Source organism: Pagrus pagrus, assembly GCF_965226575.1.
Source record: "Pagrus pagrus genome assembly, chromosome: 8".
In the NCBI taxonomy this organism is placed as follows: domain Eukaryota; kingdom Metazoa; phylum Chordata; class Actinopteri; order Spariformes; family Sparidae; genus Pagrus; species Pagrus pagrus.
The window spans coordinates 34,391,000-34,463,088 of record NC_140192.1 but is presented as its reverse complement, the minus strand read 5'-3'; the positions used below and the strand labels follow the sequence as shown (position 1 = coordinate 34,463,088).

At 41.6% G+C, this 72,089-nt stretch overlaps 2 long non-coding RNA genes across 3 annotated transcripts; one reads left to right on the top strand and one right to left on the bottom strand.

Moving 5' to 3' along the window:
* The first annotated feature begins 13,964 nt into the window (after positions 1-13,964).
* LOC311261028 lies at positions 13,965-15,446 on the top strand. Its single transcript, XR_014623083.1, has 3 exons — positions 13,965-14,045; positions 14,620-14,815; positions 15,287-15,446. It is a non-coding gene; the product is annotated as an uncharacterized lncRNA (long non-coding RNA).
* Positions 15,447-31,987: 16,541 nt separating this feature from the next.
* On the bottom strand, positions 31,988-38,970 carry LOC311261106. 2 transcript variants are annotated; one of them, XR_014623088.1, is made up of 4 exons: positions 38,622-38,970; positions 36,539-38,298; positions 33,220-33,317; positions 31,988-32,909 (listed from the first exon to the last, which is right to left on the bottom strand). It is a non-coding gene; the product is annotated as an uncharacterized lncRNA (long non-coding RNA). The 2 variants fall into 2 exon arrangements; XR_014623089.1 differs by lacking the exon at positions 38,622-38,970 and having other exon boundaries at positions 31,990-32,909; positions 36,539-38,312.
* Between the last annotated feature and the right edge of the window lie 33,119 nt (positions 38,971-72,089).

The following is a 72,089-nucleotide window of genomic DNA, read 5'->3' as shown; positions in this document are numbered from 1 at the left end:
GGGGGGGGGCAGCACCAAAGAGAGGCAGCTGTTTTCTTGTTAGAAATGCCAGCCCCACATAGCAAGCGGGTCCGGGCCAGATCCGGCATCAAGCCGGCACCTCTGGCCTACATCTGGCATGGCAAATAGTATGTTAGCCAGATGTGGGCCAGGTCTGGCAGTGATGGCACCGTTTATGAAATGGCATGCCAAATGTGGGCCATTTGTGGTTAGTTGTATGTGGCCCAGATATGTAGCAGACAGGTCTGGGCCAGATCTGGCATCAAGCCGGCACTTCTGGTCTATTTCTGACAAGGCAAATAGTATGTTAACCAGATGTGGGCCAAGTCTGGCAATGATGATACCGTTTATGTGATGGTACGCGATACATGGGCCAATTGTGTTTGAGTTTATTAGACCCTAGAGTGACTTTGACTAGGGTCAAAGGGGACTATTTAAGGTAAAAAAAAGAGACAGGTTTTACACATTTGAATTTTTTTTTAAGTATATTTTGGGGGCTTTTATGCCTTTAATTGATAGGACAGTTCAGAGAGTGACAGGAAATGGGAGGCAGAGAGGGGGAATGACAGGCAGGATAGGGCCGCTGAACGCGGTATTCGAACCGGGGCTGCCTGCAGTGAGGACTATAGCCTCAACACATGGGGTGGGTGCCAGAGGCGATTGCTCTAAGACTGCAAGGGAAGCTCAGCTTCCCCTAAAACGTCACCCCAAAAAAAAAAAAAAAGTGGTGAAATATGTACTGCTGTGTGTACATTTCATTGACTAAATACGCGCTAGAAAGCCTTCATCTTTTGTTCAGAATCAGCTACTTATCACAGGTAACCGGCGCAACTTCCTTCTCATTCATCCCCGCAGCGCCACAGCGCTTTACACGGTCGGACGCTCAGCTTCGCCTGACATCAATAAGGAAGCGTAGAGGGGGTTGTCTACTGCAGCGAAACTAGACGCTCATTGGATAAATGCTGGGCTTTGTCCCGCCCATCGGACGCTCAGCGTCTCTGGGGGTCTATGGGGCAGTGGGCTTTCCCGGACGCTCGGCTTCTGCATGATGATTGGATGAGCTGTCTGAGGCGGAATCCTTTTTTGATTGACAGCTAAATGAGCGAATCAGCGATCTTGAAGAATAAACAGCAGCGGCAGCTGCGGAGCTTCTCGCCCCGTTACGATCACTCACACTCACTGGCGATCACATTTCACAGTAGCCTGGCGCAGCAGCTCCAACTGCTAGCATTAGCAAGCTGCACATCATGGCAGATAATGTGAATGTTGTCGACCGGATTTTGGCGAAGCCATTTGATAGTCTTCCTTACGAAGAGAAAATTAGAGTTAAACAGCAGGGCAGGTCAACTCCTAAGATTGATTTAGTGCAAAAGGTGGGGAAAAGCAACAGATCTTTTCAGGTGTCCTGGTATGACAAGGTGAGCTGGCTGACTGGAAGTGCTGTCACAAATAAAATGTACTGTTGGCCATGCCTCTTGATGAAACCATCTCAGGGATGTGTTGTCTGGTCAAAAGTGGGTTTTGGGGATCTATCCAACTTTGACAGGGCATACAAAAGGCATGAAAAAAGCAATGAACATGTGAGTGCATGTGCAAGGTTAAGTTGCCTGGGCAGAGTCAGGGTTGAACATGCAATAAATGAAGGTGCTCGCATTCAAGTAGCAAAACATAATGAAACAGTCAAACAAAACAGGGCTTTCCTAAACCGCCTTATTGATGTGACTTCCTTGCTTGGCCGTCAGGAGCTGTCATTTAGGGGGCATGATGAGAGTGGTGAATCATCCAACAAGGGGAATTACAGGGAGTTTACAGAGACATTAGCAAAATATGACTCTGTCCTGGCCACATAATTCCAGTCATCAGCTGTGTTTTCTGGGATGTCCCATTCAATCCAAAATGACTTGATCATTGCTCTTTCAGCCACTGTTTCTGATGAGATCAAAGATGAAATTCAGGCTGCTCCCTTTTTTGCATGGCAGGTGGATTAGACAACTGATATAGCTTGCTGTGCCCAACTCTCTGTCATTGTTCGCTATGTGGATAGTGCAGGTAAAATTCAGGAGCGCTTAATTGGATTTTTTAATGTTTCTGGGGGAAGAGATGCTCAGTCTGTTTTTGAAGTCTTGAATGAGAACATGCAGAGCTATAATTTCAGGGAGAAACTTGTGGCACAAACCTATGATGGGGCTGCTGTCATGGCTTCAGCTCTCAATGGTTTGCAGGCCAAAGTTAAAGCAATAGCCCCCAGTGCAATATTTGTGCATTGCTATGCACACAGATTGAATCTGGTGCTGTCTCAGGGGGCTAAATGCTTATCTGAGTGCAGAATTTTTTTTGCATCTCTCTCTGGGTTTGCCACATTTTTCTCAAAATCTACAAAAAGGACGTCTTTTCTTGAGTCTGCAGGCTGCTCAAGGTTGCCCAGAAACGCTCCTACTCGATGGAATTTTACATCACGGATAGTGAGCACTGTGGCAAACAATTATGATGCCCTCCTGGAGACTTTTGAGAAGATCATTGCAGATAAGACCATGGATGATGACACATTACATTGTGCCAAAGGCTTTCTGATGAAACTGGAGGATTTTGAGTTTGTGTTCATGTTGTACACATATGAACAAATCTTCTCTGAGACTGATGTGGTGTTTGACATTGTCCAGCGGAGATCTATGGATGTTCTGTACTGCAAGAAAAGAATTGAGTCTCTTCTTGCTTATGTCAAAGAGACGAGGTCAGAGGGGGCTTTCCAGGCTGTCTATGCCAAAGCAGCAGATCTCACATTGGACCCGCAAACTGAGCCCCTGAGAAAGCGCCGTCTGTCACAACTGCAGGATCCCAAGGAGCGCTACAGAAATCTGTACATGGCCATCCTAGACAATCTTTCAGAGCAGATACCTCGGCGTTTTGCTAATTTGGAAAGCATGCGCTTCTTAGAATTAGTCAATCCAGGGAAATTTGATGAGATGAGACAAGTGTTTCCAGAGGAGGCGTTTCAGAGTGTCCTGAAAAGTTATGGCCAGTTCTTTGATTCAGGGAGACTGAGGTCTGAACTTCAGGTCCTTTATTCAAACCAGGACTTGCAGGGCAACAGGGGAAAGCTGTGTGATTTCTTGCTGTTTCTGAAAGACATGGAGTTGGACAGTGCAATGCCTCAGCTGTACAAACTGTTGTCATTAGTAGCAACAATTGGAGCTACATCTGCAGGTGTAGAGAGGAGCTTCTCCTTTTTAAAGCGGCTAAAGTCTTACACCCGCAACACAATGGGCCAAGGCCGTTTAAGCAGCCTAGCTCTGCTGGCCATTGAGAGGACACTGGTCAAGTCCCTGGAAAAGACGCCTAGTTGGTACGACAAAGTCACAGATCATTTTCTTGAAAAGGAACGAAGGGTAAAATTTACATATAAATAAACAAACACATTTATGATGTAGGCCGGAAAAATAAGCTTCCCCTCCTTGGAAGACCAGCAGCCGCCACTGGTGGGTGCTCTGCCAACTGAACTAAACACCGCCCCAACACATTTGAATTTTAAAAAGGCAGGACAATCCCTTTTCTTTAATAAATGATCAAAGCTTTGTCTGAGAAGGCTGAAATCCTGACATGGCCTCTGCAGTTTGTAAAGTCCCCAGCCCATACAACCTTCAGAAACTTGAAAGGGAGCATGTGAGGTCTTCAAAAAAAACCTTTATTTTTAGAAATGTTCACATTCTAAAAGACTTAAAGAGCATATTGCAGGTTAAACTGAGGGAACAGATTGCTAAACTGTGCGCACAGTTTACTAAACTGAGGGCACAGATTGCTAAACTGAGGGAACAGATTGCTAAACTGTGCGCACAGTTTACTAAACTGAGGGAACAGATTACTAAACTGAGGGCACAGATTGCTAAACTGAGGGCACAGATTGCTAAACTGAGGGAACAGATTGCTAAACTGTGCGCACAGTTTACTAAACTGAGGGCACAGTTTACTAAACTGAGGGCACAGATTGCTAAACTGAGGGAACAGATTACTAAACTGCGCACAGTTTACTAAACTGAGGGAGCAGATTACTAAACTGAGGGCACAGATTGCTAAACTGTGCGCACAGTTTACTAAACTGAGGGAACAGATTGCTAAACTGTGCGCACAGTTTACTAAACTGAGGGCACAGATTACTAAACTGAGGGCACAGATTGCTAAACTGAGGGAACAGATTGCTAAACTGTGCGCACATTTTACTAAACTGAGGGAACAGATTACTAAACTGAGGGCACAGATTGCTAAACTGTGTGCACAGTTTACTAAACTGAGGGAACAGATTACTAAACTGAGGGAACAGATTGCTAAACTGTGCGCACAGTTTACTAAATTGAGGGCACAGATTACTAAACTGAGGGAACAGATTGCTAAACTGTGCGCACAGTTTACTAAACTGAGGGCACAGATTACTAAACTGAGGGCACAGATTACTAAACTGTGCGCACAGTTTACTAAACTGTGCGCACAGTTTAGTAAACTGAGGGAACAGATTACTAAACTGAGGGCACAGATTGCTGAACTGAGGGAACAGATTGCTAAACTGTGCGCACAGTTTACTAAACTGAGGGAACAGATTACTAAACTGAGGGAACAAATTGCTAAACTGTGCGCACAGATTACTAAACTGAGGGCACAGATTACTAAACTGAGGGCACAGATTGCTAAACTGTGCGCACAGTTTACTAAACTGAGGGAACAGATTACTAAACTGAGGGAACAGATTGCTAAACTGAGGGAACAGATTACTAAACTGAGGGCACAGATTGCTAAACTGTGCGCACAGTTTACTAAACTGAGGGAACAGATTACTAAACTGAGGGAACAGATTGCTAAACTGTGCCCACAGTTTACTAAACTGTGGGCACAGTTTACTAAACTGAGGGAACAGATTACTAAACTGAGGGAACAGATTGCTAAACTGTGCGCACATTTTAGTAATCTGAGGGTACAGATTGCTAAACTGTGCGCACAGTTTACTAAATTGGGGGAGCAGATTGCTAAACTTGGCAACCCGCGCCTACGGATATGTCGTCAGCTACTTTTCAACATTGCGACCACACCGCACCTCACAGGTAAGTCAATGTATCAATATTAACGAGTAGCCTTACAGTTAATGCTATATTGTGTGTAGCATTGTACATTGACTGCTTTCGTAACGTTGCATTTATTGTGTTTGTCACGTCAAACGCATCTTTCAGTTGGAGGCTAACATTAACGTTAGCAGCGAAGCAGCTAAAGTTGGCCTCCCTGGCTTTCATGTTAGCCAAACTTTGTGTCTCTAGACTTAATGGTGGGAACGCTTGTCCAGCTATGAAGCATCAACAGGGTGAAGACAATTTTCAATTCTCTGCCTATTCAACCCACAGCGGGACACAAGGTGTCATGTGTAAGATATTACATTTATGCACGACAATGCGCGCATGTAACTTGTGTTGTTGTGTTGTCACGCATCGGTTATATCATTTGGATCATTTTGTTACATCTTCTTAATCGGCGACCGCTTTTTATATTATTCTCACTCTACATTTTAATGTAAGCGCTTGTAGTGGGTTGGAAATGCCACATGCTAAGTTGTTTTATGTAAACAGACACCCCCCCTAATTTTCATTAAATATTTGAATTATTCTGACACTGTATACAGACTTTACATTAAGTTAATTCCTGAACTAGTCAGTAGATGGCGCTCTAATGCTACTGTGGATCCATTAGGGAGACTTCAGCTTCATGCTCTGCTCATGCGCAGCTCAGAAACAAACGAGCACTGGCCTGAGCAAGACAGTAACTTTTGTCTTGTCTACATCACTCCACAGGTACTGCAAATTTTGTTTCAATGTTCAGCTCTGTTTGGTATCTAATATCAATACCGTAGTAACCTTTCTGGAAAGTTTTTGTATGTTTTGGAGATGTTTACAGCGTGTAGACAGCGTAAGTGTTAAGCTTCGTATCGCAACGGGCGTCGCCATGTTGGATATGTACTGTCTGTGAATTTCAGATGTCTATAATAGCTTTTGTAGTAACAGACTACAAGTAGCAAGTATCAGGTAATGTAATGTTCAAGAGTGTTAAGCGTTTGAGCCAGCCAGTTGTAAGTAAACGGTAAAGAAGGACGCTATTTTCAAATGAGTTCGCTTTTGAGTTGCTAGCTAACATGTGTGGGGTCACGCCACACATGCTAACCGCGGAAGTTAAGTGCAAGTGTAAGAGAGCAGTGTGTATGTGGAAGGAAGGTCTTATGAATGTGTATGTTGAGTTATATTATTTTTGTACATCTTAATATTTTTGAGTTAAGCCAATTCTTGTTGTGTGGAAAATAAGTCAGATTATTTTGAGTTCATGTGTACTTTTATGTCCTTATAATTTCTTTAGGTAGAATGTTTATGGTGTTTGTTGTCAGTCTGGTGTCAGCATTTGTTGTTTTATTTGTTATGTGTTTTAGTGTTGGTATGAATGTAATATGAATTTAAATCGGAAAGCTAGAGTAGCTGATGTGAGAGTTTTGTTGAAATGCAGAAATAAACGAGCACTGGCCTCTTTGAGTCGGTAAAGCATCCACTTACTGCCATTAGGCTATAGATGATTGATTTTACAGTTGAAAATGCACCGTTTTTAACATCATGTACAGATAAATCCTGCACGCTATATAGCCTATACTGTATGAATCAAACATTCAAATCAAACGATTTTTAGGGTTTATAACTTAAACTTGAGTGACATACATACTTTTTATTGATATTGTGCTTTGACCCCCTATTTTTCCACACACTTCATTCTAGTCCTGTCGTTTCTTAACCTTGTTTGTTAAGCTTTGGTATCCTTGCTTATCTCTGTTATGTATTCATGTAGACATACATTAAGAGCAATGACAAATGCCAAGTCAAATTGGTTGTATGTGTACATTCTGGGCCAGTAAAGCTGATTCTGATTGTTCATCATCCAAGTCATTATATTCTATATTGTTCAGTAGACTTTAATATTCATTGCTTGATGAAAAGGCTATAATCAGAGGCAGATATACAGAGGAATAAGAAAGCAACCTTGTTTTTGCATTGGGTGTGTTTCTATCTATTACCTAATTTCAGGACACACACAAAGTAATGCTATGCGCTGTATTAACATGGTAGATAGGAGAAGCAGCTGCGTTGATCATGTAATCCCAGAAATCTTAACCACTTGGCTAGAGCTGCACGATTCTGGAAAAAATGTGAATCACGATTTTTTTGCTTAGAATTGATATCACGATTCTCTGGCACGATTTTTTTCACAAAATGTTTCTTGCAGTGATGAACTTTAACAAAACAAAAAAAACATTGCTTTGGCAGAGGCATAGTAGTAGCCTAGTTCTATCATTGGAAGAGAAATGATTAAAAAAAAATTGAGACATGCGGCTGATAACAACTTCCCCTTATCATCATATGCACATCAAACAGTCTGATTTCCTTAGAACTTAGAGCATATGGCCCTGAACACAGCACTTCAGAATTGAACGCTCAACTCTTGAATCTTTCATTGTAGTCGCTACAAGGAATTTTTTTTTAAAAATGGACTTAATACCTCATCAACTTATTAGCCTTTTTAAAAATATTATTATTATTATTACAATAATTTTTGTTCTGGTGATACAAAAATATTATTGATTTTGTTGTTATGACTTTATAAAGGAGTGAAATCAGGCGCTATAAAATGAACCGTCAGGCTCAAATACGGCTCCATGATCCGACTGGACCATAAATCAGACTTAGCGGAAAAATGATCGATTTCCTGGAATTCTGCCTCGCGCTGCTTATTGTACATGTCAGGGAGCGCAACGTTTGAAAAGTAGCTGTGGGAGGGCATCGAGTACTGTTGGTCGAGAGTGTTTATCATCTTCCAAAATCCATCACGTTGTACAGTGTTTATTGGGGCCATATCTTTGGCTAGGTGATATGCGATAGCTGCTGTGATCTCCTTATGTCTACTGGAGTTTGGTGGGTATGGCGTTGCATTGTACAAGGTTCCGGTTATTGACATCTGTGTTTGTTTCTTGCCTTGTACGGCTTCATCATGCTGTACTTTGTGGTGATGTTTAAGGTGATTGTAGAGATTTGTGGTGTTGCCGTGCGGTGCTGCAACGACGGCAAAACACACTTTACAATGCACCTTACACTGTTTGTCATCGTCTGGCTTGAATCCAAAATACTTCCACACCACCGAATGCGAACCTTTTTTGGGAACGAGGTCGGTTCGGGTGGGTGGGTGACTCTCGCCACTACCACTTGGGTTTTCGTCGCCCTCCATTCAACCCTCCTTACCGTAGACTTTCCTCCGCTTTAACTCTCACTCACTCTTTCCAAACACTCAACTGCAGCCAGGCTTCCTCCACTGAATCACGTGTTGTAAAGACGCTTTACCATAGGCTGAGGGAGGAGGCAGCGGCAGTGCTGCGTTTGGGGGCGCTTGAAAAAATCTGGGAGGAAAATAGGAGCATTTGTTTATGATGCAGCTCGACATATAAAATGCTTCAGAATCGCCGCGTGTAGAAATGACATTGCGTGTATGTGTGAATCGAGATCGCGATTTTTTTAACGATTAATCGTGCAGACCTACACTTCGCTTTATTTAAGCAACTTGTAGTTTACGTGCATCAGACACCACTTTACACAGTGGTTCATGTTCCCTACTACTGGTTTTTTAACGTTGGTGGCATTCCTCTTAGTAAATTTAGTAAATCTGAGTAAATTTTTTCCTACATTATGTCATAAAAGTCACAGCATATACGGCTGGATCATCTATCGCAACAAACAGGACACAATTTCTTCACCACGTAAAGGCGTAGTGGAGAAACAGAAAGATAGAAAATATTTTTTGCAGCTATATTAATGTTCTGAATGTCTAATACAGTCCCTTAAGGCCCATATCAGCCATTACTGTCTGGAGATATGTTGGTGCATCACTACTTCAACTGTAAGTTGTCATGTCCCCACTAAAACTTGTTTGTTTTTGTTTTTATCTCCTGAAGGTATATGAAACTTAGCTCACCTTAGCTCTCACCAGAGAGTCGCCAGACAGATTCATAAGGTAAGAACGTGCATGCCAAGTGGATCGCAATGTCATTCTCGCATGCAGTTTATTATGAACTGTGTCCGGTCTGATGTGTTCTTATGACTTAAGTCCATTTCTCTTGAAATTCCCCTGTTGGGGAACCCATACAGTCTTTTTCTCATCTGTTTCTCTCTCTAGGCAATCCTTGACAAATAGACTGGGGCCAGATCAAAGCATGATAGAATGACACAGTTTCAGAGTTGAAAACATTTCTGATTGAAATGGGAAAGAGTGTGCTGCAGCATTAAAATATTACCCACTAGGGCAGCAAAAAGTACTGTGTTAAGTTACTCTTTAAAAACTTTATTTTTACTTTTAACAGAATATTTTACATTTGGCATTGCTCCTTTTTTAAAGATCTGAGTACTTCCTCCACAGCTTTGCTGATGTGATCAGTAAGCACGATTGTACATAGGAAGACGTTTGTTAAGGTTTTCATTAGCAGGAACTCAATTTTTCATTAAAGTTTCCCCTCCACCAAAAAGTGTTTTTATTATGTTTCTAGCCTCTAAAATGTCTGACATTGGCTATAGTGACATGTATCTGAGCAACGTTTGATTTGAAAGATGCAAACTACAATTAGAATTCTGATACGTCTGCTAGTCGCCGATTTTAGTGACAACAGACTCCTTATCTAAATCTGGGTCTGACTGACACCATAGATGTGCCAACAGCCTCTTTTCTGAGTTTTTTAAAGGAGCAAAAAGCGAAATCATTTCACCGCTAGGTTTGCTGTTGAGCACTGCCTGTAGACCAAAACAAAGTGTGCCATTAGCCACACCTCCCTCTGCCTCTGCTCGACAATGACAAATGACAATGACAATATTTCCTTCTTAGCAACGACTTTTTAGCAAACCTCCAGCTGGATTGGAGGTTCAGTGATCAAGTTGTTAGAGCTGGTAGAAGCACTGCATAGCTGTGAGTTGCTCCAGTTGCCGATCGCAGCTGACTGCTATCGGCTGATTGGGCTAGAGCCATGGCCGGATCCTGGCTAGTGCTAGCACCGGGAGCTAATGCTAACGTTCCTACTCTTCTCCGTGAGTGAGACCGATGTTTCAGCCTGGTGTGACAGCCCGTGAGCCCCCCAGGTTGTCCGCCAGGCTAAATTTTACAATGCTAATTGAAATGTTAGCTGCCTGTCGGGCTACTCACCAAACACAACCGTAACGCCTGACCCATTGCTGAGGACCGAGCTGGTAACAACTCCAGCTCCGGACATTAACCCATGCTACATACTCATGCAATATAGCGGCAAGTGTGTAAAGTTACTGTAACACAGACAATAAAACAGACATTTGACTTTATGGTGTTACTTGCCTGTCAAGAAGAAGAAGAGCCAGCTCCGAGTCCGACTGTAGCCCCTTTAGCTCTCGTAGCTCCCTCCACCTCGGAAACGCCAGGCCAATGTTAATTCTGGTTTTATCCCTTTCTTTATCGGACAATTTCTTTGCCAATGACCGTTTTTTTTTTTTAGTCTGCTCCTGCTCGTCTTCATTGGAAGGGTTTGTTCCGCTGTCTGCCATTGCAGTTCGAAAATGCTGCCGCTGCCGCTGTCACTACTCACTGGCTGTCGCGTTTGATAGGGAGGGAGGAGGCGGAGTTTCACATGAACGCACATGAACGCGCGGCCGGACCGGCTTGTAAACATGAGGCTGGAGATCAACACAGAGAGCGGGTGTGTGACGTCATCCTATACTCCAGATGAAATTACACCTCTCGTTCTCCATGTAGCGATTTTTTAATTCCTTCAGTCTTAAATAATGCATTTCCGCTTATTGCTCCTTTAAACTTTCTATGTTGGAAAACCTGTTAAACAAAATATTAATCATAGCAGAATAGTTTTTACATACTTTAAAATGTGTCTGGAGTGGGACTTTAATGTTACTACTGTCTCTGGAGCTGCAGGTCTGAGAAAGTCTTCTCACATATCATTGGTGACTTGGTACATATTGAATTTTGTAGTGGGAGACTACTTTTCTTATCTTTCCAATTAATGCACTATCTGACTCTGAAAATCCGCTCAAGGTTGAAGTCCAAAAAATCAAAGGCAAAGCAGCAGGTCCTCAGTCCAAAAGGTGTTTATTCCCAAAAACAGAAAATATACATCCGTGAGCTACCCCGGGGCAACTGAGATCTCTCGCTGATTCTCCCCATTTTATACCCGTGGTCCAGGGTCCCCACGCCCCTCTGGACCATCCTTTTACCTTTACGATCATCCTGGGTTTGTCATTTATTATTCTCATTCTTGGATGTGCTCTTAAGAACCTACAAATGTCTTACTCAGGCCCCTTCTGTGGCCTTGGGTGACCTGTGGCAGCACCTGTTGCTCATTTATTTCAACATTGTCATTATAAAATGGTGCATCAAACATTGGTCTTTTATCAGCCTCAAGCTCAATTAGAGCACAGTTGGGACTGCAAGGGATATTCCAAAATCTAATCACATGCATGATCATGACCCAGTTTCTCATTTGCCACTAAAATTTGATATTCATTACTTCAAAATAATTTCATAATATTTGCCTGGCATTAACTCATTATTCCCTTTTTAATAGAATGGACGAGAGTTTCCACAAGTTCCTCCGGGAACAAAGGAGGTTAGATGAGGCAGTCATTGATGTCTTCATCAACGAGAAGGTATGTGATGCCCCAGTTAACACAACACACCACATAGTTTTAATGTCGAAAACATGTTGCAACTGTCACAATTGAACAATTGAAGTCCTTAATATCAAACAGAGGTACTGTCTCAGGTCTGTAGCTATTGATTAATTCCTCATCAGATCTCAACATGCAGACCAGGTTTAAGATAAAGGGGTTTCAATCACCTCTGCAGAGTAGGACAGAATATGGAGGGACCCTGCAATAATCTCAAAATCCGTCAGATTCAGAATTTCGCAATTGAAAATCCTCCACAGAGCATAACGTATATCACACACTTTAATATCGCGATGAAGATACATTTTTTGATATATTGTGCAGCCCTAGTATACATGTAGGGGAGCTGAAGAGAGGCAAGGCACTCAGGAGCACGCATAAAAGTCACATCTAGATTTTCAAATTCTGAACCAAAAAAATAACAATATTTCAGAATAAATTCAGTATTTATAATTTGTTCTCTAATTTTGATCTTCAGTGTACAAATTAGTCCACAGGCTGTTCACACAAATGAAAGAATAGGACCGTTTTATACTCAACTGCACCCATTTCCATTGTTTTTTCAGGTTGACTGCAATGCTGTCCATTCAATGACAGACGAAGAACTAACTCTATATGTGCCCAAAATCGGGGATAGGATAGCTATTCGGCAGTACTGCCGAAGAGAAGTGGCTGCGCTGGAAGGAATCACCACCACAACCGTCTCTAAGGCTACAGAAAGCCTGATGGCAAAAATAAACCAAAGACGGGCCTCCAAGAGAAGTCATGCGTATGATCGTTCAGAAAAAATGACCGGTAACTCAAATGCCCTAAAAGTGGAGCGTGCTTTTCAAATGGGATTGTTTGAAGAGGCTGTGGACAGTTACATTCAGGTGAAAGAGAAAAGGGGAGGAGGAACCAGACATTTGAAGGCATCGAAGACTGCCACAATGGCACAACTGTTGGAAATTGGCAAAGACCTATTTTTTCCAAATGGAACAAGTAAAATCGGCAATGTCAATGAATTCAAATTCACCATGCGGGATTTTACTGAAGATGAGCTGGCTCCATTGACCACACTAGGTGAGCAATATGAGAAGAGAAAAGTTAAAATGTTGAGACTTTATCTTTCATGCAAACGGATTGAGACAGATGCAAATGAAATGCTGAATGCTGCTACCTCACCTTGTGCATCAACCCTCAGTGAATCACCCCGTACAACTGCTGCTTCTCGCGTAGTTGCTTCCACAACTGGAACTCCCAGTGTAGCTGCTACCACAAGTGAAATTGCCAATACAATGCCTTTGTCAAGTATAACTCAGAATGCAGAAATTGACATGTTTGAAGAGGATGATTTAACTTATGAACCACAGGCATCAATTTCATTTGATGATGAAGTTGTGATTGGATATGCTTTCCTCGATGATGACACTGCTGACCTGGATGATACCCTTCCAATGGACCCAGTGCAGGTCAAAAGCTTATTTACAGTCCAGGAACCGTTTCAACCACCAAAGATCAGACCGGCTTAGGTTCACAGGGGAAATGTTTTCCAAGGACTAAATGCTGCCTTTAAGAATGGATGTGTGTCTGCAGATGATTCTATCTTAGAGATTGAGATGGTCCTACCCAATGGTACGACCGAGAAAGGAGAAGACAATGGTGGAGTTTTACGTGATGCGCTAAGTGAGTACTGGGAGACTTTTTTTATGAAATGCACAGCCGGAAACATACTGAAAATACCTATGACGAGACATGATATGAAAGATGAATGGGAAAACATGGCTAAAGTTATGGTTCTAGGCTACAACATGCTGAAGTACTTTCCCATAGTACTGGCCAAGCCCTTCCTCTCCCACTGTCTTGGACTTGAAATCATGGATGATGAACTGTTTGCAACATTCTTGGAAACAGTTCCCACTGAAGAAAAGGAAGTTGCTGAGCAAGCGATGAAAGACTTCAAAACTATCTCTGGAACTGAGGAATGGTTGGATTTCCTAGAGGACCATGATGTTAAACTTCTTGTCACCGAGGCAAATGTCAGGAAAACCTTACTTGAAGTGGCACATAAAGAAATAGTGCAGGATCCAGCATATATAGCAGAGTGTTGGAGCAGTGTGTTGAAAGGGCTGAGACTGCCCCCAGGAGGATTGGATGAAGTGCTGGCTAGCCTCACTCCTACACCCAGAAAGGTTGTTGCCATACTACAACATGAAACCCTCAACAAGAGGGACAGTCAGACTCTTGATTTCCTGAAGAAGTTCATCAGGAACTGTGGTGAAGTTCGGCTGAGGAAATTTCTCAGATTTTGTACTGGTAATTATTTGACAGAATTTTGATTAGTTGTTTGATCATATGGCTGACATACCAAAACATTTTGGAGGTAAATAATTATTCTTCATTAGTCATCTAATGTAGTTGATTAATTGACACTGTATTTAATCCAAATTCAAATCCAAACTTGTTATCCATATTATTTTCCCTTTTTAAATTAATAGCTCAGGTCTTTTCTTTAACTTAAGTGGTGTGAAATACTTGCCAGTAGGGTAGTTGATGTGTAAACAATACCTTGTTTACCAGGTACTGTAGTCTGAGTTCTAGCAGGGTTCTGCATGAACTGGTAAGCTTCAGACAGGCAGTTAACGTGGTCACGAAAAAGAAGTGTTCAACCATTTTTATCCATCTACAAGATTTCCACATTTCTCATGCTGAATTACTCTCTCAGACTATCATGGTGTCTTGGAACAAGGCCCAGTGTGATACAGTTACTACGCACTGAGCATTGTCTTTAGGATCCAAGATATTGTGTCGGTCTAATGCAGTTAAATAGTAGTCAAATAATTGACTAAAGCTTTACAATTGAATAGCCTTTTTTTCATGCCTTCAACAGGTGCGGACCTTCTCGTTGGCAAGGATATCCACGTTCGATTCATTGAGCCAGAGAGCACCTTTACAAGAAGACCCACATCCCACACATGCGGTTGCGTGTTGGAAGTCCCAAACAACTATGCCTCGTACCCTGAATTGGCGGAGGAGTTCACTAATGTCCTTGATGCAAACATGTGGGTGATGGACATTATTTAGTGGTAAGTGTCAGGTTTAAGTTCAAGTCAGAATTAATACATTTGTGAAAACATTTCAGTGGGTGAATAAACTCACCCAAATTATATTTAGGTTTATAGTTATGCATAAATAAGGGCATGCAGCCTTGAGTGACAGGTGTGTTTATTCACAGGTGGCTAGCATAGACTGTAGATGTAATTTAGCCTGCTTCACCTGTGTCCACACTCCACCTCTTAGCCCATTTTTGTATTAGCCGAGAGTTAGGTGGAGTCAGGCACTGCCAAGATGGCGACGGCTGGAGCACACTGAGCTTCACAATGGCTCTTCAGAAACCTATGGGTGACGTCAAAGAGACATTGTCAATGTCATGTTAGGGAGCTTGTTGACTTGAAAAGGACATTTCATTATAACTTAAATTTTTAGTTTCATGTAGTTTATGTCCTGTTGTCTATATCTGCATGTGTATTCATATCCATGTTCTGTTTGTTTTATAGGTGGTTTGGTGCCTGAATGCTCTGTGATCGGACCAATAGAATGGGTGCAGCGAAGTTTTATGTTTGTTTTTATAAATGTTTTTAATGTTTTTACTATTTCCCGTCTAAAGAAATGTATTGGTCAAGAAGGAGCACACATATGGACTTCAAGGATGCTGCTTGTCTGGTTGACTTACAGGGTGTTAAGTAGGGATGGGAATTGTTAAGTTTGTTGATAACAATGCCATTATCCATTATGCTTATTGGTCCAATTCTTTATCGATTCCCTTATTGATTCATGATCAATTTTCTGAATGGAAAAAGTTGGCCCGTGCATGTTTTTGGGCATCAACTCTTTTATTTTCTGAGTCTGAACACAGTGTAGATGTGTTGTTTTTTATTTACGTTTTTCAGGATTTTTACAAGAAGAATTATGCTCAGCCTGCCTGCATGTTATTATAACGCCACGCTTTGGACCGTTTATTCCTCATCACCATGAATCACTCTTGTGGCAAGCATGTTTTGCAATGCGCAGCTGTCAGAAAAACATGCTGACATTGATAAAAGGAATTGATAAGCTCATAGCCATATGATTCACGTTCTGATTCCAATTTGTTAATGGTTCTCAACTTGAACTGGTTCTCGATTCCCATCCCTTGTGTTTAGGAGGACTTATTTAAGAGTGATGGTTCTCTCAAAGCTATTCCTACTATATTCACTTCCTGTTCATGTTTTTTTTGCAATAAAAACAACACAGATCTGAGTGTGCACGTGCTTTTCTCATTCTGGGTGTCTAGGGATAAAAGACCAGGGCCCTATTTCATAAAGCAGGATTAGTGAAAACTCTTGAGTTTGTTAACCCCGAGATGAGGGGAAAGTCTGAATTTTTGGTTCCATAAATAATGATATCTTAAACTCAGTCACCGTGGTAAGAGACTGTGTGAACCTAACCTTCTCACTGGTTATTTGTGTTATACAAATCCTGAGTTTCTCTGATTCTCCTCGCTCTTACAGAGACACATGCCATTTCATTTACTCATTCATTCACTCCATCTTAAAGCGCTTTAATAGCAGAGATTACTGAATATCAAAATCAAAATCTTGTTCTAATAGTTTGTCAGGACTGTCTAAAGTTACCACTTTTATGTGTAGTCGGTCATTTCTATGAACTGTTTTTTGCCCTTTCAACTCAAATATTCAATACAACTCAGCATAACATTTCTGCGTGTCCTTTTTTCAATAGCACTGTGACTCACTGACTGACTGAGTTGCCAGTTTATTATAGCAGTTCCAATAAAATGTTTATGGCACATAATGTGTAATCTCAATTTAAAAGGTAAAAATCTCCATGAAGCTTTATAATAATAATAATACATTTTATTTCATAGGCGCCTTTCTGTCACTCAAGGTCACCTTACAGTAAATAAAAGACAATGCACAGTACACAATAGAATACAATTAGTTAAAAATAAAATTAAAATAATAAAATAAAATAAAAAAGAAACAAACAGTTAAAATGGACAGGAAGCTCAGTTAGAGGGAAAAGGCAATCTTAAACAGGTGTGTTTTGAGTCGGGACTTGAAATGTGAAAGTGTACTGATGTTCCTTATTTCGGGTGGCGGAGAGTTCCAGAGCCGGGGAGCAGAGCGGCTGAAAGCTCTGCTCCCCATGGTGGTGAGACGGACCGGGGGGACAGTCAGCAGAATGGAGGAGGATGAACGGAGTGTGTGAGAGGGAATGGCAATATGGAGAAGATTGGAAAGATATCGGGGGACAAGATTGTGAATGGCCTTGAATGTTAGCAGAAGGATTTTGAAGTCAATGCCGGACTTGACTGGGAGCCAGTGGAGCTGCTGTAGGACGGGAGTGATGTGGTGGATGGAGGGGGTTCTGGTAATGACACGGGCAGCTGAATTCTGGACCAGTTGAAGTTTGTGCAGGGATTTATGGGTGAGACCTGAGAGGAGGGAGTTGCAGTAATCCAGGCGGGAAGTGATGAGACTATTGACAAGGATAGCAGTGGTATGGGGAGTAAGGGAGGGGCGGAGGCGGTTGATGTTGCGTAGGTGGAAGTAAGCAGACCGGGTGATGTTGTTGATGTGAGATTGGAAGCAAAGTGTGCTGTCGAGGATGACACCCAGACTCTTAACCTGTGGGGAGGGGGAAACGGAGCAGTTGTCAATGGTGAGGGGGAAATTGTTGGTTTTGGAGAGTATTGATTGTGTGCCAATGAGAAGAATCTCAGTTTTGTCAGAGTTGAGTTTTAGTAGATTTGAAGTGAACCAGGATTTTATTTCAGTTAAGCAGTCGGTAAGGGAGGAGGGCGGGAGGTTGGAAGTGGGCTTGCTGGCGAAGTAGAGCTGGGTGTCATCCGCATAGCAGTGAAAAGTGATGTTATGTTTGCGGAAGATATTGCCAAGGGGAAGGAGATAAATGATAAAGAGGAGGGGCCCCAGGACAGAGCCCTGAGGCACACCTGAGGTGACAGGGGAAGGTTGGGATGTGAAGGTTTTTAGCTGGATGAACTGAGTGTGGCAGGAGAGATATGATTTGAACCACTTTAGAGGAGTATGAGTGATGCCGAGGGAGGATAGTCTCTTGAGGAGGGTGGTGTGACAGATGGTATCGAAGGCTGCACTGAGGTCGAGGAGGATGAGAATGGAGTGTAAACCAGAATCAGCTGCCATGAGGAGGTCGTTGGTTATTTTAATGAGTGCAGTCTCTGTGCTATGGAGAGGGCGGAAACCAGACTGGAACTGTTCGTACAGGTTGTTGTTGGATAAATGAGAATGGAGTTGAATTGCTACTGTTTTTTCAAGAATCTTGGAAATGAAGGGGAGATTAGAAATTGGACACAGGTTATTGAAGTTTGTGGGATCTGCACCAGGTTTTTTCAGAAGTGGGGTAATTGCAGCAGTCTTGAATGATGTAGGAACAGTTCCAGTGGAGAGAGAGGAGTGGATGATGGCAGAGATGAGAGGGACCAGGGGAGGGAGGCAGGCTTTGACCAGAACTGTGGGGAGAGGGTCGAGCTGACAGGTGGATGGCTTGGACTTGTGGATAAGATCTGAAATTTCTGAAGTGGCGGGGAGCTGGAAGGAGGAGAAAGAGTGGGTAGGAGGGGGAAGTTCGGATACAATGCAGTTCTTGTAATGTAACATATGATTTTTGTAATTGTCTTTGTGAGTATGAAGTCCAGTTTTCCTGTATAGCCGCTCGAGTTGTCGTCCTTTAGCTTTCATGAGTCGAAGTTCGGGGGTAAACCAGGGAGCGGAAAGGGAGAAGGAGACAGATCTGGTTTTTAGCGGAGCAAGGGAGTTGAGAATGTGTTGGAGTTCAGTGTTGTAGTGTGAAACCAGCTGTTCGAGGGTGACTGAGTTGTGAGTGGCCATGAGGGAGTCGATGCTGGAGGAGAGGGAATCTAAGCTAACGTCCTTAATGTTGCAAAAAGAAATGAGACGGCGGAGCTTGGTGGTGGAGAGAGGGAGTTTAAGATTAAATGAGAGGAGGAAATGGTCAGATATGGGGAGTTCAACTGCAGTTAGGTCAGAAGGGGGAACACCAGAGCAGCAGATTAAGTCCAGAATGTGACCCTTCGAGTGAGTGGGGGTATGGGTGTGCTGTTGAAATCCAAAATTGTCGAGGCAGGATGTAAAGTCTTTTGTGAGTGGGTTGTTGGTATTTATCCATGTGAATGTTAAAATCTCCCAGTACTATGTTGTTTGGTGAAAGTGTGGATAGGTGGGTGAGCAGAGCAGCAAAGTCATGTAGAAAGTCATTGTTTGGTTTTAGACACGTAGAATAATTGTCTATCACTCATGATGTGATTGGTCACACTGGTTTTCATTGGTTAAAATGTTGTTGAGCAAAGATCCAAATGTCTAACACTTAAATCTACTGTATCTTAACCTGCAAATCACCAAACACATTACTACTGGATCAGACTGTGACCTTACAATCGTGTCTCTGTCTTTAGCCTATATTTTTTTGTCTTCAAACTTCATGTAACTTACTGTACTTAAACTTTACCCTGTAATTACTCAGGCTCTTTTTTGAAAGACAAATGTGTGCAGTCTACACATGCATTAATATGCATGTGTAGACTGCATATTAATGACTGCATAGAATATTAAAATGAAGGCTCTGTTTTATTTACCTGTTGCCATGGTGAATCATTGCATCAGAGCTCCATTGATCATGGCTTGTCATGTTCAGGTTCAACCTACTCAGAGTTGATTGAACTAACTCTGATCAGCTGTTCTGGAACCAAAAACTCAGTTCCCATCTCAGGATAAATCAACTCAGAGTTCAGGGTTGGGCTCATAGTATATATTAAGCCTTTTTTCTCAAACAGGGTCCACAGGAGATATTACTTATATGTAACAAGTAATCAGTAGTTATGGCTGAGATAAATGACCAAAAGGAGGATATTAAGTGTATGAAATGTACTTTTTTTAACTTTGAAGTGGCTGTACATCTGAAATTGCTTGTCAGAAATTATAATAATAAAAGTAAACCATTAAATATTATTTACCACCACTTTAGATGAAGGGGTACAAACATGACCAACAAACACAGAAACACACACAGAGGGAGAGTGACTTCATTCTCTGCTCAGGATGTCATTACTCCACTGTATCTTTACTTAGAAAATAGCTTTGCAGCTATATTGCTGTATATTCTGAATACTGAGTACAATGCTTTTAAAGCTATGTAAAACAATTTGTTACTTTTTTTAACCCCAAATACAAATTTATAATAGTTTGTGGAAAAATCTGATCACTATTCTGTGGTTCAAATCAGATCATTCAAACAGTTATGAGATCTTGTAGAACATATTGAGACGAAGCAGGATTCAGTACAACAGTGTTTTGAAGGTTTAATATAAAGCAAGAGAGTATTTACAGATTCAGTTATTTTATATAATGTGTGAATAGATAAGGATGAACACCAGCTGAAGGGAGTGAAGTTGAATGTTAGGTTACTGATAAAGATAAAGGGCGTGAAATTGGTGAACAATGAATTACAGTCTGGTGAGAAAACAGTTTTCAGCTGTATAAGAGTCATTAACTTACTGCTGAAGCAGCTCCATTTCCTGATTTTGCTGCTTCATAGTAAAAGCTTTAAAATAAATTGGGGCTTTTAAGCTGAATGAGTGCAAGGGAATCAACACTGACACATTGCCAACAGTATAATAACATCCAAAACACACAATTTACCCTGTGGTTTCTGTGACATGAGAAATACTTTCAAAATAAGTCATTAAATATGCAAAAACATCAAAAATACAAACCTACCTATATGATTCAGAAGTTGGGTGACAGACAGAGAATGAGGATGTAGTTCTGCTCACAGCTGAGTAAGCGGTCCTTCACTGTGGCTCAGGTCGCATGTGTGTTCACACTGCTCAATTAATCCGGATACCACCTAAAAATGTGGTCTGAGTGATCCTATCTCAATGCATCCTGAATGCAATTATTGAAACAAGAAGCGACTATCAACATTTGTACACTGAGCAATAAAATACAACACAAAAACATTGTTAACAGTGCAACTCTAATAACCGATAGTTAGATTCACCATCGTCTCAAAATCTGTCCAAGCATCTCCTGTAATTTGGCAAACATATTCCACCGAAGAGCATGTGCAAAAGCATTATTCAACATTCCCCACACAGCAAAGGGTTTATAATGTGGAATGGAGAGAGAGAAACGCCACTGCGGTTTCTTTCTAAATTTTAGCAGAGAAAGCCTCTCCCGTCTCCCATGGCCTGAACTGTTACTAATGCACAGGGAGGGAGCTGTTTTACCAAAACACAAATCAATAACAATACATGTGGAGAAACATAGAAAAAAAAATGTTAATGAAATGGCAAGCAAATCTTCTCTTTATCGTTTCCAGTTTAACACGTAAAGTAACATGAAACTTTTAAAGAGACCACCAGAGAACAGATGAACTCTGTTGTGCAGCCCAGGAGTGTATACATGGCCAGAATCAGCGGTGGAAGAAGTACTCAGATCTGTGAGAGGGCCAAAGTCCTCAGACTTTTAACACAGACAACACCCAAAAACAAGCTATCACAGCTATTTTAATGTACAAAGTGCTGTGTATGTGTATCACTGAACCTCTACCCTGTCGCTAGCATAGCAACCTGTCAATCACAAGGAAGCCACGCCCTAAAGCACCACCTGCTTTATGGTGTATTTTACTCAAGTGGCAAATGTATTGCTCAGGTGCCAGTCAAAAACATAGACTTTGTCTTTGATCTGATAGTCAGACTTAAGATGGATGCCTACATTTTAAATGACATGGCTCAAACTCCACAGTAAGCCTGCGGACAGTGTGGCTAGCTTTTTAGGTTTAAAAAAAGTCTAAAATGTCTAGACTAATGAATGTCAAAAAGTTACTGTAGGACTGGCCTAACACTAAAAACCAGTCAGAAACATCTTTGTGAAACTGGCCCCCAGACTCAACGAAGTACAGTGTTGACTGTGAAGTTGTTTGGATGAGCGGTTCTCTAGGAAGCTGCAAAACGAATTATTGGAGGGATCAGTCCGCCCCAAACGGGCGCTGCACTTGTTCATTTAAAATAAAAAAAGCAGTTGAGATTGTTCTGAACTAAAACCAGATTAAAGGAAACACACAGATTTCATTTGAATAATAATGGTAGGGACAGTCTGCCTTGTTCCTCAGAAGTGAATAGGACTTGTTAAGTCTACCTCTGAAATGTCTCTGCTACTATCTATCTATGTTTAATAGTGTAGTCAGTTCTTCCCTCAGGGAAATGTATAGGTCAATGGCCATGTATGCATCCACAGGAACATGCAGATTGTTTTGTGCCATTATGTAGGTGCAGAGGGTGAACACATCATCATCACAAGCAATGTCACGACTGTGGATGCAGTCATCTTCACACGTGATACGATCTTCCTCCAACACCTGGCACAAATAGTCCTCTGTGTCATATAGTTCTGGAATAGCATACATTACATCAGGCCGACCGTGTGGAACATGTTCTTTCCTTGATGGACGAATCAGGTGGCTGTTCCAGGTCTCCTTGGTTGAAGCCAAGTCATCCTGCAGGGGTGACAACAGTAGAAATAATGAAAAAAAAAAAAAAAATTAATCATGATTACTGTGGAAAGCTGGAAACAATTAAATTTGACAACTAAATTGCCCAACGTACTCCCAGACAAGTGTAACAAGCCCAAAAGTTGTGACAAGTCACCCATTTGGCTACTGGAAACCAAACTTGTTCTAAATGGACGAATTATGTAAGGGAGACAATGACCCAAAGGTAATTAGTGGCACTGTCTAATGGTAGATTTCAAAACATGTCTGCAGACATGTCTCTGTCATGTAGCATGCTATGGAAAACATGTTGGATTTTGATATGGACTGCAAAAACATAGCTCTATAGCAAGGGTGTCCAATCCTGCTCCTGGAGAGCTACGGCCCCTCATGTTTTAGGTGTCTCCAAATTGAACACACCTGAGTCGAACGATTATCAAACCTGTGACAAGCTTCAGCTGCTTGATAACGAGCAGAGCATTAGAATCAGGTGTGTTAGAGCAGGGAGAAACCTAAAACATGCAGGAGCAGTAGCTCTCCAGGAGCATGATTGGACTCCCCTGCTCTATAGGGTAGGTTACACATATACACCATCCACTGTCTATTGATGCTACTTGCCTGTATCAAACCAAGGAAGCAGAATAGCATTAGGTTCTTGTCCATGAAGTCCCCAGCGAAATCACCTTCATCTTTAAGTCGGTAAAGGAGGTCGAGCCAAAAGTCCACACACTCCTTACGGAGAAAGCCCCACCAGCTCTCTATTCTTTGGTTGCTTGTGCTTCTTCCATAAATGAAGCTTTTTTCACCTGCATGAACATCATCATCATTCCGCCGAAGGTACCTTTGCATATCTCGTATAGAGCTGTTTTCTGTCCCCATATCTGACCTCAGGATACAGGCACATCCACCTACTTCTCCTACTGTCTCGAGGAAATAACCTCCTATCACTTTGGGGTCACTGCTGGTACAGTACGCATTCAGCCACAGTAATCTTCTTGAGAACCCGTCAATAGCTCCATTGATGCATATACCAAAAGGCTTTAATTTGTCATAAGAATCGACGTGCCATACAAAATTTGGCCCCTTTGAAAAGTATGCTCGTCTTTTCAACCTTCTACTTCTTCTCATTTCTGTGCTCTCTGGGTCAAGAGTGGATAGAATGAGGCGGACATCCTCTTTCCGTACATGCAATCCCTTCTCTTTGCATTTGGTGTACATCCACCTGTAGCCATGCAAAGCCCCTGAGCCTTGGAGCTCTTCCCTTATGAACCTGACAATTTCTCCTAAACTGTCAAAATTTTTCCGGCGAAACAGTCCATTCTTCTTAAGGATTTGTTTTAGGGTTGACAGGCTTAGAATAATCCTGTGTTTTCTACTCAACATACGTAGGATGTCCTTGTATGTGAGGCCCAAGTTAAAATAAAGTCTTATTAGCTCCAATGTATCCATGGCAGCATGAAGGATCAAGGATTGCCTAGAGAGAGAAACAGATGAGAAAAAGACTGTATGGGTTCCCCAACAGGGGAATTTCAAGAGAAATGGACATAAGTCATAAGAACACATCAGACCGGACACAGTTCATAATAAAATGCATGCGAGAATGACATTGCGATCCACTTGGCATGCACGTTCTTACCTTATGAATCTGTCTGGCGACTCTCTGGTGGGAGCTAAGGTGAGCTAAGTTTCATATATCTTCAGGAGATAAAAACAAAAACAAACAAGTTTTAGTGGGGACATGACAACTTACAGTTGAAGTAGTGATGCACCAACATATCGCCAGACAGTAATGGCTGATATGGGCCTTAAGGGACTGTATTAGACATTCAGAACATTAATAGAGCTGCAAAAAATATTTTCTATCTTTCTGTTTCTCCACTACGCCTTTACGTAGTGAAGAAATTGTGTCCTGTTTGTTGTGATAGATGATCCAGCCGTATATGCTGTGACTTTTATGACATAATGCAGGAAAAAATTTACTCAGATTTACTAAATTTACTAAGAGGAATGCCACCAACTAGGGCCGACCGATATGGATTTTTTGGGGCCGATGCCGATACCGATTATTAGGGGGGAAGAAATCCGATAACCGATTAATCGGACGTTTTTTTTTTAATATATATATAAAGTTTTAAAATTTTATTAATTTAAGTTATATATCTACATATTTACTTATTTATTTTGAACAAATGGCTGCTTTTGAGCCTTTCAGACACTTCTACAAAGAATTAAAGGCAGAAAAATAGTTTCAAATCCTTTTTATTGCTGAGTCAAGCAGCATATTAACATGACAACCATCCAACATTAGGCCTACAACAAGGCACCATTAGCTACTGCTCTTCACGCCGACAGGAAGACCGACTGATCATCTCAGTAATATACCACGGATTTATCATGAATCAAACTCGGACCAGAAAAGCGTTTTCAACTACTCGCCCCCCCCTCCCCCTCCCCCTCCCTCCCTCCGCGGGTCGGTGCCTCCCCGTCTTAACTCACGTTACTCATTTTGCTCCGGTCTTATCTGGAGACATGCAGCTGCCTCAGTGAGAGAAGTAGCTAGTCGATTACGTAATGTGTACTGTGATGTTTATTCTACCGTTACTGGCACGGCTAATATGTGTAGTAAGGCTAATAGCAGATGGCTAATTCTAACTTTAGCTTGCATATTACATAGTGCTTAAACGTTAACTCGGCGTGATCGAGACCAGCACAGCGGGGAACATCGTGAAGTGGGTTGAATTGAAACTTGTTGACTTATTGTTTATTTCACACACTTGTTTATTTACCGTTGAGGCGGACCACTGTCCTCCGTGCGTCCCTGCCGCTGCCTGCTCCGGATCAGGCAGCGGAGTTTGTCATGAGGTCGGTGCGCCCTCTACAGGATAAATAGCCTAATGTCGGGGATCTTTTCAAATGGGGGAACATTTTCAAAGTAAAACCAAGTCTTATTCCCTGCATTTTATTTCTGAAAATATCGGCGACAATCGGCGAGTTTTGGCCGATTACGGATTAGTCTCAAACGGGCTATAATCGGCCGATTTAATCGGCTCGCCGATAAATCTGTCGGGCCCTATTACCAACGTTAAAAAACCAGTAGTAGGGAACACTGTGTAAAGTGATGTCTGATGCACGTAAACTACAAGTTGCTTAAATAAAGCCAAGTGGTTAAGATTTCTGGTCCTGTGATTCATTCACCAACACAACAATGTTTTGATCTGGCCCCAGTCTATTTTGCCATTATTTGTAAGGAATGTCAGAGGTCTAGTTTGGGATTACATGATCAACGCAGCTGCTTCTCCTATCTACCATGTTAATACAGCGCATAGCATTACTTTGTGTGTGTCCTGAAATTAGGTAATAGATAGAAACACACCCAATGCAAAAACAAGGTTGCTTTCTTATGCCTCTGTATATCTGCCTCTGATTATAGCCTTTTCATCAAGCAATGAATATTAAAGTCTACTGAACAATATAGAATATAATGACTTGGATGATGAACAATCAGAATCAGCTTTACTGGCCCAGAATGTACACATACAACCAATTTGACTTGGCATTTGTCATTGCTCTTAATGTATGTCTACATGAATACATAACAGAGATAAGCAAGGATACCAAAGCTTAACAAACAAGGTTAAGAAACGACAGGACTAGAATGAAGTGTGTGGAAAAATAGGGGGTCAAAGCACAATATCAATAAAAAGTATATATGTCACTCAAGTTTAAGTTATAAACCATAAAAATCGTTTGATTTGAATGTTTGATTCATACAGTATAGGCTATATATAGCGTGCAGGATTTATCTGTACATGATGTTAAAAACGGTGCATTTTAAACTGTAAAATCAATCATCTATAGCCTAATGGCAGTAAGTGGATGCTTTACCGACTCAAATTGTACAGAGACTGTTACTCTGATAATACTAGTGTATAGAGCATGCCAACGTGACGAATAAAATCAATCTCGTTTTTTAAAAGACACCGCACAACCAGAGCAGAGAGCGTATTACCGGCTCCAGACCTAGGGGAATCTGGGCCAGTAGCAAAGGACACACAGGCTAGAAAACACTGTGTAGCCAATAATATATATTTCTGTGAGTGAGTGATGTAGAGAAGACAAAAGTTACTGTCTTGCTCAGGCCAGTGCTCGTTTATTTCTGCATTTCAACAAAACTCTCACATCAGCTACTCCAGCTTTCTGATTTAAATTCATATTACATTCATACCAACACTAAAACACATAACAAATAAAACAACAAATGCTGACACCAGACTGACAACAAACACCATAAACATTCTACCTAAAGAAATTATAAGGACATAAAAGTACACATGAACTCAAAATAATCTGACTTATTTTCCACACAACAAGAATTGGCTTAACTCAAAAATATTAAGATGTACAAAAATAATATAACTCAACATAGACATTCATAAGACCTTCCTTCCACATACACACTGCTCTCTTACACTTGCACTTAACTTCCGCGGTTAGCATGTGTGGCGTGACCCCACACATGTTAGCTAGCAACTCAAAAGCGAACTCATTTGAAAATAGCGTCCTTCTTTACCGTTTACTTACAACTGGCTGGCTCAAACGCTTAACACTCTTGAACATTGCATTACCTGATACTTGCTACTTGTAGTCTGTTACTACAAAAACTATTATAGACATCTGAAATTCACAGACAGTACATATCCAACATGGCGACGCCCGTCGCGATACGAAGCTTAACACTTACGCTGTCTACACGCTGTAAACATCTCCAAAACATACAAAAACTTTCCAGAAAGGTTACTACGGTATTCAGTGGCGCAAAAAGTGGGTATGCACTATATGCTGCGCATAGGGGCGCCGCGCTAGAGGGGGCGCCAAAGCGATGGAGGGGGAAAAAAATTTGAGTCGGCATTTTCTGTATTTAACAGCTGTTTGTGCATGTGTAAATCAATGATATGATCAGTAACAGAGAGGCATGTCATTAGGCGCCCCTCCGCTCCCTCACCTCCCCTCCTCACGCCCCCTCCCACACACAACACACTATAGCCGTTCCAGTGCGCGCCCCCTCGAGCACGCGCTGGAGCGCGTTTTTTTTTTTTTTTTTCCCCCCCATTTTGAATCGTGTTGTTTACATGACAGACGGGGGGCAGAGATGGAGAGGCAGAAGAGAAAGCTCTCGGGGGCACAAAACAGAAAGAGGACGAGGGAGAAGGATAAAGGTTTTGAGGGAATGAAAACAAGTTTTTCTAAGTGGTTGAAAGACAGTGGGTAAGTTATGTCAGTGTATCAAGAGGAGGCTTGTAAATATTCAGGTTAGCTAAAGCTACTACTAGTAAAACGACAGGTTACTGTTGTCTTGTTGCAACTGTGTACTGATTACAGATCATGTCAAGAAAAATAAAGGAACATGTTTGTAGTGATGCTCCTGTCAATGCTCCTATTTAGTAAAGTGTAATAAAACCTTCGCAAGTAAAAAGCCAAAACTTTATCAGTACACCTGTTCAACATGCATTAACGTGAACATGTAGAGCACGATCTTTTAATCTGCTCCGTCTGTCCGCAGTCACAGTCGCAGCACGGGGCAGAGCAGCTAACGTTAAACAAGCTAAAAAGAAAGCTGTCTGTGTGTCATCTAATCGTTAATCCTATAGTTTGTCACAAATCTAATATCTTGCAAACTCTCGTATACCGCTGCTGACTGAGACAAGCAGCCCCTCCCTCTAACGTGCAGGCTCACAGCAGGAGGACAGCAGCACAGAGACAGGAGAGGAGGAAGGATCTGATACTGAAACACGTTCTTTATTCTTTCAAAACGTTACTTAGTATTTAGATGCCAGGAATATGATTTCATTTAGTGACAGATAGAGATTTGTTTCTTATGAGATATTATTGAGTTAATTTAAAAACATTTGGAAATGTATGAAAGGTATGAATAATGATGGGAAGGAGGAGGAGGAGGAGGAGGAAGAGGAGGAGGAGGAGGAGGAGGAGGAGCAGGCATCTGATTGCAAAAAAAAAATTCAGGCGAGAATAAAAACATTCTACTTCAGTGTGTTCCAACTTAGATTACTCAATGGTAGTAGCACTTACAGTGATTATTTCAGTTTGGGGAAAACCTTCAGAGTGTTACCTTTCAAAAGAGTAAGCTGAAGCTTATCAAAACATACCTTCGTTCGAGTATGAGCAATGATCGCCTGACCCAATTAGCAGTGATCTCAATTGAAAACAGTGTGGCACGGTCTATTTCATTTGATGCCATTCTTGATAAATGGGCGAGTGCAAGGGCACGCCATGTAACAATGTAGTGGTAACACTGAAACATATAAAAACTGTTGTTTAGATGCCATAATGTCATATTTGCAATACAGACCCACTGCTACATGTTATTACATTATTTTTTGTTATTGCTGATCACCTGCTGCAATATGAAAAATAAAAGTGTGTGAAACATTGAAGAAAATAGAAAAAAAGGGTGGTGGTGGTGGTGGGGGGGGCGCCTATAATATGTCTGCATACCCCTCAGAAAGTAGGTAGTTGCGCCCCTGACGGTATTGATATTAGATACCAAACAGAGCTGAACATTGAAACAAAATTTGCAGTACCTGTGGAGTGATGTAGACAAGACAAAAGTTACTGTCTTGCTCAGGCCAGTGCTCGTTTGTTTCTGAGCTGCGCATGAGCAGAGCATGAAGCTGAAGTCTCCCTAATGGATCCACAGTAGCATTAGAGCGCCATCTACTGACTAGTTCAGGAATTAACTTAATGTAAAGTCTGTATACAGTGTCAGAATAATTCAAATATTTAATGAAAATTAGGGGGGGTGTCTGTTTACATAAAACAACTTAGCATGTGGCATTTCCAACCCACTACAAGCGCTTACATTAAAATGTAGAGTAAGAATAATATAAAAAGCGGTCGCCGATTAAGAAGATGTAACAAAATGATCCAAATGATATAACCGATGCGTGACAACACAACAACACAAGTTACATGCGCGCATTGTCGTGCATAAATGTAATATCTTACACATGACACCTTGTGTCCCGCTGTGGGTTGAATAGGCAGAGAATTGAAAATTGTCTTCACCCTGTTGATGCTTCATAGCTGGACAAGCGTTCCCACCGTTAAGTCTAGAGACACAAAGTTTGGCTAACATGAAAGCCAGGGAGGCCAACTTTAGCTGCTTCGCTGCTAACGTTAATGTTAGCCTCCAACTGAAAGATGCGTTTGACGTGACAAACACAATAAATGCAACGTTACGAAAGCAGTCAATGTACAATGCTACACACAATATAGCATTAACTGTAAGGCTACTCGTTAATATTGATACATTGACTTACCTGTGAGGTGCGGTGTGGTCGCAATGTTGAAAAGTAGCTGACGACATATCCGTAGGCGCAGGTTGCCAAGTTTAGCAATCTGCTCCCCCAATTTAGTAAACTGTGCGCACAGTTTAGCAATCTGTTCCCTCAGATTACTAAACTGTGCGCACAGTTTAGCAATCTGTTCCCTCAGTTTAGTAATCTGTTCCCTCAGTTTAGTAAACTGTGCGCACAGTTTAGTAATCTGTGCCCTCAGTTTAGTAAACTGTGCACACAGTTTAGCAATCTGTTCCCTCAGTTTAGTAATCTGTTCCCTCAGTTTAGTAAACTGTGCGCACAGTTTAGCAATCTGTGCCCTCAGTTTAGTAAACTGTGCGCACAGTTTAGCAATCTGTTCCCTCAGTTTAGTAAACTGTGCGCACAGTTTAGCAATCTGTTCCCTCAGTTTAGTAAACTGTGCGCACAGTTTAGTAATCTGTTCCCTCAGTTTAATACAGGGCTTTTTTTTTTTCTCAATTGACACCAGGGGGGCTCCGTACAACTCACAGTTTGCCTCAGAGGGCTTTACAATCTGTACAGAGACGACACCCTCTGTCCTTCGACCCTCGAACCGTATTACGTCGTCAACCTGACCGACCAATCATAGCGAATTACGGGCAGCGCTTTCTTGTTTATGTGTGTAGCGGTAGCCGCATGGAGAGCCATGGCAGAAAGCCAAATGGAGGAGTTGGCCGCTTTTTTAAAAAACAAAACAAAAAAAACAGCGTTTCACCATCTCTCATCTCTGCCAGTTAGCCCCTCCACCTACCGCCTCTCTCGGGTGCGGGCGAGCGGGCACGCACACACACACACACGGGCAAATGGATAGGTCGCGCTAATTGTACAGTGTTCAAATTACCGCGACCCCCCCGTCGGATAGTCCGACCACTGACGGACTTACTTGACCCTTTTCAATAAGCTATTTAGCAGAAGTGGGAATTGTGGAGTCATCAAGTCATCTCCATGCCATGTATTTGTTCTGCTCAGTCACTGAACCAGGTGCATTCACTAATTAGCTCACCTTCCTGGCTGAAGAGCTGTGCTGATCGGACTCAGCTGGTTTAATGCATGAACAGAAAAAATACATTGCATGGAGATGACTTGATGACTCCACAATTCCCACCTCTGCTATTTAGTGTTTTGATATACTTAAATCCTGTTAAAATGACTGTTGAATAAAACAAACAGTAATGTCTTCATTGATATTTTACTTTATGTTTATTGAAAGCTACCTTTTATGTTGCAAGAGTGCACTTTATCAGAGTGTTGTTTACCTTTTAGTATGTTTACGTTGTTTGCACATGTTGGCAAAACTGCAACTATTTAAATTAAAATCTGTTCAGAAAGGTTCTTTGGCCTAAATTGTCCGTTTTTCTTTTTTTGATTTAAGATCGTGATAAAATCAAAATCGTGATTTTATTTTAAAAAAATCGTGATATGATATTTTTGCCATATCGCCCATCCCTATGTAGGAACAAGTTTTTCTTAAAATTATATTTATAAATACACTATTAAGACATCCATTTTTGGGAGAAAATTTTACTTCCGCATCGAAAAACGCTTAACGGAAGTGACGTAGGCAGAGGGAGAGCGGTCGATTTGAACAATAGGAAAACAATGGATCGTGGTGCTGGTTCTGACCCCGAGGAAACTTTACATGTGTATAATTACAAATACGACAGACCACAACCGTATAACTATGAGTCCATTATGCACATTAGAGAGCAGAGAGACACCAGGGGGAGAATTAATGGCCAGAGGAGAGAGAAATTGAGCTGTGGTGTCAGGACAGTCAGTGCAGAGTTGGTCAGAGACTGGTGGCTTAGCTTACCGTATACGCATTAGCTACGGATATGCTCACATCACAACATCGTACAGATTACTACCATGTATCATGCAATAAAAAAACTAGTATTGATAATCTAATACAGTACATGTCGGAGTACTGATACTTACCAATGACAGAATATATAGAATATTTAGATTGACTACAGTAACATTATGACACAAGTTTGGTGAGAGAACATACATTTAATTAAAAACTGACTCGTGAAAGTCATGACGTCAACTATTCCCCTCAACAGCCAGCAGATGTCACTATTTTGACTGTATCGAATGCTTCGAAGCAGTGCATCACTTTCCGGGCAACTGTGTCAAAGTGGTTCAGTGCTTCAGAAAGCTTTGGTTTCACCACCACTAGGCAAAAGTTGCAATGATGGCTAAGATGACCCATTCAATGGCCAAAATAATAATAAATAAAAGTCAGATAGCCAGCTTTACAGTGTCACATTTCATTGTTTAATTCGGTTTTCCTGTTCAACCACTAGATGGCAACACCAGACATAAAATGTACATACTATTCAGTATTTTTTGTATAGCTAGGCTATTTAAATGTCTCAAATACAATAAATTTGGTTCCACAATAAAACACACATTAACAGATACATTGTCATCTAATAGTTTGCCCATGAAATCACATTTAGCACAGTCTACAATTTATAGCCATCATGGATGCCATAGCGATAATCAAATCAAATTACACTTACCTCATCAAAACTGTAATTAATCAAAATTTTCCAGAACATATTCAGTTTATATTTGGCTGGCAATATGCAATCAATACAACTATTTACAATTCAACATTTGGAGAGTACAACATAACACAACTCACCATTTAAGAACACACTCACTCATCACTTGTATTGGAATTTAGCTCGCCTCTCTTTCAAGCAAGCAAAGCGATCAAAAACCCTCTCATTGAAATCAGGCATGTTCCTGACAAGTTCCCTCTCCATGGAAAGCAGGCCCAATGCATTCAGACGTTCCTGTCCCATTGTATTTCTCAGGAATGTCTTTATCCTCTTTAAGGTGGAGAAACACCTCTCAGCTTCAGCTGTTGTCATTGGAGTGGTTATGAGGATGTTCAACAGCGCCACAGTCTCAGAGAAGGTTTCCTGGAGCTCTGTAGAACCTGGTACAGAGCCAGTGCACTGCAGCAGCCCCTGAAGTCTGGACTTTCGTAGATGAGAGAAAGCTCAGTCCTGAGCCTCTCCTTGTGTAGCATGGGGTATGCCGTCACGGTGGTATTCAGAGCCTCTTCAGGGAATGTTTTCAGATGCCGGTCAAACAGCTCTGCCTCTAGCAGCACGGCACTCACAAGGTAGCTGGTGAAGGAGAACCTGTCTTTGGCATGGCCCAGGATTGTTTCACAGATCTGTTAAAATGATAAAAATGTATAGTCAGTAACACACAATTGTAAAAAAAAAATTCTACTGGTGTTGGCATGAATGTGGCCATGATCTACTGTATCTACTGTCTCACAGTTCCAAAGTATGCATTTTATTATTCATGCAGACTTATTACTGTATCCTTGTGTGAGCATAATGGACAAGTAATGGGTGAGTAAAAAAAATTACTACCATCCATTACTGAATCTAACTCTGTAAAAACAGAGATTGTGACTTTATCACTTGGTTTAACACTTAAGTATGCCTACATCATTGGTCAGTAATGAATGCAGATACCTCTTTTGACAGCCTCTGCTACTCTTGTTCCTAAGGCTCTCCTTGATCTTGTGGTACCTGGTGCTTCTTGCTGCTGCTGTTGAGCGGAGCTTTGGACCCTGAAGGGAGACAGATCAAAAGTGTGAGAATATCAAATCAAATCAAATCAAATTTTATTTGTATAGCCCAAATTCACAAATCACAGTTTGCCTCAGAGGGCTTTACAATCTGTACAGAGACGACACCCTCTGTCCTTCGACCCTCGATTCGAGTGAGGAAAAACTTGCCCCAAAAAAAGGCCCTTTTAACAGGGAAAAAAAATGCGGAAGAAACCTCAGGGAGAGCCACAGAGGAGGGATCCCTCTCCCAGGACGGACAGACGTGCAATAGATGTCGCATGTACAGAGCAGATCAACGAGCTCACAATGTATTCAATTATAAGCGATGGTTGACAGGAGTGAAAGTACATAAAGATGTATTACAGCAATAATGATGAAATGCACATGGAAATGTGATTACTAGTGATAACAGTAGTAGTGATTAATGGTAAGGATAGTATGTAGTAATGCATTACAATAATAGTAGTGGAACGTATGTAACAGATGTGACTAATATTAGCGACAGTAGTGGTGGGTGTCAGGCAGGGTCATGGCAGTAGGCGCATCCACGATCCGGCAGGGTCATAGCAGTAGGCGCATCCACGATCAGGCAGGGCCATAGCAGTAGGCGCATCCGCGATCAGGCAGGGCCATAGCAGTGGGCGCATCCACGATCAGGCAGGGCCATAGCAGTGGGCGCATCCACGATCCACAACCCGGGCGCGGCCAGGATCCATGGGAGCCTGTAGGAATGATTACAGTATGTCAATGCCATTATCAATAATTACTGTCTTTAAAAAAAAACAGTAATACTAGTAAGTAATAAAAAATTGCCTGTGTTGCACAACTTTCTGGAAATGGCTGAAAAAATATCACTATTTCTGGATGTGCTAAACTTACTTATGCACACAAATGCAGATGGCTAAATTGGCTCATTAGGGTCCGGGCAGCTAAGCTGCCAGGACACTATTGTATTCCTAGGAATTCTTTCTTTCTTTCTTCTTCTTCTTCCGAGGAAGTCATGGGCGAAAACTCACCAAACTTTACAGAAATGTCCGGCCCCATGCCAGATTTACTTAATTCCAAGGACATGTCAATATTCCTCCTGGGGGGGGGACAATAAGCGTTTAAATTTAAAAACTTTAAAAATACCTACAAAATCAACAGTACATGCTACAGTTTTGAAACTTTCACCAAACTGTAGCCACAATACTGCTGAAACTTTAGTCCACTTAAACTCATTACAAATTATGAAGTCCATCACTCAGTTTTTTTCAAAACCTGTAAAACTTATAAAACTCTCCTCCCACAATTTTTGCCCAATTGTCACCAAACTTGCTAGAGAGCATCTTCAGACAGTCCTCCACAAAACTTGTTTCTCGGATTTTTGATTTATCAAAAATTAAGCCTACAGTGCATCAAAATGTTTGACTGTAAACAGTACTGTAAACATATACTATCAAATTCATGCTAAATACATTTTCAATCTTCCTGAAAAAAATTGAGAATATTTTGCAGTCATGGTTGATGGAGTTTGGCAAATATCAGAATTTTATCTCAAAAACAGAGTTTTTGAGAACATTTTGAATTCTGCTCTCATGGGAACAACTGGACAATCAATGGAAGAGTGGCATTTTTAAACATCAAATGTTCTCTTATGAAGCAAAACACTTTAAGTTAAAAACAAATCACCAACATTTCCATACTGCCAAGATGCAATTTATGTATTATCAGATTTTTGTTCAGGTAACAGAATTTCTGACATTTTGACCATTTTTGAAATCTACCTTGACAACAGCTGCCCGGACAGTGACTCCCTGAGTCGACAAATGAAGCCACACAGCAGGTCTCACTTCCAGCCAATTAGCTCAGTGAGTTAGGAGCTGGTGCTTGGTGTCAGGGGTTGTGGGTTAAAGACCCAGCAAGGATGATGATGATGACGACAGATCAAAATACCAGATGTCCTCAACATTAAACACAAGACAATTGTCCTGACGGTGGCATCACAGCAAGCCTCTAAATTAAGTAAAAACAAATAGCTTGGACTGGACCATGGATGAAAGCTAACCAAATTTTGCACAAAGGTCCAGTCTCATGCCAGATTACCTCAGCTGTAAAACCAAGCCAATAGTCCTGATGGTGGTGCTACAGCAAGCGTCTAAAGTTCAAAACTTTGAAAAATCATAACAAATCAACCATACTTGCTGCAGCTTCAGAACTCAATATTGAAGAAACTTTTGTACATTTAAACCTATTAAAAATCATGAAGTACATCACTCAGTTTTTTTTCAAAAACTGTAAAACTTCTTAAACCTATTTCCTCTCTCCTCCTTTGATTTATGAAAAACTGAGCCTCAAAATCTGAATTTTTCACAGCATTTTAAATTTTTCTTTCATGTGAACAATTGGAGTCAATGCAGTAATGACATAGCTAAACATCAGTTATTCACTTATGGAGCAAATCAATCATTTTTAAAAACAAATTACCAACATCTCCATGCTGTCTAGATGCAATATGTGTATTTTCAGATTTTTTTCCTAATAACTGAATTTTTTATTACTTTGTGTTTGTTTTGTGGTGATGTAATTCCAGTCCAAACATAGGTGGCGGTAATGTGCTTTAATGCTGATTGACACCCTCCATTTAAACTGAAGAAGGAGAATCACTTAAAGTTGATCCAGCTGAGAGTAGGAGACAGGATCAGTGATCTAGTTCAGTGAGTGGGAAACATATATATAAAAAAATCACAGCAAAACAAAGATTAAATCAAGAGAGCAGTATTTCAAACCAATCTTTTTGGGGGGCATTTTGCCTATATGGATAATACAGTGAGAGACAGGAAATGTGGAGGCAGAGATTTTTTTTTATTTTTACAGTGGTTACAAATATGCCTGCATGACAGTGTATAGCTTACTCACTTTGTGAAGCCTCACATGATCTGTCACTAGCCAGTTAACTAAGTGAGATAGAAGATGGACTTAGGTGTCAAAGGTTGTAAGTTCAAGCCTCAACTAATGCAAAATGAACATTATGATGTCAACTGTCTGTCTTCCTGTTCTACACTTTGTTGCTCAGCTTCAGAGTTGTCTAAATTTGCCAAAAATAGCCCGGACCCGACCCATCGCTGCGCAGCAGCTATAATTACTTTTGAGTTCCTATACATTATAACCATCACAGCATGCTGACATTTAGTAATGAACATGTGCATAACTATTAATATAATTACTCTATATTATCTTACCTGATGGCCTGAACACTGCTGGTGAAGTTCTGCAGGGCACATTTGATGAACAACATGTCAAAAAAATTCAGTCCCTCTTCTGGAGCTGTTGGTACATCATGTCAACATGAGGCATGATTTGATGAAACAGCTGCAGGAAAAAAACAAAATCTTCATCCTGCAGCATCCTCAGGAAGCCAGATGCCTCACTCACCATGGTGCTGTCAAAGGTGTGTCTGACCTGATGGTCTCAAAACACTCTATGAGGTCGCCCAGGTTCTCATAGACAGTGCTCACAATAACACAACAAAATTTTGCAACAGCATAAATATCTTAAAAATACCATTAAGTGCAAGAGAGAAAGAAAATAAAGGAATACCACTACACTGCATACAGCAGGAAGATTGTCCACTGGGCCTAGCCTATATAGTAGGGATGCACCGATACCACTTTTCAAACCGATACGATACTGATACTTGGATCTGAGTACTTGCCGATACCGAGTACCGATGCCGATCCTTCTACCACAACAAAAAAACAAACGATTAGGCAAAATGCAATGAATTGGAGGACAAGTTCTATTTTCTTCTCTGCTTGTTACCACAAATAATGATAAATATTAATAAATGACTGTAAAACTTTTCACATTTCAAGTGAAAATAAACATTTTCTGTGAAATTATTGCAGTTTCCTCATTTTAATCAAACAAAATATCAATTAACTATTTGGCACCGTCTTCAGCTTTTAGATTGACAAAACATGAATTAACCTATTGCAGAGTTTCCACATTTGAATCAAACAAATATCATATAACTATTTGGCGCTGTCTTCAGCTTTTAGATTGACACAACATGAATTAACCTATTGCAGAATGTCCACATTTGAATCAAACAAATATCATGTAACTATTTGGCACTGTCTTCAGCTTTTAGATTGACAAAACATGAATTAACCTATTGCAGAATGTCCACATTTCAATCAAACAAAATATCAATTGACTATTTGGCACTGTCTTCAGCTTTTAGATTGACAAAACATGAATTAACCTATTGCAGTGTCCACATTTGAATCAAACAAAATATGTGACTATTTGGCACTGTCTTCAGCTTTTACAAAACATGAATTAACTTATTGCAGAATGTCCACATTTGAATCAAACAAAATATCAATTGACTATTTGGCACTGTCTTCAGCTTTTAGATTGACAAAACATGAATTAACCTATTGCAGAGTTAAACTTCAGTCAGAATGCAATGGTGTGGTCTCTGAACTAAGCTTCTTTTGAGAAAGTGAGAGGCAGGTTCTTTTTGATGAACAGAATCATCTCTGCGTGATCAGCTGTGAGCCTGTTTCTGCTTTCACTCACAATGTGTGACACTGAGCTGAACAACCTTTCACTGTCAACACTAGTGCAAGGTACTGAAAGGTATCTGCCCGCCAGTTTAGCCAGAGTTGGGAACCGCACTTTATTAACCACCCAGTATTGTAGTGGTTTGTCTTCCCGTGAAATCGCAGCCTCTCCAAGATATGTCTCTACTTCTACACTTGAACCTACTGCAGCTGTGCCCACTGATGCTGATGCCTGCTCATCTGCAATTTCATCAAATATGCTGTCTAGACTGCTAGTGGTCTGGTCTGTGCGTGGTTTTCTTGAAGGTGGTTCATTCAGGTCATGATCCTCCTGCTCGTCCAGTTCTCCAGGCAACCTCAGCAGCTCAAGTTTAAGCACCTCTTTGGCATTTGCAGCAGTGGTAGCACTGGAGAAAAAACGATTTTTGTACCTAAAACAGAGAAAGAAAAAAAAAAAGTTGAAAATAGACATGCTTGCTATTTTAGCACAGTCACACACAATTACAAGCACAGTCACAGTTACAGTCACCCAGTTGCACACACACAAACACACACACACACAGTCACAGTTACAATCACACATAGTCACACACAGTTACACACACACACAGTCACAATCACACATAGTCACACACAGTCACAGTTACACACACACACACACACACACACACACACACACACACACACAGAGTCACAGTTACACACATCACAGTTAAAATCACATACAGTCACACACAGTTACTGTCACACTCACCTGGGATTGAGTAGCGTTGCGATGCTGTAGAGTGGGTTTGCCTCCACATCAGTGAATCGCTTCCTGACAGCTGCAGCCAAGCCTTCATCGCTTTGACCCCATGGTCTTCATCAGTCTCCCTTGTTAGAAATCTGTGCAGCACAGTGACTGCTGGAATGATATGGAGAGAATTTTGTTCCTTTATTATTCAATCAAATAGAATGGATTTGAAACCAAAAAAGAGATTTGAGAGCAAAAGAGAGTAAGTGGCAATCAAATTTTTTTTTTTTGAGATCGAAACAGAACAGGTTGCAATTGAAAAAAAAATATGAGAGAGCATATTTCTTCAACTTCAATCAAAACTCAAAACCATTTTGCTTATAAATCAGCCCTCTTTGCTTTCAAGTTAAAAACCTTTGCTTGCAGATCAGTCCTCTTTGGTTGCAAATTCTAAAGTTTTGCTTGCGAATTCAACTGCACTTGATGGGCGGGGCCTACGCTGGTGGATGAGTGAAGAGTTTCTATTGGCTGGTTTGACCTGGCTCCAGCGCCAGCTACGCCTTCCGCATTACACCCACTTCCCCCTTGTGCTGTGCTGCTTGGAGGTAGAGTTTAGATTCTCTGCCCGAGCCCGAGCCCGAGCCCGGACTTATTTCCCACCACTATCCTCGGGCCAGCATTTGTGTTTTTTTTATTTTTTATATAATCATTACTTTTTTCATTTGCGATCCATTCCGTTATGAATAAACAAACAACGCAGTGTACATGCTTCGTCCTTGTTGTTCATTAAGATAATTGTAAACAGACTTCTGTAGTTCAAACACCTGGGAGTTGTAGTTGAGATCGTCAGTTATAACAGCCCACTGTAACGTGGGCTGCTGAAGGGGAAGGTGATTGTCCACTTTAGTGCGGTGCCTCCGGTTACTCACGAGACAGCAGGCAGCATGTGAGGGTTTCCACACGGCACTTTTATTCATAATACTGACCACACCATGCCAGGTCTCTACGGCACTAGATGTTACAGGCATACATGCAAACGATCCAGGCCGAGGTTCTTGCACCAACACTTTACTAAATAAAGACTAAATAAAATGGGGAGTCTTCGCTCTGTCAGCAGTATCCTTTCTCACGGGGAGCGGAAGTACACCTGCTCTTCCTCATCGTACAGGTTACATCACCCACTAAACAAAAGGAGGCTACATTGAATAACTCTGACTGTTACGCCACGTATTAAAAATTGTCGGGTTTAAATCGGGCTCGGGCTCATAATTACAGTTAATGTGTCGGGCCGGGCCGGGCCGGGCCGGGCCGGGCTCGGACACAAGGGGCATCGGGTAGGGTCGGGCTTGATTTTTTGGGCCTGATCTAAGCTCTACTGGGAGGTAAGTTGATAGCCTGATGCTCTTGAAACGTTTCCCGTAAGTAATGAATTGCGCTATATGTCGTTGGCTACAGCCTGCCGTACATTCACAACAACAACAACAACAACAGGTAATGAATTATAATGCCCTGCTGCTGCAAGCATTAGCAGCATCATGGTTGTCTCTGCTAGTCACGGCCTGAGCAGAGTAGCCTAATGAGTGAGTGAATTACAGGGAGGCGTATACAACGTAGGGCTGTGATTTAAACATTTAGTGTTGCATGGTACTCGCGGTGCCAAAAAGTCACGGTTCCTACACAACAGTACTAACGTGGATTACTAAACTACCTCAACTAAACTCCTCCCGGCTCCGTTCTCACTACAGCTGTTCTAATGTCAACAAACAGATCAGTGGTGCTGAAATCTGCGTTTCTCTTCTATAGCCTACACATTCTACATCTCGGAGGTCAAAAGCATCATTCAGTGTCATTTAAGTCGGACCGTCTGACGCAAGCTGCTCCTGTATAGACCAGTAATGCTGGCTGGTTAGAAATATGTGCGTGAATTTGTTAAATTATTCGCCACGTGTGTTTGTTGACATTAGAACAGCTGTAGTGAGAACGGGAGCCGGGAGGAGTAGCAGCAGCCCGCTACACAGTGGAAAGTGGCACTGCGTTCAGCGGTAGTTTAGTAATTCACTCACTCAATTGGCTACTCTGCTCAGGCCGTGACTAGCAGAGACAACCATGATGCTGCTAATCAGTGTGCTTACAGCAGCAGGGCATTATAATTCATTACTTGTTGTAGTTGTTGTTGTTGTTGTTGTTGTTGTGAATGTACGGCAGGCTGTAGCCAACGATATATAGCGCAATTCATTACTTATGGGAAACCTTTCAAGAGCAACAGGCTATCAACTTACCTCCAAGCAGCACAGCACAAGGGAGAAGTGGGTGTAATGCGGAAGGCGTAGCTGGCGCTGGAGCCAGGTCAAACCAGCCAATAGAAACTCTTCACTCATCCACCAGCGTAGGCCCCGCCCATCAAGTGCAGTTGAATTCGCAAGCAAAACTTTAGAATTTGCAACCAAAGAGGACTGATCTGCAAGCAAAGGTTTTTAACTTGAAAGCAAAGAGGACTGGTTTATAAGCAAAATGGTTTTGAGTTTTGATTGAAGTTGAAGAAATATGCTCTCTCATATTTTTTTTTCAATTGCAACCTGTTCTGTTTCGATCTCAAAAAAAAAAAAATTTGATTGCCACTTACTCTCTTTTGCTCTCAAATCTCTTTTTTGGTTTCAAATCCATTCTATTTGATTGAATAATAAAGGAACAAAATTCTCTCCATAGAATGACGTCTGCGGCCATGGCATCTGAAGAGCTAACTTTCCGAGTTAACTCCTCGAATGGACCCAGGACAGAGAGCACCTTCTCCAGCAGAATCCACTGGTGAGCCGTCAGAGTATCAGGGAGTCCGTATTCAGACACGTATATTCCCAGAGCCCGTTTCTGCTCAATCAAGGACTGTATCATGTAAAACGTGCTGTTCCAGCTCAAGCCTTATTCACTAGGTTGCGAACTTTTTTTTTCACATCCTCAAAAAGTTTTGGCACCATAACATCCGTGATGTAGGGGCGGCTGGGAATCTCATATCATGGCTCGAGTGTGCTGAGAAGACGGCGAAATCCTACATTGTCCACAACTGACAGTGGCTGGTCATCCAGAGCAATAAAATGAGTCAGAGCCTCTGTAATTTTAACTGCCTTTGGGTTTTCTCTTGACATTTTTTCTCGCTTTTCCAAAACCTTAAAGTTAAAGTTGGTTGTTGTGGTTTCGCATTAGCCTTAGCAAACTCGGTATACTCAGGGTGATGATGTGTCCTCAAATGTTTTATCAAATTGCTCGTATTGAACGACGTACTCTCCTTTCCTCCCCTGGAGACCTTACCTGCACACAGTTTGCATTCTGCCTTGCTTCTGTCATCTTCGCATATTTTGATATGAGCCCACACTGCTGACATGGTGCTAACCGCAGCCGCCAGTTTTTTTGGGGGGTTTTTTCAACCGCCAGTCTCATTCCTCGCCTAACCACGCTGTTTCTGATTAGCTCGACGTCTCCCCCTAGCCGCTGATCTAAAAAAATACAGCAAAGATGCAAAGCCACCCTCTGATCGCGGTCTTCATGCAGAGCAATTGCATGCACTGGTATCGGTTCTTGGTATCGATGAACTTTAGCGAGTACGAGTACAAGTATATACCCGATGCCAGTATCGGTATCGGTGCATCCCTATTATATAGGTTTTTCTTTCTTTAACAGAAGGGTACAGTCAGATCTGCATTTGATGGTTAAACCTGCATGCAGCAGCAGCAGCAGCAGCTTAAGACTGCTAACAAACATGTCCTTCATAAATTATGTTCATGAATTAAAGTTAACACAATTAAGCACATCCTTTACAACACATGTAAACTAAGTGTTAACTTAACGAACATGCAACTATTATACAGATGTGCCAAATGTTATTAAAGGATAATTACAATTTTTTACAATCTGAACCTTATTTCTAGCATTAAATACGATCATTTACTCACCCAGATAACTTTGATGTCATTACAAGTCGTTCCGACGAAATTAGCTCCAGCTGAGAGCCGCGTATATCCGTATAATGAGTATACGGGGCAGCACAATGCAGCCTCTAAATAACACATTATCTGCCGCGAAACTTGTTCATTCACCAATATTTTGTTATGATACGCTAGTGCTATTCCCCTCTGAGTCTGGGGTTAGCTGTTATCAACACCCGGGGTCTGTAGGTTGACCTACTGACCTCTGACCTGGATGATATCATCTCCGACCGCTGCCCGGCTCATTCTGATAATAATCATTCCGAGGTTAGTAGGTCAACCTACAGACCAACAGCTAACCCCGGACTCAGAGGGGAATAGCAGTAGTGTATCATAACAAAATATTGGTGAAATTAACAGATTTTGCGGCAGATAATGTGTTATTTAGAGGCTACATTGCACTGCCCCGTGTACGCGCATTATACAGATATACGCGGCTCTCAGCTGGATCTAATTTCGTCGGAACGACTTGTAATGACACCAAAGTTATCTGGGTGAGTAAATGATCGTATTTTATGCTAAAAATAAGGTCCAGATTGTAAAAAATGGTTATTATCCATTAATAATCAAAAGAAATATACCATCTGACCCATTTAAAAAAAAAAACAGTGTTATGAGTATGAAAAGCCTCTGTGGAGTTATCAATGTCCTGTATTAAATCATGAATGCTGTGCAGTGAATATGCCAACAGCTTCCTCCTTGTTGATCTTATGGAGGGATCTGGAAAGGGGAGCCGCAGCAGATGAGGACAGGACAGTGCTGCACTCTCGCACTCTCAGAGAATCCATGAGGAGCCAAAAACGCTGACAGACATGAGAGACATATGTGAAAGGCAGAAGATTACAGTACATAAATAACACAAGATATACAAACTGAAATACAAGTTATGATACTTTTTCATTAGAAATCACAAGAAGACCCTTACCTGCTTTATTTTTGCGCAAGTCCCCTCCTGCGTCTCAATGTTTCCTTCGGTTGGAGTTACTTACTTCAGTTTCTCCACAACAGGCTGGGCAGTTAGTAAATAGAGACATCAGCTGGCTTTGGCACACAATGAACTTGTCAGTAGCCCTGAAAAAAGAAAATTACCTATTAATTTGCACCATCTTGGCCTTAACCTCTTCAACCCGAGCGCCCCCGGTACCGGGGGCAGATGCGCATGTTGCAACACACACGATATAAGGGCATGCTAACCATGTAGCAACATATTCATGCAGCACACCCACTTAACGGGAAGAAGCTCGGCTAAAAGCTCATGATAACCATTTCACCTAATCGAAACACAATTCCGACACCAAGCAACTAAATGAGCACGTAGAAAAAACACGCTAACGGCGCATGTCCGCAAAACTGGGGCTAGCGATTACGCTAGTTCATGCTAACGATACAAACAGCATGTCATATGAAAGCTGGGACTCTGCAGATTCCAACGGTATCAGTCTCATCTACGCCCCAAACTCACTGAAACAGCAGCCGAAGAAGAGCAAAAATAAACATCAGTTTATACAGACATAATCATGAATTATGTTTTACATTTGCTGTTTTGTGATTATACATTGTGTTCGAGTGCATTACACCGCCTCCACCGGCTAATCCAATGTGTCTGTGTCACTTTGAAATGATTCCTGACAGTTCAGGAAAGGTTTCGGTTCCAGGAGGACAGGTACAGTGTGGGGTAGGTAGGACCCTTGTCTTTGCGCACAGTGTATTTGCCTCTGCACCGGCATCTCATCTGCCCCACCCCCTCAGCCACAGCCTCATCAGTTGGCGGATAGTTTTTGTTGTCATGGTGTTGGAGAATGCACCTCGATTCTATTGGCTCTGACGGTTCGATAGAGGTGTCAATCATCCAAATTGACCAATGGATTCCCAAAATGTCTATCGCCTAACCTGTTGTGGGTGATTGACAGCTCCGCCGGCATTACGCACCAAAACACAGAGCGCACAGTTTCTACACTTCACTTCACTTTCTACATTGGATTTGACTATTTCTGCTAAAGTTGGAGTCAAACTTCAGTTCCTTTGTATGGTTTTCTTTGAATGGGAAAATGTATGTAGCTCCGATTGATTTTTCAGAACAGAACCAAAACAGTTTTTAGAACAGTATTTAGATGGGTGTGCCCAAATGGCTAATTTCCACCTGAAAAATGTCTCTACTAAAACCTCTCTAACTTTGCTCTGTTTTACTTTATTGGCATCAGTCTTGGCACAGGTAATGTTCAGATTTTTTGCTATTATTTGCTGGAGGTTTTGGGCTGCAACTGCATGATTCAAAGGGGATATTCACTCTAAAAGTGTACAGTTTTGTTAGGCGGAAATGAAATCTCTCTTTTATGCTGTGTTCCATCTTCATTTACTCTGACCCAGTAACATCTAAACTAATGCTTACACCCTTTCAGAAATCTCACAAGCGTTACCTTTATTATGATACCAATAAATAAAGGTTCTTGCTTCGGAATCCCAGTTGAACTCCATCAGATCGCTGGAGTGATAATCCTCTGGTTTAAAGTGAGCGACACACAACCGAGTTTTTCGTAGCTGACGCAGAGGTGAAGCCCCGTCTCTTCAGCTGCACAACACGCAGGCACGGAAGATAGCACCGTTTTTTTTCTGTTAGGAAACCGGTGGACTCAGTGTCGTGACAGGCTGGAGTTTGTGAAACCACCACAAACTCAATAATTTACCATGTCCATGATAACGCAATCCAAACCTGCTGTAAACACACTGACTCACGATAAGACGACCGCTCTGACAGATAGCCATCTGCTCCCACACTAAGCTATGGCAGCTGCTAGCATACAACTCCCTCTCGTGACGTAATATGACGCGGTGTTGGAAAAAAACAAAAAAAAGAGAGAGTTTTTAGGCGCTGTGCTCACTTTTTCGGTTACATTTGTGCTCTTGTGTCTTGAAAAAACATTTCAAATCCTCACTCAACTTTTCAAACACAACATTACATATTTATTTTGTAAACCAGTATAACCTGCAATATGAAAAATCCTTAGGCACACTTGTATTGGGGGGTCAACCACCATGCAAAATTTAGGGTCTCTAGGGTCAAAGGGGGCCATTTAAGACCAAAAAAGACATGTAAAACTTTTTAACAAAAATATCAAAACTTTATCCTAAATGAATACGATTTGAGTATGTTGCTCAGCTAAAATTGTAATACAAGAACATTTTGTTCCCATAATTGGAGCTTTCTTCGCTTTCCTAGTGGCCAGCAGTGGTGAGCTTTTGGAATAGATAACAAGTTTCAAGTCATTCAGTTTGTTAGAATCGTGAGCCTCATTTGGTTTGAAAATGTGAACGTTTGAAGGCCCGCCTACCAAAAAGTAGATGTCTAATCAAAGCCAAACCAATGCTTATCTAGTCATCTGGGGCTACAGAACAACATATCAAAAGCTCAGACTTCCACGACCTCTATTAAAAAAATGTGTAACACACTTTTGAATTGGGCTTTTGAAAAGGACCTTTTTTCTAAATGACTTATATTTTGCTTTCGTATTCTTGTGTAGGGGCCCCAAGACAACTTCCATGCAAATTTTGGCGTCTCTAGGGTGAAAGGGGGTCGCATGGCAGCCAAAGAGACAGGGGGTATTAAAGGTGAAAAAACAGGATTGAAGGGATTTAGCCAGATTTTTATTGCTCACCTATAAGTGTCATACAAAAATATTTTTGTCCCATAATGATTAGAGCTTTCTAAAGCTACTTAGCTTTCCTATTCAAAACACGCTGTACACATTCAGGATGACAAACTCTCTGTTATTCCTCTTAATCTGCAAACCAATGCACCAGTCTGCTTCGAGTCGGATTACGCTGACCACTGGGGCATACCTTTTATGCAAGAGTGTCACTGTTCTGTGCATGTTTAAAATACTTTTATTAAAACATGTTACTGCATGTCCTACTGTATAGCCTCCCCTTTCACCCCCTCCATGCCCCCGGCTTTACTGTGTGGCCCCGGCTGGTGGAGCCCCTGCTGCACCATCCACCGGGCCGCCGGTAATGCTTCACTGTCACACCAACTGGGGTGAAAGTCCTCGCAGACATCCCACGGGACACATAAATAGTGGAAAATAGCTAGTGGAAACAAGCCAGGAAAGAGCATGCATGACAGCGTGACGTGAGCATTTCCTCAGAATGATTGACATGTTGGAGGACAAATAAGATGATCCACCCAGGGTGCTGCATTTGCAATGTTATAAAAGGTTGGCCACCAGAAAAATATCTATGACCCAGTAGGATTACAACCTATATGGACAACCCAGTTAATTTTTTGCTGGAAAACCAATATGGCCACCACAATATTAGCCCCTGTATAATTGAGGTGAATAGGGCAAAAATTTAAACTAAGAGATATCTCCATGAAACTTCACAGGTTGATCACTGACATGAATAAGAACATCCTTTGTATTGGAGGGTTCCATGAATTTATATTTAAATATGCAAATAGGGCATTATTTGATTACATTACCCTTAACCTAACCCTAACACTGTAAAGTAACCTCGGATTAATGGGTAGTCGGACTTTTGGGGGGTCGGACTGACGTATGCTCTCCCAATTCTGTATGGAGGCAATTTCCTGAGCAGCATCAGAAATCTCTCTAGTGAGAGGGAGAAGACAGACTTCAAAGCTAAGGCTGTTAAGAGAGGACTCAGGGTGGGGGAGGGGATGCCACCATAGGATGCCACTCAACAGGCTTAGAAACTGACCTTCAGTGTCACTGCAAGGAGCTGCCAGAGCTAAAATATCAGTCTTTCCTAAATATTGTCTCAATATTCAGCCTTCCATGATAAGTCATTTTTTAAAAGTAACAAAATTGAATAGAAAAGAAAAATTCTGATTGTATTTTTTATTTTATTTTCAAAGTAATTTAAATATACATATCTGGTATAAAATATGTGAAAATCCCTATTAAAGATAAACAGCATTTAAAAAGTTCAGACTTCTGCTGCTCTGTATCTCAGATTGATTAAGTGCCATACTACATGCTCCTCTGAAAGTTCACAGTCAGGTCAGCTGCAAGTCAGGGTGGGGGAGGGGAGCTTTCAATGCACCTGCACCTCCAAACTCCCTCCAAAAACACTGCTGCGTTCAAGGCAGGCAGGAATTACTGATTTCCTGGAACTGAATAAATAATGATTATTAATACATGTATAACTTCTTAATCCCTTTATAATGTGAAATTATTTAAAGATAAAAAACTATTTTAACTAGTTTTTACTAATCAAAACCATCCCATGGCTTGCATGACCGAGAATATTAAGATTATTTCATTTTTAATAGGCAGTTTTCGTATTCTTCACTCTGCTTAAAACTATATCTGAACTAATTATTTAATATTGGAGTAATTACCTCAATCTGTAGTATTTTTGCATTGAAACATTTGATAAAAGTTTCCTTTCAATTTGAGGCCATAACAGTAGTGAAGTTTCCCACTGCCTAGAGCAGTGAAGTTTCCCACTGCCTGTGAATGCAATCGGAGAAGCGGATCGTGCGGGAAGTCGACTGAGGACTGGAGGTATGTTTGCGGTACTATTTCTTTTTATTAATTTTTGCATGTTATCTTGTCGACATTCAAATTACCCCATTTACTAAATGTTTGAAACCTTAATTACTATCGTCTATCGTATCCTTATAGCATGAAGTCCGCCAATAAAGCCAAGCCAAGCCATATTAGGTCGATTGTAACGTTACAAAATACATAAATTACGAGATTGAAACAAACAGTGAAAGTGATTCAGATTTTAATGATGAACATCTGTGATAGACTACTATGAGCTGTTCTCATGGCACAATCCTTTGTGCATATGGTGGCATGCAAGGTTAGCCACAACCACTAGCCACAGCTGTAGTCACCAAGGATGTTATTTCAACAATCAGTATGTAACAAATTACGTTTCCATGCTCAACGCTTTTTTTTTTTAATGTCAACTCACTCGATTGTGATTTTATATAGAGGACGTGTTGAAAATATCAAGAATAAACTCTGCAGGGGAAGTCAGCACCGTTTTGGGAGGAACCCGCATAGTCAAAAATGACCTCCTAGTGTTTGCCAAACCACACCTTGACCTTGTTGGAAAGCGTCATGAGGTCAAAGAAAGATGTGAAGGAGAATTCAAAAAGACTGAACTGTCTGCGTTGCTCAGAGAATCCGACTACACTATGTCTTCAGGTGTTATTGACATGGTCTGCGAAGGAACAGAAGCACATGGCTAATTCATATGCAAAATAATGTCATCAGACTGTTTGGACCTTCTCTTGAATTATAAACTGTAATTATAAACTTGAGAGGCAGAAGAAACTTTCCTGGAGAAATATACTTAACCCTTGTGTGGTGTTCATATTTTTGTACTCAACCTGTGGGTCTGGTGGACTCGTTGCTTTTGGGGGTATTTAATTCACCACAATCAAAGAATTTCATGTTAAAGTAACAGATGTTTACTTTATCCCAAAATATATATATATTAGGGCCGGGACTCGATTAAAAAAATTAATCTAATTAATTAGAGGCTTTGTAATTAATTAATCGAAATTAATCGCATTTTTAATCACATATAAATATTTGACCTGAGAACAGTGAGAAGCAATTTTTTTCATATGGGTTTTAGTATACCATTGAATAATGACTGAATACATAAGCTTAAGCAACAAAACATTGTTTATTTTTTTTTCAAGGTGGTATTTAACCAAGACCAACAGACTAGGGATGCAAATTATCGATTAATTAATTAATCGTTAGTTGATGGACCTTATCGATCGATTAACGATTACCTGATAAGATGCGATTTTCCTGAGAACCTAAATTTTAGGGGAAAATTTAAGCTGAACATTCCTTATACAGGACTCTACACTAGTTTGTTAGTTTATTTTTAGAGCACAGCACAATGAAAAATGTTTAAGAAACACGTTATTTGGTAAATGGTCTTTCCTGCCACTACACTATGATGATTACTGTATTTAACTACTTAAATCACAGTAGCATAAACTGATTTGTTGAACTCAGCCTGATGTAAACATTAATAAAACACAGGCAGCTGTATGTTTTCCCTGTGTGATGTTCAGGGACAGGTCAGGACAGTCTGAAGACAGAGAGCTCTGAGGTTGAAGTCTTATGCACCGTGAGACAGTGACAGGTCTGTAGGCTACCTACGTCTTGACCACATGTCAGCTGTTCAGCTGCAGAAGAGGAAACTCCGCTGTTCTCAGCTCCACTGCGACGAGCGCTTTTAAAAAAAACATTTTTTTAAATTAAGCTCCAGTTGCGACCGTCTAAACTATGGGAGGATACTGTAAACCGGCGCGGATCCGGTGTGTTTATCAAAGCTTGGTCCCAGTGCTGAGGCACCGGGTCGGTTTGAGCTGCATTCAGGCTACATTAAAACTTTATAGATCCATGGGCAGTGATCAGTGTCGATGGCTTTTTAACTCGTTAAATAATTGTGCTCCAGTATAATCAGTACGCCTGAAACTCGTCCAGTGAGAAATGTTCCGCGGTGCAAAAATAAGTGCGATTAAAATGCGTTAATTATTTAAACACATTAATTTTTGTGTAATTAATTAATCTTAATTAACGCGTTAAAGTCCCAGCCCTAGTAAATATTAGTTTAAATAGGTTATTTCTGTAGAAATCTTTAGTTTGTCTTTTCCACAATTTTTGGTTCTTTTGTAAGCTTAATTGATTTGATAATTACCCTGTCATTTATTTTGGTTTAGTCAAGTAGTATTTAAGCGGTTCCTTTGTTTCATTTGGGAGAAGAGAGGTGGAGGGTACGTTTGGGTTGTGCTGTGTCTTTTTGGTTTTGTTAAGTTAACCTTTAAAGGGCCCTAAATCTTTTTTGTTAACTGTTTGAGTTATGACTTATGTTCAACAAAAGAAAATAAATTTGATCTATTTTGGATAATTTTGAGTCTGTGTCCCTGTGTCGACTGCTGGGTCCCACACAATCATCATCATCCATATTTGTATGGAGTTCATCTGCTAAGTCATCTTCATCTTTTTCCTCTTCTGCCAAAACATCGACAAGGGCTTTGGAGATGACGTCACCCTCAAACCATAGTGGTTCTAGCTTGACAGTCTCTGTGTTTATATGAAATCCATGGTCAAGAGGGGATGGGATCTCCGAGTAGCGCTCGTGAGCCCTCTTCCAGACGCATACCTGGAAGTTGACTCTTCTTATGTGCTGTAAGAGGACCCTCTTGCAGGGTGGGAGGGTGGAGAGATCAATGGAGATACCCTGTCGAAGCTCAAGGCTTGAGCCACACATTTTCTTGACATTAATCTCTCTTGCCTCATCAACCTTCTTGATTCGACGACTGAAACATAGAGGCGACAAGTGAACTCTTCAACACCACTGAGAATCCGCTCATCAAGCTCCCAAGAGTTCCCCACTTCAGCAAAGATCTGGATAAACTTTGAGTTCTGATTCAGAATCTTCATCGGTCGCACCTTCCCTTTGCATTTGAATGCTGATGTGCAGTCAGCACCAGTGAATGCGTGCAAGGCCAGGAGGGCTGAAATGTGTTCCTCTGAGTAATCTTCAGCCAGCTGGTTGATGTTGATAAGTCTATCTCCCATGTCAAGGATGATATTGACAGTTGATGACTTGGCATAATACAGGAGGATGAAGAAAATGTCAGTCTTTTGCTCTGACTCTGACTGTTGTGATGTGAGGCATTTTGGTTTGGATATACTGCATGTAAATGATCACCCTCACATCCGTTTCTTCATGTTTTGAACAGATCTCAGGTAGAAGCTCTTTAGACATCACTCCAGCATTGCATTCTATCTTGAAGGCTTGACCAGCCTCTATGAAAATGACAGGCCTTCGGAGGATGTCTTCCATCGTATCTTGAGAGCTCCAGTGATCCAGAAGTAAATGAATGAGTGCGATCTTGTTTTCATCCTTTGTGAGAAAATCATTCCAATCAGTGGGTCGATGCATATTCAGCCCATTCACCATAAAACTTTCACCACAACCTCTGCGATCCCTCTCAGCTGATTTTGGTGAATGAAGACGGTCAAGGTAAGTGTCTGTGCTGAATACTGTTTCAGCTGCAGCCGGTAGAGTTTTGAAGATGCGCTCTGATATAGTCTTCATTGTTCGTGGCACATCACGCATGTAGAATGAGGAGTTTCCATCTTGAATGAGAGCACATTGGCTTGGAGAAGGAAGTTGCGTATTCTCAGCATCTTTGATTATGTAGTTCATTCCGTTTGCTTTGTTGTTTTTTGCGAAAAAGCCATCGATTGTTGACATGGAGTATGGTGTCAGAGTCAAGGGATAGGTCATTAGGTCCGAGATGCTTATTTGTGACTTGAGTTGTTGTGATTTGATGAAGATCTGAAAGATGAACCCACTATGGCCTTGTACTGGATCACTTTCTGGTTTGATGCCACAAGCTTCCTTTAAGGTGTGGTAGATGACATTGAATGAATCTGTTCCTCTTGATAGGTTCAAAGAAAAGGACTTTTTTTGTTTGTAGTCGATCACGGATGAACTCCTCTTTTTGAGTTTTGCCATTTTTCAGGGCATTCAGCACATCATAGCGCACCTCTTCTGGCATAGCTGCTCCTGAAGTCAAACTTGTCAAGGGCTGAGAAGTCCCAAGCTGAAATGGGTTGATAAAACTCTGAAATGCTTCTACTGTTTGCTGGACTTGCTTTTCAGACCGAGTGATTTCACGTGGTCTTAGATCTCTTTGCTGCTTCTCTGTATAAGATTTTGGGAGTCCAACAGTACACACTTACAGATCTGTTCAATAGGTAGATAATTAGGAAGGCTAATGCCATTCTTTCTGATAGCTCCCATCCCTTACACTCTGAGTTCCAGCTTTTGCCTTCTGGCTCCCGACTCAGACTTCCTTGTGTAAAAAGTAACAGGTACAAGCACTCCTTTATCCCTACAGCCATTTCCCTCTTAAAATTCTGAACAGGGTAGGAGTCGTACCTGATTGATTGATTGATTGATTGATTGACATTCTGTGGTTCTGTTCTTTGTTTCTTGTTTCTTGTTCCTATGTGATGTTGATGATGATGGCAGAAACGGAGGATACGTACTGATTGCACTTTCCCTGTCATTTATGGGCTCTTTTTTAGTCGTGCCACTGTTGTTGTTTCAACACACTGTATTTTAACCCCCGCACGGGGGGTAATTGCCGTACGGGGACACGAGTAAAAGAACCTTGAACCTTGAACAGTAGAAGTACACTAGAAATACACATCACACAGTAGAAATACACTGTAAAAATACAGAGCACACAGTAGAAATACAGAGCACAGTAGAAATACACATCACACAGCAGAAATACACATCACATAGTATAAACACACTGTAGAAATACACAACACAGAGTAGAAATACACATCACACAGTAGAAATATACAGCACACAATAGAAATACATAGTACAAACACACAGCACACAGTAGAAATACAGTGTTCAAATACATAGCACATAGTAGAAATATACAGAAGAAATACTCATCACTGTAGAAATACAGAGCACACAATAGAAATACACAGTAGAAATGCACATCACAGTAGACATACACTGTAGAATCACCCATCAAACAGTACAAATACACTGTAGAAATACACTGTAGGAATACAGGTCACACTGTAGAAATACACTGTTGAAACACACAGTAGCAATACACATCACAGAGTAGAAATACAGAGCACACAGTAGAAATACACAGAACTCAGTAGAAATACACAGTAGAAGTACATAGCTCAGAATACAAATACAAATCACCCAGTGAAAATAAACATCACACAGTAGAAGTACACTAGAAATACACATCACAGTAGAAATACACTATAGAAATACAGAGCACACAGAAGAAATGCACATTAGAAAAACACAGTAGAAATACAGAGCATGAAGTAGAAATATACATAACACAGTAGAAATACACAGAACTCAGTAGAAATACACAGTAGAAGTACATAGCACAAAATAGAAATACAAATCACACAGTAAAAATATACAGCACAGTAGAAATACACATCACATAGTACAAATACACTGCAGAAATACACAGCATAGAGTAGAAATACACATCGAAAAGTAGAAATACACAGCACACAATAGAAATACATAGTAGAAATACACAGCACACAGTAGAAAAACACAGTACAAATAGAAATACACACCACAAAGTCAAAATACACAGTAGAAATACAGACCACACAATCGAAATACACAGAAGGAATACACATCACAGTACAAACAGACATCACAGTAGAAATACACATCACACCGTAGAAATACATTGCAGAATTACACAGCACACAGTAGAAATACACATCACACAGTAGACATACACTGTAGAAACAGACATCACACAGTAGAAATACAGAGCACACAATCGAAATACACAGAAGGAATACACATCACAGTACAAACAGACATCACAGTAGAAATACACATCACACCGGCAAAACAATACAGCCTGCTGCCTGCCCGCTAGCTTATGACAACAACATAACAATGATAAGTATCCCCGACAGAAACTGTTTCCCCTGGCCGGGGAGAGCGCATTCATTCAGCGAAGACGGAAACAGGGCTAAAACTAACAACAATTGCATTGTTTAATTCAATGTTCTGGTGTTGTAATTATCTACGAGGTTTTGCAACATGTCCCACCCATCAAAATAAATGCTTTTATTCTTTTGTACGTCGTAACGTCGTACTACCTACTGAACGGAAAAACGATTGACATATAACACGCTGTAATTCAAGTCCTGGTATGGAAATTGTCGAACTAAATAAACGTCAATATCCCAAATCAAGATCATTGTGATTGATTTCTGGCTTCAGTTACGTCTATTAAATCTACTTCGCTCGAAATGTACTATAATGGACAGATGAAGCCTGACCTTTGAATGATTTATTTTATGTGTACTTCAGATACTACTCTATAACCTCTGTGATTATGAACACGTTTCTTCTCTTCAAGCCAAAGATATGGCTGGGGGAGACATATTATTTCAGACCAGGGATGGAAATTAGCAAAGTGAATTCAATCAGTTTACCAGCCACTGTGGCGGGTTCATTCCAATCACTGGTCACAGTCTACAGATTACCTCCGCTCTCCTGCACAGTTATACACGGGCTTGTGGTATTTCAAGTGTCCGACGTTTGGTTCCGTTTGCAGCTCTTTCGGACCGGCACTGCCTCCAGTTCTGTGTCTGCTGCTGCTGCTGCTGTTGCGGTGGTTTGCTTCCGCTGCTGCCACCTTGTGCCGACTGCCGCGGCCCCTTTCCCCATGTATTCTGCCCTCAGCTTCTCTGCCAGCTGCTGCAGGACTTTCCTTGGGCTCTCCTGCTGCTGGTGCTCCTTGAAAAAGGTGCAGGCATTGATCCCACCAGGTCGAGGATGTTATAGAAGACCGCCACTGGCCATCTTCCGTACCGCCTCTGACGGAGTACGTCCTCGCCATCTGGTCCAGGACGTCCACGCCGTACTCGATGTTGTTGTACATCACAGACTCTGGTTTTGCCTTCGCCCCACTAAAGGTGCCCACACCTGTGTGCACGGTGCTCGGGATGCAGACATTCTTCCTCGGCTTTCCCTGGTACACAGTCAGAGTTGCATCACTTCAGCACCGAACAGCTCCACTCGCTGTTTCACGGAAGAGGAACTCCCGTTTTTGTTTGCCCATGGTGCCAACCAGGCGATATAATACAACTATATAATCATTAACTTACAAGTTAAGTCGCAAGGAAGCACAAACAATGAAATCCCGTGAAATGATGTGCAGTCAATATGACCACTTATGGCCGAAATAGGTAAAACATATCATATTGACTTTGTCTTTTGTGTAATTTATATGAAAACTATTCTAAATTAAAATACAAAGTTATTGCACATATTTGAAAACGGCCAAAATTACCATCTTGGCCGTTTTACTGCTAGCAAGCCTTCACTTGAACTCTTTACTGCTACTAATTATTACTCCGCGCTCCGGTCAGCTGAGCTGGCTACTCTTTTGTCGGAGTTTACAAGAACGGAAATAAATAAAAATGTGGCGTTACATAACGGTTGAACATAGGTAATAATTGAGTACAGTAAATTCTATAGTTGCAAGTAGATATTGCTATATATTACTAGCCTCCTAATCACCTAATGATGCAACTTCCACTTCCTTTATGTGGGTCCAGTGCAGTTGAACATATGAAATAAGTTGAAAGTTGCAAATTCCTGTAAGTTGCAGGGAAATATTGATAGAGATTTCTAACCATCTGTTACTCCCACTGCGCCACCTGCCACACATCTAACCTTCATTTTGAACCACTTTGTCTATTCAGACTTCATTTCCTGTTATTTCACGGCTTAGTAGATGACCCTTGAATAGTTTCGCCCCTGTAATCATTAATTGGTATCACATAATTACTAAATAATCAACTCTGTACTTTGGGAAGTACTATGTGTCATGTACAAGAAAAATATGTTTTTAGGCATTGTACTGTACTCACCAACTCTTAAATATAAAAGTGGCCGGTAAAAATGTTGAGTGGCTGGTAGATTTTAGAATTTACCAGGCACAGTGGCAGGTGGACAAAAAAAGTTAATTTCCATCTCTTTTTCAGACTGTCAACCTGCCAGAATTTGAATCCCCAGAATTTTGTATGTGTACTTCAGATACTACTCTATAACCTCTGTGATTATGAACAAGTTTCCTCACTTCAAGCCAAATATATAGGGGGATACAAATTCTGGCAGACAGGTTGACAGTCTGAAATAATATGTCTCCCCCCATAAGAGAAGAAACGTGTTCATAATCACAGAGGTTATAGATCAGTATCTGAAGTACACATAAAATAAATCATTCAAAGGTCAGGCTTCATCTGTCCATTTTAGTACATTTCGAGCGAAGTAGATTTAATAGACGTAACTGAAGCCAGAAAACAATCACAGTGATCTTGATTTATGATATTGACGTTTATTTAGTTCGACAATTTCCATACCAGGACTTGAATTACAGCGTGTTATATGTCAATCGTTTTTCCGTTCAGTAGGTAGTACGACGTTACGACGTACAAAAGAATAAAAGCATTTATTTTGATGGGTGGGACATGTTGCAAAACCTCGTAGATAATTACAACACCAGAACATTGAATTAAACAATGCAATTGTTGTTAATTTTAGCGCTGTTTCCGTCTTCGCTGAATGAATGTGCGCTCCCCGGCCAGGGGAAACAGTTTCTGTCGGGGATACTTATCATTGTTATGTTGTTGTCATAAGCTAGTGGGCAGGCAGCAGGCTGTAGTGTTTTGCCCATAGACTTGCGGGGCGTTAAACCATTCAGCTACTTGAAAACACTGCCACCTAGTGGCTGGCCATTTGTGAATCACGACCTATTTGCTTGTGGATCTGTGTGAATCTCGACAAGAACGTCTCAGAAATACGTCATCGAGGAAAGAGATGCGTGTGTGTGGCTGGTGATCCACAAATGCTGAATCACACTTCACAAGCAGAATTTTCCGTTTTTGCAAATGTCCTTTTTTTACGAATAAAAAAATTATATTTACAAATACACATTTATTTGTAAAAACCAACACACAAGTTACACATCCTAACTTTGTGTTTGTGGAAGGAATATTTACATGCATAGAACAACACTGCCACGTAGTGGTGAGGAGGGCGGGCCATTTGTGAATCAAGACCTATTTGTTTGTGGATCTGTGTGAATCTTTTTCCTATGACAACATAGGGGGCAGGATTCCACTTACTCTCCAGCTTGTGCTTGCCTCTTAGGCCCAAGTTCCGGAGCAGAACTCTGTCGCCAATCTCTATGGACTGAAAGGTAACTTTGCGGTCATACAACCTCCGGTTTCTCTGATGCCTTTTGTTTGCAGCCTCTGAGGCTAGCTGGCAGGCCTGCTTCAAGTCTTCTTTCAGTTTTGTGACATATTGGGTATGGCATGCATCTTCAATGCCATCTGGGGACGTCCCAAAGCATACATCCGCAGGAAGCCTTGCTTCTCGGCCAAGCATTAGGTGGTATGGAGAGTACCCCGTGGCGTCACACTTTGTACTATTGTACGCATGGACCAAGTATGGCACATGTTGGCTCCATGAACGCTTCTTCTCCCTGCCCAGTGTACCCAGCATAGAGAGTAACGTCCGGTTGAATCGCTCTGGCTGAGGGTCTCCCTGCGGATGATAAGGTTCCCTGATCAACCGGCTCTCGAAATCCCTTCCTTTATCCGAATGGATCCTCGAGGGCAGTCCATAGTGTACGAAGTATTTATCCATTAGGACCCTTGCTACAACTGGTGCCTTCTGGCTTTTTGTTGGAAAAGCCTGCGCGTTTCTCGTAAAATGGTCTGTGACCACCAACACGCTTATGCCTTTGGAGTCCGGCTCCATGGAAAGGAAATCCATGCACACTAAATCCATAGGCCCATGGCTAATAATCTGGTGCAATGGAGCAGCTCTCTGTACCGGTGTTTTGTGAGTGATGCACTCAATTCCTGATGTATTCTTCTACATCCAACAACATCCTAGGCCAAAAGAATCTACTGCGGAGCAGGTCAACCGTTCTCTCCTGCCCAAGGTGCCCAAGGTCGTCATGCATGGCCTTCAAGACGATCTCCCTGAACTCCTTGGGGAGGACCAACTGACCGACCACTTCCCCGGAGGGTCTTTTACTGTAACGGTACAGTAGTCCATCTTTCATGGACAGCTTCCCAGACTCCCTTTTCAACCTCGACAACTCTGGACTCATGTTTGCCTCCTCTGGCCAGCATCCATCCTTAAGAGCCTTGATGGCTGGTCCAATGGCCTCATCATTTTCTTGAGCATTCTTCAGACTTGGCTTATTCATGAGTTCCAATGACTTTAACTCCATGTGTGTAGGAAACGCATACATGTCAGGAACACAGGAGGAGGACAACCCAAGCTGTGCAACATAAACAGGCGTACTGTAGTCAGCTACTGAGGCGCAGACCTTCTGGCAGATCGTCTTGACCCCAGACTGCGGGATAGTCACCCAATCATCACCATCTGCACCTGGCATGTTTCTTGACAACAGGTCAGCGTCAATGTTCTGTCGCCCAGGACGATGCTGAACATTAAACTCATATGTCGATAGAGCAGCTAGCCAGCGATGCCCTACTGCATTGAGCTTGGCTGTACTGAGCACGTACGTCAGTGGATTGTTATCAGTACGTACTGTAAATCTGCCCCATACAAGTAGTCGTGGTACTTGTCGACTACAGCCCACTTTAGTTACAAGAATTCCAACTGATGTATGGGGTAATTTTTCTCAGCAGAACTCAGTTTTCGGCTTGCAAAAGCAACTGGTCTCAGGCCTTCAGGGTACTCTTGGTACAATACAGCTCCCAGACCCTTTAAGCTTGCGTCGACATGCAGAATGTATGGCTTTTGGGGATTAGCGAACGCCAGAACAGGTGCGTGGGTCAGACAGTAGATGATCTGGTGAAACGCATCTGTACAGGATTTGTCCCATCTATCTCCAAAGGGTTCTGATTCCTTCAAGTAGACTTTGTCCACATCTGGGGCATGCTTGCTTCTCTTCTGAGTTGGAGCATAGCCCTTGGTGAGTTCAGTCAACGGTCTAACGATTGCAGAATAGTTCTGTATGAATCTACGGTAATAACCGCAAAATCCAAGAAAAGACTGCAACGTCTTCAGGTTTGTTGGCTTAGGCCAAGTGGTAACGGCCTCAATTTTGTCTGGATCAGGAGCGACACCTTCGGCAGACACAATATGCCCTAGGTACTTGACCTTCGGCAAACAGATCTGACACTTATCCACTGAAAGTTTCAGCCCAACTTCCCCAAGACGATCCAAGACCTTGAGTAGTCTCTCCTCATGTTCCTCAAGCGTCTTTCCGAACACAATCAAATCGTCAAGGTACACCAGCACTTGCAAGAGGTTCATGTCTCCTACCGCCTTCTCCATCAACCTCTGAAAGGTTGCTGGAGCCCCTGTAATGCCTTGCGGCATGCGCTCGAACTGGACGGGCAAATAAATGCCGTTTTTTCTTTATCCTCTTCGGACATAGCTATCTGGTAATAGCCTGAACACAAATCCAAAACAGAGAACCACTGACTCCCTGTTAGAGCATTCAGTGCATCCTCAATGCATGGGGTGGTATATTGGTCAGGTATGGTTCTGCTATTCAACAGCCTGTAATCTATGCACATCCTAATAGCTCCAGTCTTTTTTCGGACGACAACTATTGGGGAAGCATAGGGGCTTCGCGACTCAGTTATGATCCCTGCTTGCAGCAACTCCTTTAAATGCTTTCGAACATCTTCGATGTCTGCAGGGGCCAGCCGGCGTGATCGTTGACGGAAAGGCCGGGAATCAGAGAGCCGGATTTTGTGCTCCACTCCTTTGGCCAATCCCATGTCCCACTCACACATGGAGAACACCTGAGACTTCTGAGCCAGTTTCCTCCGTAGTCTGTTTTTCCATTGTTCAGAGATAGGAGAGTCTCCAAAGTTTATCACATTTTCATCAAACTCCGGTGAAACAGTCTCTTTGGGGGGAATAGTAGCCACAGAATCGATATGGTACATACCTCCAATCACTGTTCCCGGAGGTATGGAAGTCTCTCTCAAAGATTCATTCTTGACTAATACTCATAACTAATAACTCTTAACTAATAACAATAAATTGTTGACATCCAAAGCCCCACTGGGCACAACCATGGGATGGAGAAACACGTCGGCAGGTAAGGCAGCTGCTGGTGTTGAATCTACCATCAGAATTTCTTGTCCAACTGGTTTTTTTAACTCAACCTTGCACACCACATGAGTGCCACCATCTGATGGTAAGATCAAAGGGCCTGGACCCATCCATCTGACCCAGCCAGCCTCATCATCACAGGTGTGGACAGCAGTCCCATCGAGGGCAGGTCGACCCTCCTGGACACCAACTCGAAACCCAAGTGTTTTCGTGACATCAACACCATTTTCCTTGCATTGGTTCACCAAACGCCTGACATGGCTAGCGTTGGTGCCCACCACAACAGATGTCTCATCTCCGGTTGTAGGATTAGGACAAATGAGTGCAAGGACAGTAACAGTCTGACTGGTCCCTAACACCTCGGCTGGATACTCCAGGTCAACCACCACATAACCACGGTAAGGGTAGCTGACTCCAGACTCACTCAAACCCCACAGGGAAAGACCGGACACTAGCTGAATAGGGATATCAGGTAGGTGTTTTTGGTACCAGGGCTCAAATATGATCGTCACCTGTGAGCCACTATCTAACAAAGCAGTGCAGGGTTGTCCATTTACCTTCAATGGCACCAGGCTAGGCGGACCAACCAAACCATCTGGAATACACACTGTGTCCGACTTGTCAGCAGCACTTTTCTTCACAAAGCAGTTAACTCTACTAACTGTGGCATCACTTGACGGCTTGTTGTTTTTTGACAGCTTCAGGGCCTGAATAAGCCTCTTGATAACTTTAGCCTGGTTTTCCGGGTTTTGGCACTTCCCAGCATAATGCCCATTCTCTCCACATCGATAACAAAAATGTTCCTCCGGGACTTTAAAGGACCTTTGGGGGGAGCTGGCAACTGGCTTTAAAGCATTCACAGCTGAAACAGAGGCTTGAGGTTCAGCTACTTTCTTAGTGAACTTCTGCTGTAGGTGCTTTAACTGTTTTTTTAAAGCTGCTATCTCACCATCAGAACTACACTCACTGGGCGCAACGTTTAGGGGAGTTTTCTCAGTGCCAGCTGGCCCATCTTGAGTTGGTTTAGACACAACAGCAGCAACGAGTGTCTTGAGTTCTTTGATCTCAGACTTCAAGTTCTGTATTTCAATTTGCTTTGCATCAACATTTTGCTTATATGAACTGTGCACGACAGGTGTAATCTGCTTTCTTGAGGCCTCGTATTCCTCTTCTGTGCGTATCTCTTTTAACAGCTGGAGAAAGGTTGGTGGCTTTTCTTTCCTCTCTCTCAGACGAAGATTGACAAGCATCAGATCAGAGGCTATAGCCCCACGCAACAACTGTTCAAGCCTTGCTCTATCTGCATTACCAGAGGGAAGACCACCTCTCTGCACCACCCTGCCCAACGACTGTTCTAACCGTCTAAGGAAGTCAGACAGCTTCTCACCTGGTTGTTGCTGCAGTAAACGGAAAGCAAAATATAACTCTTCACCTGACTCTGCTGTCCCAAATGCATGCTCAAGCGCCTCTAAACAATCTTCAGGGCTCACGTCAGGATCACTGGCTCGTGCAGCTTTTAAAATGTCCAGAGCAGGACCTCTAACACTTTCCATCAATCTCCGCCTTTTCTCTTTTGGCGAGCAGTCGCACTCTTCCACCATGAGCCGTGCTTGACCCAGCCAGTGGTCAAACTGCTCTTCTCCAGCTGGCGTGGGAGATAACCCAGAGAAAATTCTTAGGCGGCGATAGCTTCCAGGTTCATTTGATGACTCGGATGTCTTGTCAAGCAAATCACTCACTGCCCGAAGTATAGCCTCTGTTGACTTGGCTGCAGCCTCTTCGGCAGGAAACAATGTGCGGAGGTCTTCCACATGCTGACCGCCTGCTTGTGATGGCCCAGACACTTGTGCACTGTCTGGAGTATCTTTATCTGCTAAGATGACAGACCACGGCCCTCCTCCCTCAATGGGAAACACTTCAGAGGGAACCATGTCCCCTTTAACAGCTTCCCTGCATTCACACAAAATATAGTACTGGTTGTGCCGTAGGTTGAAGGTTCAACCTCTGACTCGCACACATCCCAAACTCTTCACTGTTTGCATTGTCTCTTCAATTGCATCCGTGTTTACTTCTTCTTGAATGATAACCATAACCGCATGAGCCTCATCTAATGCCTCGCCACGGCACCATCCCTTTAACTCTGATACTAGCTCAGCTTGAGTTGCCATTTTAGCTTAGCAGTTAGCACTATTTAAAACTTCAAAATTTTCCCAGAATACTTACAAAACACAAGAAACCCACACTAAAATCCCAGCGGTGCCTCCATTTTATGTAGCGCCTCTCTAGTGTATTTAACTATAGTGAGAGGTGGCTAACCTGAGCTCTTTTTTTACTATCAAACAATAAGGTGGGGTCTCTGCAATAAACTTCAAAGTAAACAATAACCGTATGTGTGAAGAGTGATTTTTTTTAAATGTTGTCTTAAATTCACCTTTAAATCAAAGTTTTTAACCATCAATTTTACTCTCTTATGAACTTAAATACTTTTGAAATATTAGTACTTTCAATCACTTTTCTAAACTTAGGATTATTCTTATTGACCTTAATGAACTTAAAATATTAAACTCAGTGACACAACTGTTTAGTGTAAATAAGAAAATGAAATATTTACTCACAAATTATATTCAGCAGGTACACACACTTTTCCAAAGACCTTCTCAAAAAAATAATATATATCACCATAACACATTAATGGGCCCCATGAAAATAAAATAGCCGGCAATGAAATAAAAAATCAACTGTTTCAAGATACTGTTCATCCGATGCAGGCCTGATGCAGTTCGGGTATGTTGTAGCCTCAAAACAAATGGCTGCTTCGCCTCCACATGGCGGAAGAAAAAAGAAGAGGTACCTTAATCCACAGGTGTTGTAGCCACACACACATGCGCTGAAGAACGGCCGAAGCAGGAGGAGAGGTGAAGAGATGATCCACACGGAAGAAAAGAAGTCACACGTTGCTGTTGATCTCGCTGTGGCTCGGCTCCGTTGTCCGCAGCTCCACACACGTTTTCACACAGGCTCTGCCGTCCGGGTCGCTAGCCGCTAGCTCGTTAGCAAAGTCCATGTAAACTACTAGCCACTTGGTTAGCCGCTAGCTTCACTTCTTGCACTTGTCTTGGGTTGAGCTGTCCACTCAAACAGACAGTAACGTCACCACAAAGTCTTCTGAAGAGTTCTGGTCGAACACCTCCCCGACCCTGGTGACAGACATTTACTCAACAGTCTCTTTTCCTGCACGGTTTACACCACACTTCCCTCCATCTTCTCCCTCGGTTCTTCTCCTAGCTCGTTCTCCTTTCTATCTCGTTTTTCCCACAAGTCATAGGCTCACTCTCACACCTTTCAAAATAAAATCCATTCACAACCATTTGTGTGTGTATTTCTTCTTGTACTTTCAGGCATAGTTAAACATAGTTACAGACATTTATAAACAACAAATAATTAACATATTAAATGCATAGTTCAATACACCAATAACATTAACCAACATTCACTTTTTTTACTGAATGACTTTTAACTTAAGTTTTTAATCATAAATGACATTTATTACCCATGAACTTCTTTTTCTCTCTTAACTGCTATTTATTATGCAATTAATTTATTTTCTTTAACATATGCCCTTTTAATCTTCATAAATTTACACCGGGCTACAAGTGTAAAGCAGGAATTGTGCTTGTAGTTTAGCAGAATTGGTTCAGGGGGTTGGTGCACAAGTTTCATGTTGAGGTCATTGTGTCTCAAGTACCAGTAATTGTGTGTAAACAATTGAGAAAAACTGTAAACACAACCACTCAAAATTGATTTCACTTGTTTCAAATCATGTGACTCAACCAATATAAGCCAGTTCAGAGAGCAAACAGGTTGTTGAAGGAGAAAGTCTAAGAATGGTCATTGTCTTTTGATGAATGAAAACATGTTCTATCATAGTAGGTCAAAATTGATCAGAAATTATACTCTGCTTTGCTCTTTGCAATTTTTTTTGTTCTTCCTCCTCCTTGTACCCTTATTTTTACAGTACTGTACCCTGCATCTCACAAACTTGTCCTTTGTTTCTGTGATACTGTAATTCTTGTTCTATGTTGATATGAACCTGCAACCAGTCAACATCTATTGAGCAGTCAGTACTGTAAACAAATGGGAAGCACAATGTTCAGGGCCAGACAATTTGTTTCTTCCATCCATTCTTAGACTTTCTCCGTCCCACATTCAACAACCTGTTTGCTCTCTGAACTAGCTTATATTGGTTGTTTCACATGATTTGAAACAAGTGAAATCAATTTTGAGTGGTTGTGTTTCATCAATGACATGTGTTCTCTATTTGTATTTGATTGTTGACACTTGTGTTTACCGGTATGGATGACATGTGCATTAAAGTGCAGAATGTGTTTTGAGAATGAGAATGTGTTTAGAGTTCTGCTGAAAAGTCTAAGTGAGATCTGCAAATTGTGTTTTACCATGTGAAATGGTTTAAGGTATTGACAACAGACTGCACAATTAGCTAAATGAGTTCAGGCAACTGCAAACTTTGCTCAGCCAATGGGTTTTAGTGTTTTAGCAATTGAGAAAAACTGTAATAACCCACTTATTGTGTTGTTTTCTATTACATTGGTGAATATGTTATCTATCAGAGTTGCACTCTGAGATGTTATTCTACTGGGTCTAGTGATTGTAGGAAAGAGACTCAAACTATTGAATTTAAAAAATCTTCAATACTTTTTTTTTTTTTTTGATTGTTGGGGTTTAGTATATCAATATTTTAATCCCCACAAATGAAGATGTTTTTGTTGCCCATTTTTATTACCATGCTTTCCATCCATTCCCTGAAATTATCAATACTAGGACCCAGAGCTCTATATATACAACTGATTATAATATCTTTTTTCTTCAATACAAATCTGTATTGTGAGACATTCAAGAAGGCTGTCAACCACCTGCATCATAGCCAGAGCTGGATTAACGCAAAGGCAAACTAGGCATGTGCCTAGGGCCCGGTTGGCAGGGACGGGCCCAGATAGAGGGACCAAAAAAAAAAAACATAAATAAAAATAAAATAAAATAAAAACATACAAATATGCTATCTGCAATTTATTTCAGTGTTATGTTGGGACCCACAGATGAAGTCATTCATTGTGGATTTCAAAATGGACTCTGAACTGAACTCAGTGTCTCAGAATTCCCCATTCTTCACACCTAGGTGCAAAATTCAGCTTTGAGCTACTATTGGTCAGGGTGACAGACCCCCCTCTGATCAGAGAGTCAAAACTCCAGCGCATTCCTTTGTTCTCTCTCTTCTCCACAAGCTCTCTTCTCCACAAGCCTCTCTTATCCTCAAGGGCTCCTCTCCATCTCCCCCCCCCCACGGGGCTGCCTGCCCTCAAGATCTCTTCTGGGCCTAACAGCTGCGGAGAGCTGCAAGCTTCATTTGCAGCAGGCCCAAAGAACTTCTCCTCACTGCAGCGACACGAGGTCCTGCCAGTATTCCTGATCAGTTAGCACCAGCAGCTGCGACGCAAAGCTTGCCAGCTAACTTCACAATCTGAGGAACACCAAGCAAGTTAGCACTGAGCTGCTATCCCTGCAAAGGAAAGGAGCGAACCGTTTCCTCCTCTGCCGACTTTCATCAGTCCTTGCACAGCAAGAACAGCATTCAACATTGGAATCCCAATGTTCTCCTGCAACCACCAGCACCTTTTCTTCAAAGACTGGTAACGTTGAACTGGGCTTAGATAGCATAGCATAGCACGGCTAAGCACAGGACTTTAAACTCTGGTTGATGTAATGCATATGTGTTCAATTTATGTGTGTCCACTGTTTGAGTGTTATTGTGATCTCAGGTCAGGTTATTGGTATTTTGCTTTCCTAGACAGCTAATTTGACGTTAGTCGAATGATCAGGGTTTTCCCTGCCATTATACGGCTTAAGCTTAGTTTATGCTTCTGCGTCGCGGCGACGGCGTAGCTACGTCGTCGACCCTACGCCGTCATTGAGCATTCGAAGTTCTGCGTCGAGGGAACGCGTTGGTCTGCAATTCACCGCCAAGCTGCGAGGGGGGGCGTATTGGTTTCGGGGGGTACTCTCTTGCACTGCAGTTGCGGTCAGAGCGGATATGCTGTGTAGCATTCTGCTCACAGTGTGGGGCTTACAAGCTACATGCTGCACAACACCAATACTCCTCCTGCCCTGCTGGGATCTCACAAAGCATGGAGTTCACAAGCAGTAGGAGACAAGCATGCAAGCAGCAGAAGTAACTGGCGGTGTTGTTATACTGTTGACCGCAAAAGCAACTGCCGGAATGACGGTCTGAGCGGACCAATCCCAGTCCTTGCCGTTCGCGTCTCGACGTGTCGACGTGACGCGTAGTCAGGATTTTTTGGAGGCGCACGTCAGGCTACAGCGCAGGGTCCGCGTAGGGGTCTGCGAGTGATCCGGGCACCGAAGCGCAGCCTCTATATAACGCATTTTGCTAGAAATAAGGTCCAGGTTGTAAAAAACGGTAGTTATCCTTTAAGGCTGGGCAAATAACCGAAAATATACGGAAACCATCGGTTATGGTTATTACTTTCCCCTGCTACCTGTGTCTCTGACAGCAGCAGCTCCACCGCTGAGGAGAGGAACAGGCTGCTAACGTCAGCTACTGCTTGGTCCTTTCGATGGGGCACTACTATAGCTTTATTCTGCTTTACTGTTAGTTATAAAAAACGTAAATGCAATTTGAAATGTTAAAATATAAAAAGGCGTTGCTGCGTTAGTAAGTTTCTATAGTATGCTGTTACTTTAGCTAGCATAGCTGCGGTCGAGTGAGGTAGGGAGCTAATGAAGTGAGGGAGCGTGACAGAAAGCATAGATTTGCCCACACACCTCCACCCAACTCTATAACTCCACATTAGACCTCTCAATCTGAAACAGTGATGTTTAAAACACAGCAGCAATATTATGATTTCTTAAAGGGCGATATGTCACACAGAGAAGCAGGTAGAAACTGGAGGTGACCTGACAGCTACACCCGTTATGTTACTGTAAAGGGCAATACAAATATACCAAGTGAAAATAATCTACCAAAGAATTAATCATTATTTGAATTGGAATAATAATTTAATTTAAATTTATTTAAATACAAACTTTTTTCTTTTTCCTGGTCAAAAGGAATTAGCAGTTACCTATAGTAATGATAGTGGTCAAAATTATGTGAAATTGTACAGTTTTTGTTAAAAAAAAAAAGCTTTTTAAAAAAATGTAAGGCCGAGGAACGCTAACCCTGCTGCTTCAGCTGCCCACCCCCCTAAGACCTCTAAAACCCAGGGAAAACCCTGTATATTGCATATCGTTTCTATCGCCCATTACTGTTGGCTAATGTTGATGTTAGCATCGCACACTATAGCAATGTGATCTGTTAAAGCTAATGCACAGCGCCACTGAAAAAAAATCACACATCACTGGCGATAGTAGTTTTGTCCACAGATGGGAGTTAGAATCAAAAACTGTTCCCTGTAGACACCTACCGTCCACTTGGTGTCTGGGTGTCATGCTATGTGACGGCGGAGGTGGTGAACTTGGCTCGTTAGCGGTCCTCGGTGCTGTACAGAAAATAACAAAGCAGTGAAATTCATATGGGTGCCAAGCTCAATTATTATTAAACTCAACAACTGCTGTTTCTACCTATACTTGTTACAGGCCTAAACAGAAGAAACTCACAATTTTCAAGCTGGTCAGCCACATCCCAAAGCAGGTCTGCCAGTGGCCTCCTGGTCGAGGCCATTTTCCTAACTGGAGCTGGTTTACAACTTCACAGGGAGGAAGGCTTGGGATCGGGAATCGTTTTCTTTTGTCTGGCTCTCCAATTTGACCAATCATGCTGTTGACTGAGGTTAGGACCTCCTACCTCATTAACATATGGACACAGAAATACAGAAATAAATAAATGTAGGTGAACAGAAATGTATAAATAAATATAAAGCATTTATTTATTCTTTGATTTATTCTTTTATTTCAGCATTTATTTATTCATTCATTTAGTTCAGCATTTATTTATTAATTAATTTATTTACACATTTATTTATTTATGCATTTATTTATTTATTCCTGTATTTATTTATACATTTATTTATTTATACTTAAGTCATGTTTAGTCCTCCATAATCAGCAGGACTGCATCTTCATGCAGCAGTCGCAGTCACCTCGGTCGTTTTGGCATTTGCCCTCATCCCCCTATGGCCAGACCGTCACTACTCCTGTTTCATAGCGTAAATGCAATATTGTTGCTGTAACGTGCGATCTGTCGGATTTTGGGCCGAGCCCGTCTCTCGCTGCAGCGGGGGCACGTCGGGGCACGTCTTGGTGGATGATGTTACCAAGGGGAGCCAGGTCATTTCATTTAGGCTGCATAAATTGTTATTATTATTTGCTATTTATTATTCTTTAAGGGCTACTGACAGGCCTTAACAAAAACACACACACGCAAAAAAAAAAAAAAAAAAAAAAAATAGCGCCGACAAAAGGGCACTTTGGGCATCAAGGAGCAAAGGGGCAGGTGCCTTAATAATTAAAGTTGTACTTTATTTTACTTATTTGAAGTGTACTTTATTGTAAGTCTATTGTAAATTGTTCTAAGGTGTACTTTTAAAAAGTATACTTTGTTTCAAAGCACTTATAGTAGTAGATTAATATTCTTATTAAAAGTGGACTTATTTTTGAGTCATTTGTAATATACGGTTAATATACTTTATTAAAGTGCACTTAATTTGCACTTCTTTGCAAGTGAATTTAGGTACACTTATCAAAAGACTGTAAGTCTGTTTTAAATTGTTCTAAAATATACTTTTACAAAGTATACTTTATTTCAAAGTACTTACATTAGTCGAATAGTATTCATAAGATAAGTATGCTTATTTGAGTCATTTGTAATATACTGTTAGGATACTTCATTAAAGTGCCCTTAGCAAATTCACAAATCACAGTTTGCCTCAGAGGGCTTTACAATCTGTACAGAGACGACACCCTCTGTCCTTCGACTCTCGATTCAAGTGAGGAAAAACTTGCCCCCAAAAAATACCCTTTTAACAGGGAAAAAAAATGCGGAAGAAACCTCAGGAAGAGCCACAGAGGAGGGATCCCTCTCCCAGGACGGACAGACGTGCAATAGATGTCGCATGTACAGAGCAGATCAACGAGATCACAATGTATACAATTATAGTAGATGGTTGACAGGAATGAAAGTACATAAAGAAGTATTACAGCAATAATAATGAAATGCACATAATGGAAATGTGACTACTAGTAATAACAGTAGTAGTGGTTAACGGTAAGGATAGTATGTAGTAATGCATTACAATAATAGTAGTGAATTGATGTAACAGAGATATGACTAATATTAGCAACAGTAGTGGTGGGTGTCAGGCAGGGCCATGGCAGTAGGCGCATCCACGATCCACGACCCGGGCGCGGCCAGGATCCATGAGAGCCTGTAGGACTAGAAAGCACAAGGACTCTGGAGAAGAAGTGAAGTCAGTGACATGCAGAGATGGGGCATGTATACAGGCATAATGTATACAGATGGAGAGGAGAGGAGGAGAGAGAAGCTCAGTGTATCATTTGTCCCCCGGACTGGGCCTATAGCAGCATAACTAAGAGCTGGTCCAAGACAGGCCTGGGCCAGCCCTAAGTATAAGCTATATCAAAAAGGAAGGTCTTAAGTCTACTCTTAAAGGTAGAGAGGGTGTCCGCCTCCCGGACCAAAACAGGAAGATGGTTCCACAGAAGAGGAGCTTGATAACTGAAGGCTCTGGCTCCCATTCTGCTTTTGGAGACTTTAGGAACTACAAGTAATCCTGCGTTCTGGGAGCGTAATGCTCTAGTTGGGTAATATGAGCTCCTGGAGATATGATGGTGCCTGACCATTAACAGCTTTGTAAGTGAGGAGAAGGATTTTAAACTCTATTCTTGATTTTACAGGGAGCCAGTGCAGAGAGGCCAATACAGGAGTAATATGATCTCTTTTCTTAGTTCCTGTCAGTACATGTGCTGCAGCATTCTGGACCAGCTGGAGACTCTTTAGAGACTTGTGAGGGCAGCCTGATTATAGAGAATTACAATAGTCCAGCCTGGAAGTAACAAATGCATGGACTAGCTTTTCTGCGTCATTTTGAGACAGGATGGGTCTGATTTTTGCAATGTTACGTAGATGAAAAAATGCAGACCTTGAAATTTGTTTTATGTGGGAGTTGAAGGACATCTCTTGATCAAAGATAACTCCCAGATTCCTGACGGTGGTGCTGGAGGCCAAGTTAATGCAATCCAAACTAGCTATATCATTAGACAATAACTTAATTGGAAGTGAATTTAGGTACACTTAAAAAAGTGCAAATGAAGTTGAGTTTGTTTTAAGCCGTACTTCTTCATTATTCAGTATATTAAAGGAGCAAAAAGCGAAATCATTTCACCGCTAGGTTTGCTGTTGAGCACTGCCTGTAGACCAAAACAAAGTGTGCCATTAGATTTGCATTGCATTGCACCGGGAGCTAATGCTAACGTTCCTACTCTTCTCCGTGAGTGAGACCGATGTTTCAGCCTGGTGTGACAGCCCGTGAGCCCCCCAGGTTGTCCGCCAGGCTAAATTTTACAATGCTAATTGAAATGTTAGCTGCCTGTCGGGCTACTCACCAAACACAACCGTAACGCCTGACCCATTGCTGAGGACCGAGCTGGTAACAACTCCAGCTCCGGACATTAACCCATGCTACATACTCATGCAATATAGCGGCAAGTGTGTAAAGTTACTGTAACACAGACAATAAAACAGACATTTGACTTTATGGTGTTACTTGCCTGTCAAGAAGAAGAAGAGCCAGCTCCGAGTCCGACTGTAGCCCCTTTAGCTCTCGTAGCTCCCTCCACCTCGGAAACGCCAGGCCAATGTTAATTCTGGTTTTATCCCTTTCTTTATCGGACAATTTCTTTGCCAATGACCGTTTTTTTTTTTAGTCTGCTCCTGCTCGTCTTCATTGGAAGGTTTTGTGGCCTTCCAAGCCTCATTGAATTAGGCGCCTTTCTTTCCAGGGCCTGTACTATAGACTGTATATCAAATGTGAAATAAATGCATATATATATAAATTACAACCCGTTTCATTTTGCAACTTCCTACAAATTGTTGTATCATAACTGGGAATGAAATGAAAACAAATGTACTAGCACATACATGTAATATGTAGAAAGTGTATTGCTAAGTAATAACCTCCTTTCCTGTAGCGATTTTTTAATTCCTTCAGTCTTAAATAATGCATTTCCGCTTATTGCTCCTTTAAATAGTTCTAGCAGTAGTTATTTAGTGTACTTATGAAAGGAGTTATTACTTAGCAATACACTTTCTACATATTACATGTATGTGCTAGTACATTTGTTTTCATTTCATTCCCAGTTATGATACAACAATTTATAGGAAGTCGCAAAATGAAACGGGTTGTAATTTATATATATATGCATTTATTTCACATTTGATATACAGTCTATAGTACAGGCCCTGGAAAGAAAGGCGCCTAATTCAAATAGCAACGTTTGCATCTTTGCCATCCAATCAGCGCATTGCGCTCAGCTCAGCCTCTTTGAGCTCCACGATTCACGGCGCTTCATTCTGGTCACGTTGCTGTTGAATGACATTGACCAGCTAAAGTCTCCGTCGCGAGGCGAAGCAAGCCAAGCCTACTTCTGATTCACAGTAAGTACATTCAATGTTTTTATTTCCTGATTGAATGGTCATACATTCTATATTTCCATTCATCACACCGGC